Here is a 72,089-nt window from a genome sequence, read left to right as displayed (position 1 = left end):
TTACATGATTAATGGATCAAAGCAGAATTTTCTTTTCAAGAACAGTAAGGCAATAGGATTCGAGGAGTCTGAGCAGCAAGTCTTTAAATATCCTGAAATGTGGTATTTACGTCGGATAGACTATGTGAACTGCTTTATTTAAAGTTGGCAGCCTTCTGGGGCCCCCTGCAAGGTGGGGGCCTGGGGCAAGTGCCCCTTTTGCCCTCCCATAAAGACGTCTCTGAGCTCAAGATATTTTGGTAATATACCCAGGGGCTTATCTTCTCTAGAGAATGTGGTATGGAGATGGTAGCTTCTTGTCCTAGCAAATGTTTCTATCCAGTCCAATTCCCTGTACTTGCTTTACGGTGGCAGCATTTTTAAACTCTGTGTTAATAAAAAGAGAGGTTTTAGCAATTAGAGCAGTGGTGTTCAGGAAATCAAAATGAATTCAATGTATATAGTTGTGGGAGTCCTTTCTCTATTAAAAAAAAAAATGAATGAATCCATGAACGTAAGTAACGAGACAATGAGGGTGGGGGATTTTAATTTGAAGAAGTGACCTGGAACCTTCTGTATGATCTTCAGCTCTGAGTACCCGCTTTTATGATACTCTGCCCCGTATATGCTTAGTGTTCTCCTTTTAGCAAACTTTTAATTCGACCCCCATTTCCCTCTTGGCTGAAGGCAATGATGGACATTTTATATGTGTGTGATTGCAAGGGGCTGGTATGCTCCGTCCTGTCAGTTTTTACTGGAACAAGAGGTGGACTCATGTCCAAGAGATCCAGCCAGTCTAAGCCAGTGTCGACAATAGACTGCTGTGTAATGACAGAAGTGCTAATGGGGGCAGTGGAGGGATGCCCCTGGGCTGATTATACAGATCAAGAAGTAATCTCCACCAGTGGTAGTCTGCATTACACCACAACTCTGTGTCGTAATTTTCCTCGAACATGAAAACTCTCCTAGGCCCATGAACAGAGCTATTTGTCCCGCAAAGGCAGATAAGCGTGCCAACAGGCTTAGGAGGTTGGTTTTTTAAGCTTCTGTGGTCATGTGACTGAAGAAGAATAAAGAGATCGGGCGTTGAAGGTTGGTTAGGTTAAGTGGGATTTCTCTGGTTTCTATACTGTGTTCTTTAACTTGCAAGCCAATGAATGAAAACACCTGTATGCAATCTTCTGAATGCCTGGTTTCTTCCACACAGTGACATGACAATTAAGTGAGACAAAAAGCCAATAATTGTAACCTTGTTTATTTGTTATGTTTAATAATTACTTGTGGATAAACCAATAGATCCAATTCAAAATAAAGTTATTTCGACTGACAGAACTAAAAGTTTAATAGATAATTTGTGTTGGAGAGAAGACTTAAAACTCAACTGAAACATTTAGGGGCCGATTCGTGGAACAAAAACGTGCGCCGAAAATCTACGCGCAAGCAGGCGCAAGCAGGCGCAAGCAGGCGCAAGCGGAAAAAAACATGCGCACGCGTGCGATTCATGGAAGTCCCTGCGCGTGTTTACCTCGGGATGTGCGCCAAACCCATGCATGGCGCACACGTCACTGCAACATCCCAAAAGACGTGCGCGACGCGCACAGTGAAAGCGCACAACCTCTGCGCATACACCAGAAAGTGGGCGGAACACGGGGCGTAGCGCGCGGAATGGGGAACAACTCGCGAAAACAAGGGCGTAACTGGGGATGTACTGCAGGGAAGCAGACGGAACGCCCACACGCACCCGAACCACACGTATTCATGGAACCGAATAGGGCAAAGCCACGCACAGCGAAAGACACGCACAAGCAGATACACGTCCGCCACACGAAGGCAGGCGGTAGCGTCCCTGCGCATTACAAAAGTGGCAACATACAGCAATTGTGCGAGCGGGGCACGTGTATTTCGGGGGTTCGCGTGAACTTACTCACGCGATCGGGCCTGGGGGAGCGGGCTACGTGTATTTCAGGGGTTCGCGTGAACTTTCTCACGCGATCGGGCCTGGGGGAGCGGGCTACGTGGATTTCAGGGGTTCGCGTGAACTTTCCCACGCGATCGGGCCTGGGGGAGCGGGCTACATGGATTTCAGGGGTTTGCGTGAACTTACTCACGCGATCGGGCCTGGGGGAGCGGGCTACGTGTATTTCAGGGGTTCGCGTGAACTTTTTCACGCGATCGGGCCTGGGGGAGCGGGCTACGTGTATTACAGGGGTTCGCGTGAAGTTTTTCACGCGATCGGGCCTAGGGGAGCGGGCTACGTGTATTTCAGGGGTTCGCATGAACTTTCTCACGCAATCGGGCCTGGGGGAGCGGGCTACGTGTATTTCAGGGGTTCGCGTGAACTTACTCACGCGATCGGGCCGGCCTGGGGGAGCGGCCTACGTGTATTTCGGGGGTGCGCGGGAAGTAACACACGCAATTCCATCAGGGTATGTGTATTACAGGTGTGCGCGATATCAACAGGGTACGTGTATTACAGGGGTGCGCGGGGAGCAGCACACTTGAATTGCACGTGTGGGTCCTCCCAGGTGTTCCCCCTACACCCTCCACGGCCCCTGCAGGTGGCTCACACCACAGGGGCCTACCCAGCACATGTCATGCAGGCACCCCACCCACCATGCCCATGCCCACCAGCCAACCCACATGTCAACTTGCACTACTCCCCCCAACGCATGTCCCCCTGCACCCCCAGCCACCAGGGGCAGCCTCCACCAGGCCCCCACCCATGTCTCCCACCTCCCCCACCCCCAAGCCACCATGGCCAGCCCCCACCAGGCCCCTACTCATGTCCCCTATCACCCCCACCCCCCAGCCACCATGGGCAGCCTCCACCAGGTCCTCACAATCCACAACACACATGTCATTACAACTCGCACACATGAGCCATACCACAGCCATATCGCAACTGCCACCACCATCCATACACATACAACAGCATGAGCAGCCAAAGGTGAGCCAGACATCACATGCAACACAGGAAGTGCACCACACATGTACACACACCACCACACTTGCATGCATGTGTACACCCCTGCCAAGTGTCGCACTGTTCAGACGGCCATCCATGTCACATCTGCCAATCAGGCTTCCACATACCGCTGTCACATGCATTCATGTGGCATCACTGTTGCACCCTTGTCAAATACACACACATGCACATTTACACAGTGCTGATACATGCAGCCGAAAACAAGATACATGCGTGACATCACGGACATGTCTACTCACATACACATTCATCCAAACATGTGTGACCACACAACTGCATTTGGCATGCAAGCCTACACACACAAGCACCATCCATGTCTCACACATCACAGCCCTCGCATGTGTCAGCCCCACGGCCCTGTACACTCCCACCCATACTCGACCCCATACAAACAGATGTGCAACCTGCACACTACCGAATAATCACCACATGCACTGCTCACAATCAGGATGCATGTACACTCACCGCTCTACTCCAGACGGGTCTGCTTCTCTAGGACCTGGACGTGGAGCGCTGGGGATATGCATTCCAGGACCCTCATCTGTTCTTCCGACAAGTGGGCCCGGCGCCCCTTGGCATCCGCTGCCTTCAAGAGGCGCCGGCCCTTGTTCAGGGTCCTGGACCTGAAGTCCTCCCAGCGCTTCCTGACATGTTGTAAGTTGCGGACTGCCACCCCCTCCGCCTTGATGGCAGTCAGATGTCAGTCCAGATCCGAGTCTGTCCTTCCTTGTCGGCGCGGGAACTTCCGAAGAGGGCATCATACTGCCCCAGGACTTGCTCCACCAGGACACCAACTTCGGTGGCACTGAAGCTGGTGCCCCTCTGCCTCTCTGGCCGGGGGTTGTCAGTGGTCACAGATGGTGTTTGCCCCGACATGACAACCCTAGAGGCAGGAGTGGGTGGGCAACTGGGTCCTGGGGCTGGGCTGTGGAGCGATGGAATCCCAGTCGGGAGTCTTCGGTTCCAGCAGGGGTGGTCACAGCAACAGCACCCCTGGCTGATGTGCAGGCAGCAAATGGCAGTGCACGTGGGCAGCAGGCAGTCAGGCATCAGCAGATGGCAGGTGGGAGCGTGCTTGGGCCCTGGGGGGCAGTAGTTCTGCCTTCTGGGCAGGAGGTGGTCTTCCGTGTGCATACGCGTGGGCAGCTTGATACAGAGTGATTTGGCACGTGAAAAATCTGCACGTCAGCGTGTAATACGAGGAAAGGGCCATGCGAGTAAGCGCGCGTGGAAACTGCACGTTCGCGTGTAATACGAGGAAAGGGCCATGCGCGTAAGCGCGCGTGGAAACTGCACGTCCGCGTGTAATACGAGGAAAGGGCCTATGCGCGTAAGTGACGTGACGCGCGCGTGCGTTTCCCTCAGCACGGGTTAAAGGTGAGCGGGACCAGCAGTTCGCTGTATGTGCCTTTCCTGGAGACCGACGTGTGTTGCTGCTTCCTGTTGTTTCGCGCGCCATCACAACTTCACAGCTATCAAGGACGTATCTCTTCTTTTGGCGGGGGTATTGGCTATGCGTGTTTTTCTGCATCACGCTAGTCAGACGGTGAGTCACACACGCTCTTTTTCCCACTGCGGGTGCCCCTGTGTATCGCACCCATTTTCGATGTCATAGTAGCCTGCGTGTCCCACGCGTACGCGTTATTCGTGTTACTGGGTGCCACCGCGTACTGCGGGAGGTTCAATCCACGCAGGTAGGCTGCAGGGTTTCGTGCACGGTTTTACTGCAGTTTTGGGGTGCCTGAGCGTTGCGTGACCCGTTACCACATCACCGGGGTCACATACAGCCTTGCAGGTGCAGGGGGGCTGTTAACATCTTGCTTCCCACCCCCTTCACCCCAATTGCCCAGGTCAATTGTGGTGCACACCTCCCATTGGCACCACTCCATCTGTGCCAGCACTACTACATCTGTGCCATGGTTGGGAGGCCACCAAAGGTGAGGGGCGCCTCAGCTGGGCGTACTCCTCGTGGCGGGCGTGGTCGGGGACGTGGCCGTGGTGACCAGGGAGTAGGGGGCTCCAGGGTGTCCAGGGCAGCCACAGAGGGGGAAGAGGCAGGGGTGCGCCACTTGAGCACAATGTTGTGCCATGTGTCGGTGCAGCCATGCCACCACCCCCTGTGGTTCCGGGGGATGCAGCTCCTGCATCTGGCACTGGCACCCATATGACCCGGCAGTCCGTTCCATCGACTGCCACGGGCCCAAGGGTGGTGGTAGCTGCAGGTGCAGCTGTGGACACCGCCACCCAGGCTCAGGGTCTGCCAGCGCAGGCTGCGTTGGCACTTGAAGAGCCCTTGGTAGATCTCCAACAGGCCAGGGGGGAAACCATAGGGGCACGACGGGCTGCTCAGACCAAGACACGTGTCCCTGGGGCAGTCATGTCATCTGCTGCCCCGAACAGCCGGGTGTTGGCAAGTGCAGGGGCAGATGCACCCAACAGCACTCCGGTTGTGAGTCTGCCAACCAGGACCGTTGCGGCCAACGACCCTGCCACAGCTGATGTTGCTGCGCAGGGTCCATTAGTGGGCACCCAGCTGCCACTGACACAAATCAGGCCTCTGGTCATCCCTCCACCTGCCACTCCCTTGGCTCAATCCACCGAACCCACTGGCCCTGCTGGTCAGGGCGGCATTAGCCAGCCAGGGTCTGCGCCACAGTCCAAGAGGAGGAAGGTTGCACCTGCAGCACAGGCTGGGACCCCACACACAGCCACGACCTCCTGCACGTCGAGGAAGAAGCCTTTCTGTAAGCAGGAACTGGACTTCCTCGTGGACTACGTGCGGGGCCACAGCCGTAACATGCTAGTGGGTGCCAATAGTCAGACCACGGCTGCCCAACGTGACACCCACTGGAAGCATGTTGCAGAACATGTCAGTTCATTCGGCCATGAGGTGCGCACGGTGCAGGAGTGCAAAAAGCGTTGGATTGACATCAAGCGCAGCACTAAGGCCAAGCGTGCCTCAAATTACAACTTGACTCTGGTGACTGGCGGTGGGCCTGCACCAGAGGAGGAAGAACTCACTCCGCATGAGGCTCTCGTCATACCACCTGAATTGGTTGAAGGAGTGGGAGAGAAGCTGGACTTTGATGCCCAGTTCAGTGAGTGTTGATGCGTGTTTGTTGAGGACGTGTGTGTTTCACTTGTGGGATGTGTTGTGCATGATTGCTGCTACATGTGACGTGTACATGGTTCTGATGTGTAAGTAATGCAATGCTACCGTCATGCATGTCTCCTCTGCCTGCATGCGGGACTCCATGTAGGCATGCTCCCTTGCCCCTCCTCCGCCACTCTGCACCCCAGTTCCACCTTTGCACTGGTCTGCTCCAATCTTGCCAATGTGTAGTTTCTTGTCCATGTGTCCTGTGTAGATGCTAACTTCCAGCGTAGAATCTGCCAGACATATGCCATGTCGTACAGCCTTAGTACTCGATGCAGGGTATCTCACTTGTACTGTGCATGGGTCAGATGTCCCGCAGGGACATGAGTGCCCATTCATGCTCCATGTGCATTGCACGCATGCCCCTATGTGTCCCTGACTGGATGATCACTGTAATATCAGTCCTTGGTTACATACATTGCCTGCCATCTCATCAGCCTTCCCATGTCAACTGTGCCTCAGTCCTGCGTTGTTTAGGCTCTGACAATCTGTGTGGCTCACAGGCCTCAGCCTGTTCAATGGCCATTGACTCTGTCCAACTCTTGTTGTGTCTTCTTCACACGTGGGCGGCCTCCAGGGTTTCCATCATGTGTCCTGCCCACTGTCCCAGCATCATTTGCAGTGTTGTAATTTGAATCACATGAAGCTGTTGATGCCAGTCAACACTGCCTGTCAATACACAGGTGTATGGTCAGCCTTTTGATACCATGATAGGCATCCCTGCTTTGGTACTGGGGTGGAGGGGTGCTTGGCTTCTGGACATGGTACACATTCAATGCACAATGCACGTGATGTCTGATTTTGACATTGCACTGCCTTCACATTTCCTGGCACACACCATGTAGTGCTTGTACATGTAGGTAGTGAGTGGCGTACACATTTTCTGCACTGCATAGACCCACTTCCATGGAAACTGCCACCTTTCAACAGGTCTGATCACAGAAGCTATTCGAAGTAGACCCAGCATGCATGCCAGGTCATATGTTGTGTGTCACATGTCTGCCTGATGCCTTTGCTGTCGGTGTGTGTGTGTGTCGTGTGCTTCTGACATGTGTATTGACCTTTTCCTCTCTATTTTTTAGGTGATGACGCAATGGAGGCAGAGGATGGTGTTGTCATGCCTGACACAGGGTTGGTAACGCCACATCAACCCGGCACTAGTGGGGGTCGTGGGGTGGTAGGCCACGAAATCCCCCAAGTGCTGCAGTCCATCTTGTCTCTGGCTGCCTATGAGTCCAGCCTTGATGACGACTCTGACGTCCATGTTGAGTTGGATGACCATCAAGTCCATGTGTCAGGGGTGAGTGATTCTGATGTGGACACTCCTCTGTCTGCGACACCTGCACTGAGGGATCAGACAGTCTTGGTTCCTCCGCCCGTGGTGGATTGGGACGCAGGGTCACAATCCACACCAGTCACTGATGTGCCTGGGACATCACGTCGACGGGGGCATGTAGTCGTGCAGGCGGTGCCAACACAGCGAGGACCCCCGGTCCTTGGGTCCCGGCAGGGGTCAAGCCCAGCAACGCGGTCGCCGCGCGCAACCGCTGTATACTGAGTGGGAGCAAGACATGACTGCCAATTCCGAACGGCAGGGGGCAGCAATGGAGAACATCGCTGAGAGCATGGAGCGTGTGGCCCGATCTGTGCTTCCCACTGCTAGGCAGGTGCTTCTCCAGCAGCAGGCGGCACGGTCCACGGCCCGCTCGCTCAGGCTGGGCATGGCGGCCTCAGACAGGGCACGCCAGGCTGAAATGTCGTCTCTGCGTCAAGCAATTGCTGCTCACGCAGAGGCGCACATGGATGCCTTGAGGGAGGAGTATGCTTCCCTCAGATCCACTCTGGGTGTCCTTATGATGTCCCAGAGGCAGCGGGCAGAGGAGAGGTTTGCACAGCTTGAGTGTACCATCTCGGCTGAGCTACAGGTTTGCCGGGAGGTGCAGCGGTTGTCCAGCCAGGCCTTGCAGGAGGAACTCTGTGTTACACGTGCTACCTTGCAAGAGGAAGCACGTGTATCACGGGAGGTTCTGCATGCAGACCTACGTCACATCGCCACACAGAACCAGGCTCACCCGTCCGGCAGACTTGCTGCCGACGAGGGGCAAGCTGCGGCTAGGTGTGGCCAGGCTACTGTGCCACGTCCTCCTTTCCAGGATGAGCCAGACTCGGACGACCATCTATCTCCCACATAGGTCGTGCTGTGCAGGCGTTGAGCCCATGGAGGTTTTTTTTTTGGCTCAGCATCATCGCATGTGGATGTTGAGCAGCACCCTGTACCTCCCCCCTCCTGGGTGCCTCCCCTCCCCCCCGGGTCGTATGTGGCCATTTTTGATTTTTCTTTTAGTTTAGTTAGTTAAGTTTCTGTTTGATAGTTAGTTTAAATAGGTAATGTAGGTTTTCCATAGTTAGTGTAATTAGTTAATAGTTGATTTAGTTTAAAATTGCTAGTCTATTGTGCTTTCATGTGACGGTGCGGTGCTTTGTGGCTTTTGAAGGCATCCACTGTCTGTTCCAGCTGGGCCCTTCATGGTTGTCTTGTGTATGTGTTTGCTGCTTGGGTTCCTTGACTCACATATGCCACTCCTGCCTCCCTTATCCATGGGCTCGCAAGGATGGTTCGGTGTTACAGCATTTTACACAAGGGCATTGGACTGTCATATCTGTGGCATGTCTGGTGCTGTGTGACTTGTGTTGACACCCCTAGTGGGGATGATTTAGGTGTCATTGTCCACTGTTAAGCTTTTGCTAGATGGGGTGTATCATGATTAATGTGGACATTGATTGCTATGCATTGTGTAGTATGTTTCATTTCTTTCCTGTACATGTGCTTGTTGCAATTCATGCTGTAGATAGTGTTCCACACTTTGTAGGTGAAAGACGGACTGATGGTGTGATTTGTGATGTGACTCTCTGACATGGTCAAGTAATGAGATGCCTGATGAGACACACACAGATGACTCTGAAGCATTAATCATGTGTTCCATGCCCTTTCTGCAGGGGGATGAGCCTCCAGAGCACCTTTGCCAGCAGACATATCCCATTGGACGACGGAATTCTGGACCCGTTTGTTGGTGCCCACATGCACATGTGTGCAGAAGCAGAGGCACAGTGATTGCAGACCCACATCCTAGAACTGATGACATGTTCCAAGGAACTCCAGGCAAGGTGAGCATCACAGGGGGGCCACGACACAGCAAAGCTTGCACCAGGCAAGTTGCACATGCAGGCTTAGTCACAGCACTGAGGGTGAGCTTAGACGAATATTGGTGTTGAAGCACACAATGCAGCTCAGATGTGTTTGTGGACTGATGGCTGCTGATAGTAGGGTTGTCTGGGACACATGCAGGGGCAGTGGCACATACCCTCCGGTACACCAAGGTCCATTGAGCCACTTGTATCAACCATGTAGTCTTCCGAGACATGGAAAGGGGCAGCTCACAGGGACATGCAGCAAGGGACATACTCGGGTGCAGTGCATGTCTTTTCCACGTACTTCATGATAAATGCACTGCCAACTTTGTTTCGGTCATGGTGGTACGCAACTTGCTCTGTAGTCATGGCTCGCTATATGGGTCTGTCTGCTTACCCTGGGAACATTGCATGTTGTGTGAATTGTGACACATTGGTGTTCCATTTGCCACGCACCCAGCAGGGGCTGCCTTACTGCATTGACTGTGTATGACCCGTCACAGGGGTGATGTTATATATGGGTACGAAGCATCAACCACAGATTGTCTGTTTGTAGAGTAGTCTGTTGCTATGGGGCATGTTTGGTGTTGTTTTTTTGTGCAATTGGCACGTACAGGTTGTTGACTGTGTCTCTCTTTGCAGCATTGCAGTGCTCCTGTAACCGGACCTGAGAGTGCGCAGGCAGGAGGCCAGCACTCAAAACCAGAGCTAAGTGTCTTGTTGTTCTTCTTACAAACTGCTCTGCATAGGCTTGCTGGGGAGTGTACTGATGCATGGATGTATGTGTGGTTCAATTTGGTATGTTATTTTCTCCCTAATCACCCATGATCCTATGCAATTTTGAAACCTGTACCCTCTACCCGGTTTTCCTGACCCTCTTTCCCCACTGGGGTTGCGGAAGCCTGTGTAAGCCCCGAACTTCCAGGCGCCAAAACCCTAGAGGGGGTGGTTGGTTCGTACCACTCCTGAGCCTGGACTACAGAAGGCCATGACAATGATGTCCAAATCTGTTTGGATTGTGTATGTGTTCATGCAGGTTGTACATTTTCGTGCATTCCCTAGTTTCATGTGTCATTCCACCTCCCCTCTCCTGCCGCTCATTCCAGTCATCCAGTGTGTCAACACCTGTCCCAACTGCATATCCCTGAACCTCCTTCCCCACCAGGGTCTCAGGGGCCTGTGTGAGTTTGACCTTGCAGGCACCCGGGACATGGTGGGGGTGGTTGTTTCGTGGCACTCCCGCGCCTGTACAGGGGACCTCTGACAGTACACATCCATTCATGGTGCATCATCCTATGTCATGTACCACACATGTCTCACATCCTGTCATGACATTGTTTTGCTGTGCTACCTTGGTTGTTGCATCATTGTGGTAGTACTTGGCCTTTGTGAGGTACTGCTACGTCAAGTCATCTACTGGAGGGTGTTTGGGTTCGTTTTTATGCCTTCGATTTTGTGTTTTCGGAAATGAGTGTGTATTCTGAGGGTTCAGGCATATTTTTACACACAAGTTAGGAGATGGTGACGAAGCGTAAAGGTGATCCTGTGGCCAGGTGGAATTGAGGTTTGGGGGCTCCATGACCCAGGTGCAGTTGTTCAGTGGGTCATGGTCATTTGTGAGGGGGGGGGGGGTTGTTATTGATTGTTGCCTTGCCTTGCAGTGTGATGGGAACTCTGACATAGTAATGGTGGTATCCCATGTACATGTTGTGTTCTGCTGATCAATGCCTGTTCATGTGTTGTGTTTTCCTTTCAGGTGCGAGGGGATAGTTGTGGTTTGACATGCTGGGGTGTACACATGGTGGATGTTCACATGTGATGCGTAGGGAACACTGATGGTCACTTGAGTGCACATGCATATGTGGAGTGCATGTCCTTGCAGAACCACACACTTGCACTCTGATGCACTACATGTACTCCCACCCTTGCATATACACGTGTACACTGTTTGCCTTCTGGTGCCCACTGTGTCCCGGCAGCACATGTTCTGTGACCGATCATGGATCCAGTACATGCCTGATTTGATGTTTGACGTGGTCTGTCACTTAGATGTGATGCTCAGGGTGTGCATCACACACAATGGCTGTTCACTGTGCTGTGCGCTGAGCAGTGTGATGCAGGAGTAGGACACTGCACACATGAGCTGCAGTGTTGATTTTGCAATGCATGATGTGCATGTAGACAGGCATTCATTGTGATGTTACGTCTACAACTGTTGTAATGCATTTTGAAATGACTTATTTTGGGTGGGAGGTTATTGGTCTGTCATTTCATCTGATCCCGGGTCAGGCAGCAGTGTCCGATGCCACTGTGCATTTAGGACATGGCAATGTGTACCTTATCGTTACTGCATTGGTGTATGGGTATTGCGTGCCATGACATGTTGATGTTTGGGAGGGTTTGTGTGACATGACAATGATGGCCATGGCCTGGTTTGCAGGTGTGTGTGATGCACACCTTGCATGTCCGTGTCATCCGCTTCTCAGAGCAACTAGCTGGGGGTAGATTTCTCTCCGCAGCAGGGCCCTCCCCCTGGAACAGGCTTCCGGCCTGACTTGAACTTGAGGGGAATCATCTCCAGTTCTGGAAGCACCTGAAGTCCTTCCTCTTTGCTTCTGCTTACTGTCTGCCTCTCCCTTGCAGAATTCTCCACTGGAACTGCACAGGAGCTGCAACTGGGCCACTCTCAGCGACCTCAGTCCCTGTCATGATCTCTGCTTCCAAAAGGTCAGGGTTTTCCCAACTCCCTTGGAAGCAGATCCATAACCCAGGTTCCGAGTGCCAACCAGTCCCAATTGGGACCTTTTGGACCCAGTCCTGGCGCCAGTGGCACCAGGCTCATAAATATGCCCAGTCCCAGCGCTGGAAGCGCCGGGCTCATAATGCTTGAGTGGACTTACCTGCAGCAGACCATGCTGCTTACTTGCCTGCCAGTTGAGCCTCTGATCCTCTTCTGTTTGGAACTACTTTTCCTGTTGGGTGGGGCAGGAGCCACTCCCTAGATTCAGAACACTGGAACTCTTCTGGAAAGCAGGAACTCTTTTCTTACCTAGGCGTGGCTGTGGAAGGAGACACCTAAGCACTACAGGAGGCTATTTAAACCACACCCGATGGATGAATCTTGCTTTGCGTTATTCTGCATCCTCTGCAGCAGAACGCTCATCGTGTCTTCTGCATCTGATCCTGGGCCTAAGGAAAAAGGCTTACCATCCTGAATCCAGTCTTCAGCAACACCTATAAAGACAAGAAAGAACAGGTTAGCATTACGGTCTTCAGTGACAGCTCTTCACTTACCTGGTCCATCGGCTGTCACCAACGCCTCGCGCTGCATTCCGGCATCTGAAAGACAAAGGCTTACCTACTCTTCGTGCGCTCCGGAGGTCTTCACACTGCATTCTGGCATCTGAAAGACAAAAGCTTACCAACTCTTCGCACGCTCCAGAGGCCTTCGTCGCTGCATCCCGCATCTGAAAGACAAAACAAGGTGCGTTTAAAGACATTGGGGAACTTTAATACTCACGTGCCATTACTCCTTTCCACATCTAACCCAGTGGGTATTCCGGCACCCTGCAGCCGCTCCGAACTTGTACCTGCAAAATAAAAAGACAGTTAGAGCGCATCGTGAAGCAGGCAACAAGCGCTTACTTACGTGCTTCCAGGCGCTTTTATTCATCACACGGGCTCCATCTTCAACTCACTTCAGCCCGTCATCCGCCATCGCCGGAACCCTGCAAAACAAGAGACATCATTACTAAAGACTTTAAAGACATTAGGATTACTCGAAACTTACCGTTCGTGCAGTAAACGACGGACAGCAGTCCTCTGAAGTCAAGAGGCCTGCTCCCCTTATCCAGTGAAGAAACTGGTTACAGCACCCTGCCCCGAGGCAGATGGAGAGCACGGCGTTCACTTACCTAAGGTGAGAGCGTTAACCTTTGGGGTTCTACAGGAGAAGAGAAAGGGAAGAAGAGAGAGACATTCAATAACCCAGTTCCTTAATCCCATATTTTCTATCTGCAGACATCTTACCCTTCGAGTCAGACATACAGTGCACAGAGGTCCAGCCCAAAGAGCCAGCCGTGTGTTACACATCACCTTTGAGGATACGGTATACGCCCAGTCAAGACCGGCGCCTCTACGGGAATCAGGTGAGCGTTACGTAACGCAAAGCCTACCACAAAACTCCCGTCCAGGCGCTATGGAAACCTCGGATACCGACCAGCTAGCCCAGTTACTTGGGGAACTAAGGGCAGAAGTGCATGCAGCCCGTCAGGAAACGAACGCTCTAAGAAGGGAACTGATTATTTCCAAGGAGCGAACAGATGATCTTGCTAGACAATTGCTACAGTCACAAGCCGGACAGACCCCATTACCCGCATCTGGGGGAAATCTTCCTTCTACATCCTCTATGAATCCAGTGCAGATCAACCTACCTGGGAATGTACCTCTGGCTCCGCCCAAACAATTTTCTGGTGACCCAAAGAGGTTTGCAGTATTTATCAATCAGTGCCGGTTGCATTTCTTATGCCGGCCAGCAGCCTTTCCAACTGACCAAGCTAAAGTAGCTTTCGTGCTTTCGTACCTTAGTGGCAATGCGGCAGACTGGTCGATCCCTCTAGTAAATCAAGATGATCCGGTCCTCCATGATTTTCAAGCTTTTCAGCTCAGTATGGAAAAACTGTTCGCAAGACATTCACAGGGGCAGGCCTTGGACAATGAGCTTCTTTCGTTGCGACAAGGTAATCAAGACCTTTTGGCTTATATTGCGTCTTTCAACAGACTGATAGTGGAAACTCAATGGCCTGAGGACAAAAGGATTACGCTGTTTTATAGAGGTCTATGTGGAGAGCTCAAAGATGTGTTAGCCCAAGTAGTGAATCCCCCACAAGATTGTTCGGACTATATAGACTTAGTCGTTCAAATAGATCACAGACTGCAGAACAGGAAGGCCGATCGTTCCAAGTTTGATGCTCGAGTATTTTCCAAACCGCCAACTCCTTCCAAAGGAGTAGACTCCGGGGAACCCATGCAAATAGGGGGTCTGAAAGGTCCTCTAACACAAAAGGAGCGGGAAAGGAGAAAACAGTTGCAATTATGCCTCTATTGCGGAAACTCAGGGCACTTTCTTCGAGACTGTCCGGTGAAACCTGCCAAGAAGCCAGTAAGAGCTGCAGTTACCAAAGTTACAAACTCTGAGCAGGGAAACGACCTCGCCCGACAAGAACAGAGGTCCTCTTGCCGAGCGTGAAAACCAGTTCCGTGACCTCGCATTTCGTGATACCTATGGTCCTCATTAGCCCTGATAATCCGGATCGATTACATGCAATTGAAGCTTACGTCGACAGCGGTGCCATCGGCAATTATGTGGATCATGAAATGGTTTTGAGGATGAATCTAACTCTTTGTCCCAAGGCTGTAAAGGACGTCATTACTACGGTGGATGGTACGGAGATAGCCTCCGGGCCAGTAACGCATACCACTCAAGAGGTGACGCTAGTAAGTCAAGATGGACACCATGAGAAGATCGTGTTCGATGTGATCAAGGCCCCTCAGTTTCAGATTATTCTAGGAATACCTTGGTTAGAGAAACACAATCCTCTGATCGATTGGCGAGCAAGAACGGTCCAGTTTCCAGAATGTGTCTCTACTTGTCACCCTCCACCTGGTGTTGCACTGGCAGCAATTTCTTCAGAGACTCCCCAGTTACCTCCCGAATACCTAGAATACCAAGATGTTTTCCGGAAGGATCAGGCTAACTCTCTACCTCCTCATAGGTCTTATGACTGCCAAATAGACCTGATACCTGGATCTACTCCTCCTTGTAGTAGAATTTATGCCCTCACCGAGCCTGAGAACCTTCACCTTCGACAATACCTGGATCAATACCTGGCAAATGGGTTTATTCGTCCTTCCAAGTCCCCTGCTTCTTCAGCTTTGTTCTTCGTTCCAAAAAAGGAAGGAGACCTTAGAACTTGTATAGATTTTCGCTCCCTGAACCAGATCACCGTTAAGAATAGATATCCGTTACCTTTGATCCCTGAACTCCTGGACCAAGTCAGAAAAGCATGCATATATACAAAGCTGGATCTTAGAGGAGCTTACCACTTGGTACGAGTAAAAGAGGGCGATGAATGGAAGACGGCCTTCCGCACCAAGTATGGGCTATTTGAATATCAGGTCATGCCCTTCGGACTTTGCAATGCCCCGGCCGCCTTTCAATATTTTATGAACAATGTCCTCAGAGAGCTCATAGATGTGTGTGTTGTTGTTTACATTGACGACATCCTCGTTTATTCTTCATCGGAATCTGAACATCGGAAACACGTGGAAATGGTCCTCGAAAGATTGCGTCAACACAAACTTTTCGCTAAGTTGGAAAAATGTGTTTTCAACGTGACTTAAGTTGAATTCTTGGGATTCATATTATCACCTGGCGGAGTGCGTATGGATTCAAAGAAGGTCGATGCAGTTCTCAAATGGCCATCACCATCCTCCGTAAAAGGTGTGCAAAGCATGTTAGGCTTCGCTAACTTTTACCGCAGGTTTATCCCCGAATTCTCTCGAATAGTCCAGCCCATCACTGCCTTGTTAAAGAAAAACAAACGTTTTGAATGGTCTACCGAGGCGGAACAAGCTTTCCAGGATTTGAAGACTAAATTTATCTCTGCACCAATCTTAAAACACCCTCGCTCCGAACTCCCCTACATCGTGGAAACTGATGCTTCAAGCCTTGCCATGGGGGCAGTTCTATCACAAAAGGACCCGGTAACCAATCAGTTGCATCCCGTGGCATTTTGGTCCCGCAAATTCTCGCCTCCTGAAATCAATTACACGATTACTGACAAGGAACTTCTGGCTATCAAGTCTGCCTTTAAGGCTTGGCGGCATTATCTGCTGGGGGCCCGACACACCGTTACTGTGATTACGGATCACCGAAACCTGCAATATTTGAAAACCGCAAAAGCCCAATCCTCTAGACAACTCCGTTGGGCATTATTCTTTGCCGAGTTTGACTTCATAATTACCTATCGACCTGGTACAAAGAACGGTAAAGCTGATGCCCTTTCTCGGATGGGAGTGGAAGAACACTTGATCAACCCTAAACCTGTACCAATCATTCCCGAACAAAGAATTCTGGGTGTAATCGCCACAGAATCCATAGAGGAAGTTAAGGATAAAGCCAGGCAACTTGTAACTCCAGCAGACATACAGAATTGGCATCTGCAGGGAAAGGACTTTGCAGTAAAGGACAACTTATTGTATTTCCAAGAACGATTATACCTACCCAGCACAGATTTACAGAAAAAAGTAATCTCTTGTTATCACGATTCTTTAATGGAAGGACATCCCAGTATGGCCAAGACCTCAGAAAAGATCAAGCGCTACTTCTGGTGGCCGTCTTGGAAAAAAGATATCAGAGACTTTATAATGTCCTGTGGAGTATGCGCCCAAAACAAGAGTCAAAAGGAAAGACCAGCAGGCCTCTTACGCCCTATTGACATCCCACCTCGCCCTTGGCATACGCTTTCTATGGACTTCATCACCGATCTACCTCCATGCTCCGGATACAATACGATTCTAGTAATCGTAGACTTATTCTCCAAGATGGCGCATTTCATTCCGCTCAAAGGCTTGCCAACAGCAGCAACTCTGGCCCGAGAATTTCTCGAAAACATCGTCCGACTGCACGGTTTTCCTTCGGTTCTAATTTCGGATCGAGGTAGTCAATTTATTTCTCATTTTTGGCGAAGTTGCTGTCGGTCGGCTCAAATTGATGTGAGACTATCGACCAGTCACCACCCTCAGACCGACGGACAAACCGAGAGGACCAATCAAACTCTGGAACAGTATTTACGCTGCATGCTGCAACAAACGGAAAAAACTTGGAAAGACATCCTTTGGATAGCCGAATATGCCTACAATAACTCTGTCCATTCGGGAACTGGGAAAACCCCGTTTTTTCTTTTGTACGGCAGTCACCCTCGAACCTCGGAGTTGGATCCCCTCCAAGATCTTGAAACACCAGCAGTAGACTACCTGCATTCTACAATCACCCAAGCCTTTAAGGAAGCTGTTTCTCACCTTCAAAGGGCTAAAGAACAATACAAGAAAGGAGCAGATCAACATCGGAAGGAAGCCCCTCAATATCAAGTAGGGGATCAAGTCTGGTTATCCACCAAATATCTACCTCTAAAAGGGCCACGCACATTCAACCCAAGATACCTTGGTCCCTATTCCATCACTACCATAGTAAACCCAGTAGCAGTCAAGTTGGACTTGCCCCCGCACATGAAGATACATCCGGTCTTCCACGTCTCTCTATTAAAACCCGTGCAACCTCAAACCCGACTAACTAAATCTCCAAAACCTATCCTAGTTGATGGAGAACTCGAGTTTGAAGTCAAAAGCATTCTGGACTCCAAGATCTCCAAATCTAAATTATTTTACCTAATTGACTGGAAAGGCTACGGCCCCCAAGAGAGATCCTGGGAACCTGCTGAATATGTCCACGCTCCTCGCCTAATCAAAAGATTTCACCGAACATTTCCTGACAAGCCAAAACCCCCGGAGAAGCCCGGTTTGGGAGGGGCCTTGAGGGGGGGTACTGTCATGATCTCTGCTTCCAAAAGGTCAGGGTTTTCCCAACTCCCTTGGAAGCAGATCCATAACCCAGGTTCCAAGTGCCAACCAGTCCCAATTGGGACCTTTTGGACCCAGTCCTGGTGCCAGTGGCACCAGGCTCATAAATATGCCCAGTCCCAGCGCTGGAAGCGCCGGGCTCATAATGCTTGGGTGGACTTACCTGCAGCAGACCATGCTGCTTACTTGCCTGCCAGTTGAGCCTCTGATCCTCTTCTGTTTGGAACTACTTTTCCTGTTGGGTGGGGCAGGAGCCACTCCCTAGATTCAGAACACTGGAACTCTTCTGGAAAGCAGGAACTCTTTTCTTACCTAGGCGTGGCTGTGGAAGGAGACACCTAAGCACTACAGGAGGCTATTTAAACCACACCCGATGGATGAATCTTGCTTTGCGTTATTCTGCATCCTCTGCAGCAGAACGCTCATCGTGTCTTCTGCATCTGATCCTGGGCCTAAGGAAAAAGGCTTACCATCCTGAATCCAGTCTTCAGCAACACCTATAAAGACAAGAAAGAACAGGTTAGCATTACGGTCTTCAGTGACAGCTCTTCACTTACCTGGTCCATCGGCTGTCACCAACGCCCCGCGCTGCATTCCGGCATCTGAAAGACAAAGGCTTACCTACTCTTCGTGCGCTCCGGAGGTCTTCACACTGCATTCCAGCATCTGAAAGACAAAAGCTTACCAACTCTTCGCACGCTCCAGAGGCCTTCGGCGCTGCATCCCGCATCTGAAAGACAAAATAAGGTGCGTTTAAAGACATTGGGGAACTTTAATACTCACGTGCCATTACTCCTTTCCACATCTAACCCAGTGGGTATTCCGGCACCCTGCAGCCGCTCCGAACTTGTACCTGCAAAATAAAAAGACAGTTAGAGCGCATCGTGAAGCAGGCAACAAGCGCTTACTTACGTGCTTCCAGGCGCTTCTATTCATCACACGGGCTCCATCTTCAACTCACTTCAGCCCGTCATCCGCCATCGCTGGAACCCTGCAAAACAAGAGGCATCATTACTAAAGACTTTAAAGACATTAGGATTACTCGAAATTTACCTTTCGTGCAGTAAACGACGGACAGCAGTCCTCTGAAGTCAAGAGGCCTGCTCCCCTTATCCAGTGAAGAAACTGGTTACAGCACCCTGCCCCGAGGCAGATGGAGAGCACGGCGTTCACTTACCTAAGGTGAGAGCGTTAACCTTTGGAGAAGAGAAAGGGAAGAAGAGAGCGACATTCAATATCCCAGTTCCTTAATCCCATATTTTCTATCTGCAGACATCTTACCCTTCGAGTCAGACATACAGTGCACAGAGGTCCAGCCCAAAGAGCCAGCCGTGTGTTACTCATCACCTTTGAGGATACGGTATACCCCCAGTCAAGACCGGCGCCTCTACGGGAATCAGGTGAGCGTTACAGTCCCTGGCCCAGCCACTCTCCACTTGCACTGCCTCCCTGGCAACCCCTGCACTGCAGTACTGTTTCTCTATCCCTACAGCCCTCCCTTCCCAGCACTTGTCTGCACTCACCTTTGTAGTTGCCACCAGGCGACCTATGTATTATTTTTTTGGGCTACTTCCCCTGTACTGGACTCCCCCCCACCCTTCCCCTTGCACTTTTCCCATTCCCCCTACCCCTGCACTTGCACGATCCCAATGACACCTGGCCTAGTAGTACCGTTCTCTGTGTTCCCTTGTTCCCCCCTCCCTGCCTCATTGCGCCTTGGAATACTTGTGTATGGCCCATTTCATGTCATATGTCATATGTGTGCCTTTTGGTCACACAGGATAGCTTGTGTTTAAGTAGCTAGGGATGCAGACGATGTGGCACTTCCATGGCAACTATCTCAGGGTGGTAAGGTTGTGACAGTTGACTGTCTCTTTGTCATCATCGATTGTTGCCTGGTATGTGCCAGGCCTGTGTGCACTCCGCAGGGGTGGGAGTTTAGGTGAAAAATGTGGCCACAAGCTGGGTCCGGGCTTCCTCGCCACGTGCCCTGTCCCCTCCCATGGGCAGCGCCTGTGGTTGGGGATGCGGGGGCACCACCATGTCCACCGGGACGCCCTGCCGTGTTGCAACATTGTGCAGGACACATGCTGCCACAATGATCCTGCACACTACTGGTGGTGCATAGAGTAGTTGCCCACCAGAGCGGTCAAGGGAGCGGAAACGTGACTTGAGCACTCCGAATGTGCGCTCCACTATGCCCCTGGTTGCAATATGGGCGGCGTTGTATCTTACCTGGGGTGGTGTGGTGGGGTTCCGGATTGGCGTCATCATGTGGTTGCTCAGAGGGTAGGCACTGTCCCCTGGGGAGATGATAATAGTTGAGATTATTAGGGTTTGGATATTTGTCTGTGTGTGACTTGCATGCATGTGCAAGGGCATTTGTACTGACCTAGGAGCCATGTGTCGCCATGCTGCCCAGCTTCCAGGGCCCGGCTCAGGGCGGACATTCTGTATATGAAACTGTCATGGGTGGAGCCAGGGTAGTTTGCATAGACAGAGGTGATGATTCCCTTTGCATCACATACCACCTGTACATTGATGGAATGCCAGTGCTTGCGGTTTCGGTAGATGTGCTCAATGGCCCTAGGTGGACGTAGGGCCACATGGGTGCAATCTATGGCACCGAGCACTTTGGGGAAGTGTGCCACCCTGAAAAAATCCAGGACAACGGCCTGCCTTTCTGCGGGTGTTCTGGGCATGTATATGTGCCTGCGGACTGAGGGGCGCGCTGTCATGATTGCCAGTACCTGGTGTAGGCAGCGTGACTGCGTGGCCTGTGAGACCCCCCCCACTATGGCAGTGGTCCGCTGAAATGACCCAGTGGCCAAAAAATGCAGGACATTGAGCACCTTCTCCAAGGGGCTCAATGCTTGGGAGCAAAGGGTGGGGGATGTGAGGTTATCTCCCCACTCCCTGACCAGGTCTAGGATGATATGGGGTGGAAACCTATACCTGCCATAGACCTGGTCGTCAGGCATCCCAAAAAGGCTTGGCCGTGTTGCGAAAATGCGTGCCCTGGCTATTCTCCTCCTCCTGCGGTGTCCCACGATCAGTGCAGCGACAAATGGGGCATTCATCGTAGCTGTATATACGTGTTTGTTGTTTGCGCGCACTTTTATGCTGTGCGCAGGGACGCTTCCGTGGCAGACGCATTGACGCCTGTGCACGTCTTTTGCCGTGCGCGTGTTTCCCGTGTTCGGATACGGTCCGAGTGTCATCGCGTGTGATCGGAGGGGAGTGTGCGTACACGCAAGTGGCCTGGGTACGTGTGTTTCGGGGTGCCCGGGAAGTTCCACACGCGATTAGCCTGGGTACGTGTGTTCTGGGGTGCCAGGAACTTTCACACGCGATTGGTGGAAATCCACGTGTGTTGTGTCATCACGTGCATTGAGGGAAACACCTGCGCGCGTCACGTCACTTCGCGCATAGGCCCTTTCCTAGTATTACACGCGGACGTGCAGTTTTTCACGCGCGCTAAAATGCGCATGCACGTCTGTACGCGTCACGTCACAGGGGCGCTTGCGCTTGAGGGGCCTTCTGTCCAATGAAAATGCGTATGCGTGCAGACGCGCTTACGCGCTAAGGGCCTTTCCTCGAATTACACGCTGACGTGCAGATTTTTCACGTGCCAAATCACTCCGTATCAAGCTGGCCACGCGAAAACACACGGAAGACCACTCTCCTGCCCAGAAGGCCGAATTACTGCCCCCCAGTGCCCTGAGCAGCCTCCCACGTGCCATCTGCTGCTGCCTGCCTGCCTGCCTGCTGCCACCGTGCCCTGCCATTTGGTGCCTGCACATCAGCCATCTGCAGGTGTCCAGTTGCTGTGTCCACCCCTGCTGGAACAGAAGACTCCCGACTCGGATGACATCGCTCCACAGCCCAGCCCCAGGACCCAGTTGCCCACCCACTCCTGCCCCTGGGGTTGCCATGTCGGGCACATCAACATCTGGCACCAGTGGCAACCCCCGGCCAGAGGGGCAGAGGGGCACCAGCTTCAGTGCCACCGAAGTTGGTGTCCTGGTGGAGCAAGTCCTGGGGCAGTATGATGCCCTCTTCGGATCGTCCCGCGCCAACAAGGAAGGATGGGAGAGGATCTGGGGCGACTGTGTGGTTGCCATCAACGCGGAGGGGGTGGCAACCGGCACCATCCAGAAGGTGAAGAAGCGCTGGGAAGACTTGAGGTCCAGGAACCTCATGAAGGCCCGGCGCCTCGTGGAGGGGGGCCGGGGCCGCATGAGTTCCATCCAGATGAGGGTCCTGGAACGCGCACACCCAGTGCTCCACGCCCAGGTCCTTGAGAGGGAGACCCGTCTGGAGTTGAGCGGTAAGTGGCCAAGCATTGCTGTGTGAGACAGGGCATGTTGCAGTGTGCTGGTTGTCTGATACTTGCCTGCATGTGTGACATAGGCCATGTACGCATGTATGTGTGCAGGGAGTTCATGGGAATGCATGTGCGACCTGTAATGTGTGAACCGCATGGTTGTTGCATGTGTTTGAATGCGACATGGGGAGCCCTGTGCAGATCGCACACATGAGAGCATGGTAGTCTCTGTTCCTGGACATGGGTGGGGGCGAGGGATGGGTGCTGATGCCAGATGCATATGTGGTATCCATGTCTGTGTGCCTGACCTGCGTGTCTGTGACTTGTGAGTGCCATGGATGCATGACACATGTCTGTGACAATGTACATATTCACTGATGCAGCCTAGTCATCCTTGTATGCACTGTGATTGGGGTGTACGGGGCCAGATGGAGGTGAAGTGTGTGCATGTGATAGGCATGACCCATGATGCATGTGAGTCCCATTACATTGTATGATTCGAGAGTCCATTGGACATGCATTGAAATGTCCATGGCACGCACCATGACTGTCACTGTGTGTGTTTTGCCTGGACTGACACATGTGTTGTGGTGTGACATGATGGAAGTGTACTTTGACAGTGGCACTCATCTGCTATTGCTTCCTGTCTAGGGGACCATTGTACAGTACCCTGATGCTTGTGTTCTATGTCTCCCTCTACGCAGCGGCTAGTGAAGGAGAGGGCGGAGACGGCGCTGTGGACAAAGGTGGCGGGGATGCCCCCACGGCTGCAGTGGAAGGGGTGGGTGAGCCCCCACAGGGGCCTGCTACGGCGGTAGACGGCGAGGAGCCATCCAGGTTGGTGGTTTCCACAGAGGAGGAGGAGGCCGCCACTGAGGCGCACATGGGGCCTGGTGGGGGCATCCCTGCTGGTGCAAGTGGTGCAGTCCAGGGGCAGGGGCAGGAGGCAGCACAGGTCACCGTGGAGGGGCCTGTGCATGTCGATGTCCCTGAACCTGTGGGTGCACCACCTTGCACCAGCAGGGATGCCCCGTCCCAGGCCCATCCGCAGGTAGAGGAGATGTCCATGTCATCTGACTCCCCTCCACCTGCGGACGAGGGGACCCCTGGCCGTGTGGAGAAGGTCCTGATTGGGGTCGCGATGCGCACGGCTGTGATTCGTGATGCCGTGCGTGCTTCCCAGGAGGAGCACGCACGTCATCACGAAGAGCACCGTGCCGATGTGGCCCAATTGGGATCGGCCATGTTCGGGGGTTTCCTGCATGTGTCGGCCAATCTGGCGGCCCTCTCCTCCTCTGTGGAGACTATACGGCAAGTCGTTCTCCTTCCCAGGAGAACGACTGTTCTCTTCCGGCCCAGATGCCACCAGGGCCCCCTGTGGACCTGCCCTGACCAATGCAGCCAGCTCGGTGGGGATCCCATCCCTGCGACAGTCGGGAGTCAGAGGTCCAGCAGGGGTGGACAACACGGCAACTGGACCCCAGCAGATGGAGGATGTGACGGCATCATCGTGCACGGCACGTGCACGACGGCGTCGGTGGTTTCGATCATCCTGGATGCCGTCGTGCTGGCAGAGGCAGTGGCGTCGGAGGCAGCAGCAGGCTCGACGTGGGAGGCATCATGGCTCGGGGCCATCAAGATCAGAGGGGCAGGCATCGGCCGGAGGGCAGGAGAACCCTGGGATGGTAGTGTCTTCCGTGTGGGAGCAGTTGGTCCAGCGGATAGGTGCGGAGCGGCAGCGGGCAGAAGAGGAGCGGCTCACCCTGGTCAGGGCGGAGTTCTCCATGCGTCGGGCGTTGAGGCGGGCTGAGTGCCTCGAGGAAGCTCGCAGGGAGTTTGAGGTGAACATGGGGTTATCCCTGCGAGACCTCGGGGCCAGGACAGAGTCCCGCCTCCAGGACATCAACATGGAGTTCGATGATGCCCTGGCCGGCAACATCACAGAGTGAGCCTCAGGACTTGCCCGCTGCCATTGTATATAGTTCTTTAGTTAGTTAGTGTTGGGTTTCCTTTATTTTTTGAGATTTTTTTGGACCGCTCGGACAATGGCCACTTTTCTGTATATAGTTTTTTTATTAGGTAGTAGTAGGTTTCATTTATAGTGTTGGGCTCATGGACCCTACATTTTTTTGATTTATATTTGTGTTCACCATGAGGCAATGGTTTTTCATTTTTTTTTCACCATGATTTTGCTTTGGACAACATTAGTTTTTGGATTCCTTTGTTTTTTGGTTTTTTACATTACTTATCGGACATGGACAATTTATTTTGTTATCCCCATTGTTGTATGTTTGATTTGTTTACTTCATTTTCTTCGAGAATACATGTTTTTATTACTTTCTTTTGTGGTATTTTCTCATTGGTTTCATGCATGTCATGATATGGGTTTTGACATTCACTTGCACCCATTGTGTATGTGTGTGTGACAGACATGTGTTCATTTACATCCTTGCCATTGGGGTTGTATCATGTAATTGCATTTGCTATGTGGGTGGATGCAATCCTTGGCTGGGTGTTTGTGCTGGGTATGCTGCCCATTACTGCCATGATTGTGTATCGTCAGGACCTGGGGGCAGGGGGACATGGTTGGGGGCCTGCTGGCAGGTGCCCCACAGTGCTGGGGGTGGGGGTGCAAGGGGACATGAGTGGGACATGGGTGGGGGCCTGCTGGCAGGTGCCCCACAGTGCTGGGGGTGGGTGTGGTGGGAGACATGAGTTGGACATGGGTGGGGGCCTGCTGGCAGGTGCCCCACTTTGCTGGGGGGTGGGGGTGGTGGGAGACATGAGTTGGACATGGGTGGGGGCCTGCTGGCAGGTGCCCCACAGTGCTGGGGGGTGGGGGTGGTGGGAGACATGAGTTGGACATGGGTGGGGGCCTGCTGGCAGGTGCCCCACAGTGCTGGGGGGTGGGGGTGGTGGGAGACATGAGTTGGACATGGGTGGGGGCCTGGTGGAGGCTGCCCCTGCACTGCTGGGGGGTGGGGGTGGTGGGAGACATGGGTGGGGGCCTGGTGGAGGCTGCTCCTGGTGACTGGGGGGTGGGGGTGGTGGGAGACATGAGTTGGACATGGGTGGGGGCCTGCTGGCAGGTGCCCCACAGTGCTGGGGGTGGGGGTGGTGGGAGACATGAGTTGGACATGGGTGGGGGCCTGCTGGCAGGTGCCCCACAGTGCTGGGGGGTGGGGGTGGTGGGAGACATGAGTTGGACATGGGTGGGGCCTGCTGGAAGGTGCCCCACAGTGCTGGGGGGTGGGGGTGGTGGGGAACATGAGTTGGACATGGGTGGGGGCCTGCTGGCAGGTGCCCCACAGTGCTGGGGGGTGGGGGTGCAAGGGGACATGAGTTGGTGTTCATTAGTTCAAGGAGACATGTGCCTTTGCTGGGGGGCATGCCCATGTTGGGTGGGCTGCCTGCGGGACATGACCAGGGATGCAGGGTAGTCCCCTGTGGTGTGGGCTGCCTGCAGGGGCCGTGGAGGGTGTACAAGGAACACCTGGGAGGACCCACACTGTCAAATCACATGTAGGACTCCCTGGCACCCCTGAAATACACGTACCCTGCTGATATCGCGTGTGGAACTTCCCGCGCACCCCTGAAATACACGCGCACAGGCCAATCGCGTGTGGAACTTCCCGCGCACCCCTGAAATACACGTGCCCAGGCCAATCGCGTGTGGAACTTCCCGCGCACCCCTGACATACACGCGCCCAGGCCAATCGCGTGTGGAACTTCTCACGCACCCCTGAAATACACGTAGCCCGCTCCCCCAGGCCCGATCGCGTGAGAAACTTCACGCGAACCCCTGAAATACACGTAGCACGCTCCCCCAGGCCCGATCGCGTGTAAAAGTTCACGCGAACCCCTGAAATACACCTAGCACGCTCCCCCAGGCCCGATCGCGTGAGAAAGTTTAGCCCGCTCCCCCAGGCCCGATCGCGTGAGTAACTTCACGCGAACCCCTGGAATACACGTAGCCCGCTCCCCCAGGCCCGATCGCGTGAGAAACTTCACGCGAACCCCTGGAATACACGTAGCACGCTCCCCCAGGCCCGATCGCGTGAAAAAGTTCACGCGAACCCCTGAAATACACATAGCACGCTCCCCCAGGCCCGATCGCGTGAGAAACTTCACGCGAACCCCTGAAATACACGTAGCCCGCTTGCCGTGCTGGTACAGGGTTAGCGCAGCCCTTTGCGCTGGATTGGGGATTTTGATGGCTTTTCCCTGCGCGGAAGGCGTTCTTGGGGGCGTAACTGGCGCTGCTGCAAGGTCGTTGCGCCACTGTGCGCCACGGCTGGTTTTGGTGGCTGGAATCCATGAATACGCTGTGCGCGGAAATGGGTTTTGGCGCACGCGGCTGGCGCAGGGATTCGCACGCGCACACTGTGCGCCAGCCGCGTGTGCCACTTGTGCGCTGGATTCTATGAATTACCCCCTTAATTCCTTTTCACCTTTCCCATGTTTATATCTAAAATGGATTCTGCCATGATCTCACAATCAAAACCCTACATTGCTTTCTATGAGCTAAGGATGACAAGCCCCTAGAAAATGAAAAATAACCTGTTGCTGTGAGAAATATGTATGCATCATTATTGTATGCATCATTATCAAGTCAATCTGAATTCTGGGAAATTGTTTCCAAATTGATTTATGAACCCACAAATGTTAAGTCGATCCTCAGTGGGGATTTCAACTTACACATAGATGTTTATTTAGATCACATCTCTTAGGTATGTTTTGCTAAGACAAATAGTTAAAGGATAGTTCCGGGACTTTTTTTTTATTGTCCCTACGGGTCGGCCATGTGTTTGTAAGCATAAATCGGTAGATCGTAGGAAACTTTCCTATGGACCTTACCCGACTTTTCGCTCATTATCGCACTCGAAATCAGCCTCCATTTTGTGATAATCCTATCATTCCGCCGCATCGACCTGGCTCACCTGCCTTTGCGGCACTAAATCAAATCCCCCGCCCCTGAAACAGACTTTATCAAAACATTCATATTCCCCGCCTCTATCCGTGACGTGACTGAGCTGCGTAGGCAAACGCACCCAGGCGTCTTCTACGCGACTCCACACAGACCCCGGAAATCAACACAGATCAGCTCACAATACAGCGCACCACAATTCGGAATATGAAACTGTACTTTGAAATCAAACCGCAAGATTGTAAATGTGGTAAAGTACATTTATTTGACATCAAATGTTTAGAGAATATTCAGCGATTTGCATTTTTATTTGCTCATGTTCCAAAAAGTTCGTATTGAGGAACGCGATGGTCCTTTGCTGTACACAGGGTCTTAGAGCATCTCAAAATACAGCGCCACAATTCGGAATGTGAAACCGTGGTTTAAAAGCAAACGGCAAGATTGTACATTTGGCAAAGTACGTTTATTGGACATCAAATGTTTAGAGAATATTCAGCGATTTGCATTTTTCTTTGCTCTCGATCCAAATTAGTTCGTCTTGAGGGAAGCGATGTTCGTGTGCAGTACACAGGGTGTTGGTTTACGATAAAAATAAGCTCTTCGGTCGCACTGATAATCGCATGGCTGTTCCAACAACGAGGCACTAGGCCACCACAACGGTAGGTATGTTGCATCTAACCGTTAGTACCGCGTAAGGGCATACTTGTACTTGGCGATCGTCCCATAAAATGGTCAGGGTGGTAACGTTGTTCACGCGGAGAAGCAACTGGCGGCTGTAGAAGCCGTCCGCCGGTGTCCGGTACTCGTGACACAGACAGTAGTGAATGATGTACCTAAAAACATAAAAAATGAAATTAGTCTCACCATCAGATCCTTATTAAAATCATAGCGAGGACAGCGCTACTGGGTGTACACAAGTGTTTAAAGGCGTGGCGAGGCAGGGAGGGGGGGGGAGTGGAGTACAAGGTAAGTAGCATAAAATAATAAATAAATAGGGCCAGCTGGTGGCAAGTGCAAGGTAAGTGCAGAACAAGTGCTGGGAAGGGGGGGCTGTAGGATACTGAGACAGTCCCCCAGTGCAGGGGTTGACAGGGAGGCAGTGCAGGTGGAGAGTGGAAGGGCCCAGGACCGAGGTCGCAGACAGTGGACCAGTTGTAGCAGGGGAGAGGGAGAGAGAAAGCAGAAGCAAAGAGGAAGGTTTTGAGGTGCTTCAGTAAAAGCAGATGTTTCTCCTCAAGATAGTGCGCGGTAGAAAACAATATGCCACATAGAACGAACAAGTACAACTGAACCCGTCTTTAAAGCCACTGTATAGTAATGAAATTGCGGTATAAACTCATCAAAAGTTACTTACATTATATTTGCATTTTCCATTGTGTCTCTGTGTAGGGCAGACCCGAAACACCACTCCTTCTTTGCCGACGTTACTTCTTCTAATGAACGTGGCTCATCGTTTCGTTTCTAAAATTTTATTCATTATCTTTTCTTAGTCTTTCAGGATGGTCCCGGCCTGTCAAGGTCAAATCACAATAGAACCTTATACTGGGTCGTGGGCCGTTCCGCCACCCGAGCAAAACATCAAAGCAGCTGACCTTCACTTTGAGCGAGCACACATTTCTAGTTAGCTCCAGTTAGTGTAAGGGCATCTTGTCTGCGTGCCTTTTTTTTTATTGTCCCTATGGGTCGGCCATGTGTTTGTAATACGGAAACATTCTATAATTTTTGTAAAAATGATTTATATTACTGTTTGGTTTAATTGCAATGGGCCTGCAACATGAGGAGACTCGAGAGAACAGACAATCAAATTACAATCATTTAAACTGTGATGTGTATTTCTCAATGAGCTCTGCTTTAGGTGGACATGGAACAGAGGCAATGTTGGATGGCAATGCAGTTGTCCCCTGCATAGGTTCGTTCACCACTCCATGTATGTGCCTATCGAGGACATCTACGATAAGTCTCTCAATAAACTCATATTGCATATCCTCAAACACTGGTTTGATCACCCATTGTTTACTTCTTTTAGTGAAGGCCTTATTGTAGCGAAGCGTCCCTAAAGTTCCGGTCGTCCTACTTTGTTGACGGCCAACATTATGGTTATGTGCCAAGACCGCTAGAAGAGTCCGATTTATCATGCCTTCCATGCCAAAATGCAATCTTTTGGGCCTGTACTTTAGGCACATATTGTGGAACACCTCCAAATCTCCTGTGTGGCAGAATTCCGTGAGTCCCCTCAAATCTCTTGTTATAGTTTTATCAAATACAATCTTTTCAATGGCCTTGTGAGTGGGTGATGAAGGAATCAACCACTTCTTCTTCCGTGCCTCCTCTGTGGACAAATGGCCATGTTCACATTTGTGGAAATGCTCATTTGTCGACCATCGATGTACGTTGCTACAGTGCAACATTACTGACCGCCATTTTTCCAGTAGAATTTCCAACGACCCTTCACATGTTTTTGAGCTCCACCAAAGATGGTTGCTGATTGACTTGGACCACTGTGAAATACCTTGCATATCTTTTTTTTTTCCTGCAGCCGACAATTTTTTATTGATTGTTTTTGCAAGATGCCATACGTCAAATTGGTGATTTATATTTTTGTACTCTTCTCTCATTGTCTTGGCAATTGAAACGTGTCTGTCCGTGGCTATCAGGTCGATCACCATTCCCCGCGATTGTAGTTCTTGCAATGATGCTACAAAGCCAACTTTCTCCATGGCCACTGAGGATGTACTTTGTGACACCTGCACGACCACCAAACTCACAATTTTCTTACTTTCCATGTCCTGAAAGTGGTAGGTGCAGTACTTGGCTGAAAATCCTGGGCTGTCGCACTGTCCATCACCGGCTAGCCTGAAGCGTTTGCCCGCGAATGTACTTTCCATTGACATTTTTTCCATTCTCCAAGCTTCGCTGATGGCTGGAAATAGATAATCGGTTTGGTATTTGTAGAACTGACTTTTCGCAATGAAATGGATTCCCACAAACTGAAAGAAATACTGTAACTTTTTAAAACTTGAACCACTAAAAAGTGCGGCCGCTGCACAAAGTAGATTGCCTGCTGGCAGTTGCCCCAGCATGGGTTGTGCAGACCATGCGAACGGATGATATTGTGTACAGGTGGCATGTATTTTAAGGTTAGTGCCTCGAATTGCACGAGTCACATTAATCAATGGCTCCCCACATACTTCCCCACCAACCCAATGCCCACATTTCATCATCATAATAATATCCATCAAACAGCTATCGAATACAATGAATTTGGCCTCTTTCCTTATACTGTCACTCTGCATCCCAGCTGGTTCGGCCTGTAACGTTGAGGACATGTCACTCGCATGAAAGGTACAATCTCTGATATCGTCTTCCGCTATGCTGAGTGATATTGATGGTGTTTCATTGTCGTCCACTTCATTCTCTTCCATTGCAACATCTGTTCCTTGTCCGGAGATGGGAGAAAAAAACAATGTCTTCAACTTTCGCGCGCTCTTATTTTTTGCGGGTGTGGATTCTGTGAATTGATCTCCGACTGCATCCAAACTACCAGGAGGACATTCACTATCAATGGCTGGTGGTGGTATAGCTCCGTTGTCAATCACTTCATATTCTTCCCATTGGCACGATGAATCTCCAGTCTCAAGTCCCTGCCAAAAGGTTTGACAAGCAACATCTCTCGTTCGCTTCACTGTCTGTGTAGATCTAGTTCTTACACCCACTCGCAACTAGAGGACAGATTAGAAAAGGGATGTTCAGTTTAAACACAACTTACAGTATTGAACTATTGACAGTGAAAGACAACATATTATAGTGAACAGGACACTAACCTTCTTTTGCTTTCTTTTCTTTGAAACTTTCTTGCCTAGAAATTCAACATCTGGACGCTGTTGCTCCGACTCGTGTGTGCATGTCTCCACTTCCTCTCGCGCTGCAACGACTATATTTTCATGATAAGCACATCCATCACTCACTGAGGCTCCATCGACTCCCTGAAACATAGAACTTTCATTAGTATGTATAATAATATTGAAAACACAAAATGTACTTGGGGACCAATACCCATACGTACATCTCAATAGCAAAACACGAATGAACGCATTGTGTAGAACATTCAAACGACAATAGTTCACGCATTGTTGATCTAGTTAGATTGAACTGTCAAGATCCATACCTCGGGCTCCGTATAGACTTCCATTGATGATATTATTGAAGATGACGCTTCAGCAACTCCCTGAAACACAGTAATTGCATTAGTATGGTTTTCTATTTTGTTTAAAAGAACATAAACTTTCTGCAGGCGTCAACGGCTCATCTAAATAGACCTGCACAAATGATCAGTTGTATAAAATAAATAATGGATATCTAAATATGATTCGATTTGCTCCATCGTTGGAAGTGTCACCACCCAGAGATCTGCATCAACTACTAGGGGTGATGTTCTTGTTGAAGAAGCTCCGTCAGCTCCCTGAAACATAGTACTTGCGTTAATAAAGAAGGAAGTATAGCGGATGTAATCACGTCATTTGATCTCGCATGATTGATCTGTCAGTATCCATACCTCGAAATGCATAAGAACATCAAGGGACGATGTAACTGCGGTGCACACTTCTGCAAGCTGTTGCGCCGACCCGTAACTGCATGCTCCCCCTTCTTCTTGGACTAATGCTCCATCGACTCCCTGAAACATAGGACTTTCATTAGTAATGAACACAATATTGAAAAAAGAAGACACATAGGAGGGCGACGACAGAAGGACATACCAATGGCTAAAAACGAAAGAAACATTGTGTGTAACAATCACGCTACAAGAATGCAAGATCTGATGATCTCCATCGATGGAACTGTCCGGAAACGTACCTCGAGCAACTAAGTGACATCTACGGTTGTCGTCAATGCGTTGGACTCCTCAGCATCTCCCTGAAAGACAGTACTTGCATTATTTTGGATAACAATAATTATAACTGAAAACAAAGACTAGAGGACGAGTACTGTGGTGTACCATTAGGTAAAATGATTACACGATCAATTAAAACTATTGATTTACATGCCTAAAACAAGTCAGTGTCAGAATAGCTAAGTAAGATTACCCGATAGGCGCTTGAAGTGGCTGATGACTGCAATAACGACACGGATGGAGAATCTTCCGCCTTCATATTGAGTGGATACATAAATGGGGAAATTATTGTTAGCTAATGCTACACACTACCGCAAGGCCGAGAGACAAATACGTAAACTTGACTCACCAGTGGAGGGATGTGGACGAATAGAGTGGGAATAGCGGTTGAGAGCAATTTTCGCCTCGCTCGCGGTGTTTTCTTCTTTATTAGCAATGATGTGGAGTACATGTCTGGGCTAAAGTGCCTGCTGCAGATGCGGTATCGATCACCCCTCTTGTCCGCAAAGACTTCAAGGACTCTACTTTCTAGCTCAGAGGCTGGATATCCGCAATATCGGACCCATTCTCTTATCTGATCTATTGTCTTAGGGAAAACATGCATTATAGTATCTTCAGATTTGTTATGGGTCTTCGAAGGGCAACCGCCAATGGAACAGGCAGGCATTATGGAAAGTTCTGAAAAGTAAAGATCAACAATTCTCTATGAATACCAATGTGTTAAAACATTAAATGACACATAAAAGGTTCAATGCAAGGTCCGTTTTGGTTCTTGGAACTATACACGTTATTCACATGCGGATAAGTATTTCAATAACTTTCAAAAAATAGAAAAAGTAATTTGACTAAACTCAGAACATGTGACTAGTTCCTTGCATGTACTGTCGTGAACGAAAAGAAAACATGGATGCAATTTGATGACTACTAGCAAATAGATATAAATTAAAAAATTGGACGCAAAATGATTATGGTACATGGACTTACCTTGACGAACAAACAGTTAGATGCAGGGATCAGAGTAGTTTCTTGTCGTAGAACAGGGAGCAGTTCACAGGTTGCAAACTGACGAGTTTGCTCAAAGTGGTCACGGAAGTTCACAGAGACGAAGAGCAGATAACCAGCACCTTCACGGGTTGACTAGCAAAGCGCAAAGAAGTTCTCATTAGAAATATGAAGTGGGTTATAAAGAATTCGAAACAGGGGTGTGTTTGTGAATGAATGACGTGTATATGTCGTGGCATTATGCGGTCTGCAGGGGGCCGTCCAGCGTGAGGGGGGATGCTTGGCAGGAGACACAGGGTCTGGAGGTAGACATGGGAACAACAAACCCATGCTCTATAGACCACTTTGAAGTGTACATGGTCTTTGGCACCTCTTGGCCTTTATCGCTCCCTGACAGCTCCACTTGCCAGCAGCGCAAGTACCCCGGTGCGAACTGCCTTTGATAGGGCGGGGGGTGGATCGGGGCGGTGGTCGTGCAGACAAGACACAGGAAGACTCGTGAATGGAGACACACTTATGTGGATTGCAGGGGGCCGTCCAGCGTGAGGGGGGATGCTTGGCAGGAGACACGGGGTCTGGAGGTAGACATGGGAACAACAACCCATGCTCTATAGACCACTTTGAAGTGTACATGGTCTTTGGCACCTCTTGGCCTTTATCGCTCCCTGACAGCTCCACTTGCCATCACAAGTACCCCGGTGCGAACTGCCTTTGATAGGGCGGGGGGGGTGGATCGGGGCGGTGGTCGTGCAGACAAGACCCGTTTGCCGCAGGGCCTCACCAAGGAGAGGCCATCTAACTGAATGTAAGAGGATGGCTGCAGGATCTACTACATGGAAGGCAGGGGGGTGAGTTTATAAATACCTCACCCTCCCAGGAGAATATATGGGGGTCATCTCTGTACCCGGTGCCCAAAAAGAGGATTTATTATGATCAACCATATTATTATTTACCTATAACCATGTTTTGTATCAATAAAATCCAACAGCTTTTTATTGCCAACGCTTGATGCCAACCCACAAAATAATATATGTATGACTGCTGCATATATGGGTTCAACGGTTATGTGGATTGAAGGTGTGCGGCCAGCGTGAGGGAGGATGCTGGCCGGAGACATGTGGTGTGACAAGACAAGGCACTGGAAGGCTATTCAACGGAGACACACTAGATTCATTTAAAAAATCAAAACAACCATTGCTAAAATATATGTTGGGCTTTATTTTAGATTTTAGTTAAACATAAATAATAAACATTACACATTGTAAAGTTGAGGTTGCAGCACATCGAGGGAAAATCCGCGGTATTGTCCACTGTCACTGGGGAAATGTACCGCACAGGCAGGTATTACTCTCCGAACGCGGTGTCCGAGCCTCCCGTGAAGCCACCAAGTGAAGCAACGATAGGCCACCAGCCTGTACCACCTGTGAAAAAAAAAGATGCAAACTGTATTAAACTGACCAAACTTTCTTATCAATGTCGATTCAGGTAACACATGTCATTTTTCTTAGAAAAAAATTATATCTAGAAAATGCACTATATGGAACCAATTTACATGCGTTCGAATGATATGTAAATGTAATTTTATATGTGGGAGACGACCATGAAATAGTGGTGGCATCACTGACATCACAAACAGAGTATACTTACTCGTTACTCGGATTACGCGGACGAACAGTGCCACGAAGTTCGTGCATAAGCACCATCATCATCCTCAACACTGTCCGTGAGAGGCAGGCTTCCCTGAACTCTGGCAGCTCGGTGATGCATTGCGGACTTTGCTCGCCTTCCTGCAGACTTTGCTCGCTTTCCGAAATGTAGGCCAAGCACCCGGAATTTTCACGGCAGCAGCAGTTCTCCTCCTCAGTTGGCATTAGCTCGCACCGATTGCACGTGCACCAGGTGGAGACGCCGTCCATGCGACATGGTCCAGGCTCTTCATCCGTTGACTGGTCCTCCCAACTGCCGTCCGAATCCCCATCGTTTTCGCGTGCTTGCCTTTCCAGTAGTTCCTCCTCGGTATACTCGGGCTCGTACATATACGGCATTATTGTGGCCATTGTGCGGTAAAGATAGTAAAATAATTTACAGAGATGGTACAGGTGTTCACACGGGCTACAAGCGGTGAAGGTAGCTGACCAGAGCACTGAAACGAGTCACAGAATACTCAAAGTAACACAGAGAGAGGAATGGAATCGAAAATCTGCTGCTGTATGTTGTGAAACGGTCTGTTTATACTTATTGGGGAAAGAGGCGTCCTGCCATTTCCATGGCAACACGTCAATAGCTGAGGCGCAGCGATTGTTGACACGAGACGTGCTTGAAATGGGCAGTACGCGTCTGCTGATGTCAGGCTCAGGGGCGGGGGATTTGATTTAGTGCCGCAAAGGCAGGTGAGCCAGGTCGATGCGGCGGAATGATAGGATTATCACAAAATGGAGGCTGATTTCGAGTGCGATAATGGGCGAAAAGTCGGGTAAGGTCCATAGGAAAGTTTCCTACGATCTACCGATTTATGCTTACAAACACATGGCCGACCCGTAGGGACAATAAAAAAAAAGTCCCGGAACTATCCTTTAAAAGAAAAGTATAGCCTTCGCAAAATATATGGTATACATTTCATGGGCTAAACATCCTACTGGTGTACCTGTTACCAGAACTCAAGACACACATTAAAGATTGGAGTTACTTTTTTAAGTAAGGGCCTGGCAAGCAGGCAAATTCAAGTAGACACTGTATCAATTATCAATGGCCAGTATGCTAGAACATGGATATCTCTTGACTTGGAAGCCTTGCACAAGAGAGTTAGAAATTGTAAATGTATGCTGCACCCATAAAAAACAACATTCACAGATTCGCATACACATACAAATCATAGTGTCTGATCACATAGAATTGCTTGGTAGGGAACACATCCACTTTGTGTGCAAACAAAGGCTCTTTGGCAGGTCATGTCATCTGTTACTCAACATAGATTAGATACAAAGACATAGTAGACTCTAAAATAGTCAAGTACAAGGTTTAGACATTGCAGCAAGGTTATGCTGCTTTTGGGTAGGTGAATGTATTATAAGAACTAAGTAAGGCCTAATTCCAGCACACCTTTCTTCTGTACAAGAATCCAAAATAGTTATACTAAATGATAAAACTAAGATACCACCATAAACTATGAGCTTATGCTGATGATGATCTGGGTGACATTTTGAACTCTAAGAAGATCTTTCCTGCAACAATTAATGTATTTCAGGACTATGGAATGTATCACGGTTTAGCACTATATGGGTGAATGTGACAAATTGAATTCTGGCTCCGCAAGTGTACAAAGATGACTGGGATTAAAATGGCCTACTCAGCCATCACACTTGTACAAGCTAAAACCCAATGCAATCATAAAGGTAAAAAAGGGTCAGTTGTCAGTTAAGAGACATACCTCCTTCACCTTTTGTGGTAGCATGGTTCAAGGAGTGTTATGCTCTTAAGAGGGGTATAAAGGTGAACTAGTAGTAACCCAAACATCACAGTAACACAGTCCAAAATAAAGTGCATGTCCAAACAAGGTTCTATAGAAACATACATACTTTAATTAAAAACTCCATCTGCAATAGAACAAATATAAAATACAGTACAAAAACCCTCCTCAAAGGAAGAACAGTGAAGATGTGACAGCCTGAGGAAAGTATGACTCTGAGCATAAGTCCTGGGGTAGTAAGTACGTTAATACAAGACCAATCATGACCTAACCTCTCTCTAGGGCCCAGGTTAACTGAGAGGGCAGTTCAGGGTCAACAGTACCTGGAAACAGTTCTTAAGTTGACGGAGTCAGAGCCGGTGTTGAACAATGATGCAAGCTGAGTCGAGCAGGGGCAAATGTAGTTGCTCTGTGTGGTAGAAGGGTGCTCTCAACGATGCAGTTTGAGATGGTAGGTGGCATTTGTCGAAATGGTGACCTTGAGGACGTTGCTCTTCAGGTTGATGAGGTGGCCATTCAAGGCGTAGCTGAGTTGACAAAGGTTTTAAAAGCTGGTCAGATTCAAAGTATGACTCTCCAGTGATTGGGGTCAGGTTCCACTGCCGAATAGTCAATTTGGGCCTAGCTGGTAATGGGCTTAGCTAGGGCACCATGCAGAGTCGAGATGGTTTGAAGTGCAAGCAAGTTTTAATTGGAGGAGGAGTGCAAAGACCAGTGCCAGCACCTTCCCTCTCGTGCAGTAAATATGGAGAGGCTGGTTTGGTTTGATAGATCAGAGAGCTTCGGCTGGTCGCGCCCTCTGGCTGCTGTGAGGCTCACTTAGGGGTACTCAAGCACAGGATGGTTCTGTGCAGGATCCACTCACCCTGCACTAAGAGATTCCGGTGAAGAGTGGCAGGTCAGGGAAACAGCGAAGATCACTCCCGATGTGCCCTGGGGGTGCATAGGGACAGATATTCCTTCTGTCTTGGATGGCTCATTCTTCACCTCAGGCTGAGGGCTTTGGAAAATACAACTTTCCCAAAGGAAGTCCAGAGAGTTCGTCCAGAATGAATCTGCAGTCTTGAGGGTGTCCGAGAGGACCTGAGAGAATTGAAGAAGGGGTGTGAGACCCCTTCTTTTAAAGACAAAGGACACAAGGTGATTGGCCTACAGCTAGCCGGGCTTAGTGGTCCAATACCTGATCTTGAACAGCATGAACTTTGCCCTTCTGATGTCACTCCCAAGGTTCTTTGCTCCAGAGGAAGATGAGAGGACAGTAAAAAGAAAGAGAGGCAGAGAGTAACAAGATGGTGGAAGAGTTCTTATTTTATTTTATTTTATTTTTTGTTTACCACTGGCCCTACCCAGAGTGCCTTACATGGTTAAACGTTTGAAAAGATGGGAGTTGAAATAAGAAGTTACACAATGTTTTCAGATTTCAGGAAAGGATAGGAAAACTAGGATAGACAAGTGATAGCTTTGGGAAAGTGGTGATGGAGGATACAGTGCATATGTGTAGAGGAGTGGTGTTCTATGCCGTGAGTGTCCAGTGGCTAAATGCTTGTTTTGTGTCCATGTAATTATGCAGATTAGAATGTGTAGAAGGTGTTGGCTGGCTTGTCTGGTGTTTTTGCGTGGGTGATGGGTTTACGCTTGTCATGAATGTAAGATGGAGTTTTGAGGTGGATGGCTTTGAATACAATGCAGAGTCTTTGAAGGCAATTCTCTGTGGTATGGGGAGTCAGTGGAGCTAGGCAAATGTTGGGTTAATGTGTGCATGTTTGGGTACGAGGACGATGAGTCTGGCTGCTTTGTTTTGTATGGCTTCAAGGGGGTTAAGGGTGTTATTGGGCCATCCAGTGAGAACATTTCCGTAGTCCCACTGAGAGAGAACCAGTGTTAGGACTGTGGTGCGGTTGGGTTGCTGCATTGGGTACAGGTGAGGAGATATTCTGTTTTGGAAGTTTGAGTTTAAGATAGTGGGTGGCCATCCAGTTGGTGATGGCGGAGATAGTGGAGTTGTGAAGGGGATGACATTTGTAAGTATATTTATGTGTCATCTGCATATTGGTGGAAATGTACATTGTGTTTGCTAAAGGTCTGTCCAAGGGTTTCAAGCTATAGGTTGAAGAGGAATAGAGATAGGTGGGTTCCTTGTGAGACACCCATGTGTGACAGGGATGGAGTATTATTGATAAGGGGGCATGGAGAAAAAGGTGTCCTCTCGATGAGAAAGGAGGTGGACCAGTCAAGTACAGGGCCAGAGAGATTCATCCTGTGGGATAGGATGTCTAGAAGAATGGTGTGGTCAATGGTGTTAAAGGCTGCAGAGAGATCGAGGCTAACGAGTGTGTGTCTTTTATCTGTGATGTTGCAGAGGTCATTGAGTATGTGAAGAGTAGCAGTCTCAGTGCTGTGTCCAGGCTGAAATCCAGATTGGAAGTGTTTAGTTGGTTGTCTGTGGTGATGTATTGTTGTAGTTGGGTAGTAAAGCCTTCAACAGTTCTTGTGAGTAATGGTATTATAATAATGGGGCTGTATTATTCAGGGAGTATGGGGTTGAGAGATGGTTTTCTGAGGAGTGGGATTTGTCAAGTTAAGAGTGCAGTGAGTATAGTAGCATGTGAGAGGCCGGAGTTGATTATGTTGAGCCAGTGGGGAGCAAGGGTGGTAATGCAGTTGAATGCAAATTGTGGTCGACATGTATCATCAGGAAGTGTGCAGATTTATTTTTGGCATTGAGGGTGATAAGTGTGTCAGTGTCGATGTGGTGGAAGAGATCTCATGTGTGGGCATTTTTGGAGAGAGGGGGTGTGAATTGGAGAGCTGAGGGGAGGGCTGTACTGATGTGTATTTTCGAGTTGCAGTTGTTCATGAGGGATTTGGATACTGCTGTGGATGCGGGTTTGGACGATTTGATTATGTTGAATAGTTTCTAGGTACAATTGTTGGCAGATTTTAGTTCTTGGAGGTAATGGGTGGCTTTAGAATTGTGTATGCTTGTTTTTTGTTGGGCAGTATCTGAGAGTTGTCCTGGTTGAGGAGCATGGGATAATTTGCCAGGCTCTTTCTTGGCAGGTACTTCCGGCTAAGTAGAGATCTGGGAAATGTTGTGGGGATGCGTTGTTATGGACTGTTTTTTAATAAAAGGGGTGACATTTTGTTTAATGCCTGTGTGATGATTACGTTGTTCTGGTGGAGGGAGGATAGCTCAGGGGCAACAGGGGCAACATGCTCGCCTTGGAAGCAAGACGACACGGAGCAACACAGGTTCGATCCCCGGGTCTGCGCTTAGAAACCTCTGGGTATTAAGCGCGTTATAAATAACCTATCATATCATATCTGTGTCTGGTTGTTTGTTTGTTTGGCTGGGGGATGAGGGGATGTGTGATAGGTGGTGGGATTTTGTGGGGTCGACAGCAATGTGGCCAGACCACGATACCCACATTCCATTATCCACAAAGACATGATTTATGCTTGAGATCAAAAGGTACATGGTGTTGTCAGCAATGTGTGTGGGATGGATGAGGAGTTGTGGGATGTCATACAGGGTCAGTGGAGCGAGGATAGTCTTTAGTATGAGTTTGGTGTCTGAAAAATAACTACCAGGGTTGAAGTTGCCAAGGCACATGTTGTCACGGGCGAGGTGTCTTTGTTAGTAGTAAAGTCAGTCCAGTTGTTGTGGACGCTGGGAATGTGTGTAGGAGGGTGATAACTGAGCTGGCGGAAGGTGGAGTATGAGTGTGATGAAGGGGAGGAACTGTGTGAGAGTGATTCAAGGATATGTATGAGGGTATGTGGGATTACAAGGATTAAAGCACCTTGTTTGTGTGGGCAGTCTCTATGGTGGATGAGATAGTACGAGGAAAGTATGTCAGGGGTAAAAGGTGTGCAGTGGTATTTGAGCCATGTGTCTGTAAGGAAGTACATTAGGGGACTGTGTGCTAATAAGTTCATTCATTTCTTGAGCAGGTGCAGAGTTGCACTTGAGAAAAATGCATGTGTATGCAATTAGTTGACTTAGTGGAGTGTTGTTTTGGAGTTTGATTAGGATGTTGGTTGTGTGATTTGTGCAAGGCATTTTTATGGCAACCTGTGTCTTACAAAGAACACAGAATGGAAAATAGAAGGATATAGCAGCAACCCTTAGATCTGTCTTCCCTTAGCTCTTTCTTCCCTTTTCTCAAGACGCCTGGGTAAAGGGACGCATAAAGGACTGTGCTTATATTACAAAGGTAACCCAGACATAACTATGTCAGGGGTCTGCCTAGTGTGAGGCTACTCCTTTTGAATGCGTGTGCTCTTTTGATGCATGAGCCCAGTACAGCTGCCTGCTGTATGGCTGTCTCTGGTGGAGGGTTTTACCTGCCCTCACAAAGAAATCAAATGATTTGACAGAATAATTGCAGACACATTGCCAGTAAATACATGCTTTTACCAGGGTGCTGCCAGAAATTCCAGGCTTGGCTGGGCACACAGAGTTTGAACATTTAACAAATTCTGATCCCACCTAACTCACACTGTTGCCTGGAATTGAACAAACATTTCAGTAAGTGTGTCAATTGCTAACATACCATGGGTGGATCGATGGTTTAGGTTGTGTAAGAACAGGGATGTCTCTGACATTGCCAAGCATTTATGTCAGAATGCCCCAATCTAACTGAGACATACATTAGATTGTATGGAAGATATGAACATAACCCTGACACGATAAAAGATATGGCTTTCTGGTCCCAGTGCATTTATACAAGGAATATGAAGGTATACGTCTCAATGTATAATGTCTGGCAAAAGGTAGAAAAACTCTTGGAAATAACGATATAGTAGTGGACTGTTATATCTACTTTCTATATATTCATACTGTAGACAGATTAAGTTAGGCTACTATGTAGATGTAATATTGGAATCTATATGTTTTAAGTATCAAGCTGGTTGATTGGATCAATTGTTCAAATGTTGTAAATGTATGTTTTTTCTTTCTATTTTAAAATCATATGTGTTATATTTTCATTTATGTTGTATATTTACATTGTATATTTATAATATTATTGTTTTTGACAACATTTATGAATGTATGAATTGAGGTATTTGTACCTATTGAATGTGAAAAGTTTACTTGTAAACTTAAACACATTAAATAAATGTACAAACATTTCCATCACCTCAACAAGCAAATACAGATCAACGGCCAACATCTCTTGTATACATGTTAGCCAGTCAAGGACATTACATTTGCAAGGAAACTCTGGCAGGATAATGCAATGAAACGTTTCAGGCATTACTTTATGAATTTGACATTGATTCATATTTTAGGTTATGAAAATGGCATCGTATGCCCGTCTTTGAGCCTGCCCATCTCAGAAGTACACTGGCAAACATCACCTGCTTGAGCACACTGAGCATTATGCTGGAGGGGACATTTTCACTGTCCAAGCTTGTTTGAACAGGCACACTCAAGTGCATCTCTCAGAGTGAAGCAGAGTGACAGCAAGGTATCAGCAGTCCCCTGCAGTGAGCCTTGCTGGCGAGTCTGTCTTTTATGCACATTTTTCAAAGAGCCATTTACAAAACCTCTGTGCACCTTAACAGAGTGACAGCAAACAAAAATTGTTCAGAAGCCATCAAAACTGAAACCATGATTATTGCTCTGGCGAATAATAACAACGAGGAACAAGAAAGTGATGTGACCAGAGATGTGACTGGAGATTCTAGACAGACAATTGAAGGAGAGGAAATGGTGGACGAGCTGACCAAGGAAGTGGAAGATGGGATTGCCCAAAAATGTATGGACCATATGCTTGTGGGCCCTTCATCCACAAATCTTGGCATAAAGTCTACCATCATTAGAAAGATTGCGATGGAGAGATCTCAAAAAACTTTGGAAGAAAATTAGGCACCAAGGTGGGAAAATAGAATCATGGGAAAGAAACCTAAGATTAAAATGGCATAAAGAAAATGGATTGGAACCTAAGTGCTACCCTTGAAAGGATTGAAAAAATAGATGATGTCTGACATTGAACAGATGCAATGTACTCAGAATGCTACGCTGAGTCCCAAGAATGCAATGGATCACAACAAATGACATCACACGTGTAGCGTTCCCCAGTGAAAAAAGACTGGATAACGTTATAGTTTACTTTGAAGACAAACTAATTAAGGAACCTATCTTGGACGAAGTGTATTCAATTTCGGCCTTGGGATTCACCTTACTAGGAAAAACCGAGACAACAGAGGCAAATATAACAGGATGCTCTATGGTAAAGTATAATGTTGGGAGTGAGACTGAAAGAACCTGTAGCTCCAGAAAAGGCAAAGATCTCTTGCTAAAAAAGTAAAAGAGTGGAAGGGGCTGTAGGCGACATAGTACCCATTCGCATTACAGTAGGAAACTCGAATAATGCAGAAAGAAAAATTACTTTTCGTCGGATAAAGAAGGTGATCTGGATCGGAGAGAATCTTGGAAGTGGCCGGCGGGAGCCCTGGTTGTTAAAAATAAAGGAGCCTAACTAACATCCAAAAGGGTTCAGATAAGTGGTCCTTGGCTAGTTGGAATACCAGAGACTTTAGGCACTTGTTTGGTAAATAGGAAATAATGTGGGATCATTTTGAAATAATTTGTCTCCATGAAACCTGGTTAAGGGATCCCTGCAGCCTAGATGGTTTCACTGCTCTACTTAATCCAGCAATGAAGGGTGATAAGGGCAGACCAGCATCTGGGTTATTAACACAAATTAAAAGTGGTTAACTATTTGAAATTGCAACAATATAGAACCCCAACCCCTATACACAAATTATACAACTTAAATACTTTGAGCTCAGGGAAGACAAGTCTGAGTGGTTTATTCTCTGCAACATCTATTGGAACTCAGCAGGCAGGATTTGGGACCTCGGACTTTATTTTAGTTGGACAGACTGAGGGAAGAACTGGAAGACCCCATAGTCATCATCTGTGGTGACTTTAACATGTCAGCCATGGCAGAAGATTTGGATTCCTACCCGGAGCAAAGAGATCAATTGCCAGGGGCTAGGGAAAAAGGTATGTAATGGATGGAGGAGACGGATCAATGCAACCTACATCTGAAAAATGGAAAACTAGGAGTGATGTCACTACCTAGAAAACGTGGTCTCCTTGGAGCTCAAAGAAGGTGCTGGATTAGTCTCAGGAAACTTCTTGCCATGGATTTCATATTTGGAAATAACCTAATCAACAAGCAGTAACCATAATGTAGTTAAGCTAACAGGAGGTAGAATAATTCAGCCAATAGCAGAAACATGTTCCTGGCCAATTGCCAATACACAGTTGTGAAACTGGCGAAATATCTATGCCACAAAAATTGTGAAATTAATAAAACAACTTAATGATCTAATAGCATCCCAAAAGGAGCACTAACACAACATTCTGGAGTACCCAAAACTTTTTAGGCTTTTAAAGAAACATGTATAATACTTTCAAAAGTAGCCTTCTAACATAAGCACTGTTCCGACTCAGATTTAGTAGATGAGAAGAGATGATTGTGACCGCACCAAAAGAGAATAAAGCTGGTGAAGAGCTTGAATAGTACTGACCTGATGAGAACTAGAAGACAATAGTATAAAAAGTGGATATAAGTACGGAAATTCAAGATGCTCCAGGAGGATGTAGAACAAATGATGAAGAACATATCAAAATAAGAAAATTGGGGACATTGGGAAACAATTAAATGCACTAGATACTCCATTAGAGGTGTTCCTACATACCCCAGTTGCTGAACAAGACTGGGTGAAGTACTTTGGGAGAGTATTGGATAAAGTGGAGGCTACCCGAGGAGGGAAGATCTTAGGTCCAGAATATCTCATTTATGACCTAGAAAGATGACATTTTGTCATTTATTATCTAAGCTAGTAGTTCAAAGGCCCCAGCCCCAGGTGGGTTGACAAACGCTCTTCTAAAAGAGGAACCAGAACTATGGGCTAAGTTTGTGGTGACCGTATTTGATTATATTAAGAAGCAGAAGAGGGTCCCTTCTTCCTGGAAGACCTCTAAAGTGGTCCCGATTTTCGGGGCGAAAGAATGGATCCCAACAGTTACCACCCAATAGCACTCCCAGACATTGCTGGAATGGTGTTCGGCAAATTGGTGTTTGGAAAATGGACAAAGGAAGCTGGTCACTCAGATCTGTGGCTGTCAGGCTTTGTTCAAGGAATTAACTGGGGATGCCTATGGGCCCTATTGGAATCCATCAAAGATCTGCATACAGATACAAAGCTTCAAATAAAGCTGGTCCAAAAGGGTACCCTGTCAGGCTTGATATCAACATCAAGAGGTTTAAAACAGGGCTGCCTGTTGGCACCAGCTTTGTTCAATCTGTTTCTATCTGAACTTCCAGATATGATGATATGATATGATAGTTTATTTATATAGGACCTATACACAATGTGTTTCAAAGCGCTTCAAGGCAAGGGTGGGAACATGGGAAAATACAATGATATTCTTACAGGCCATGAACAGTAAGGATGTGAAATTAACTATCGTACTCGGCCTGATGACATTTCAATAGCTAAGACATAGATAAGGAAGGGAGGGGGAGAGTGGGGAGGAAATGGAAACAGACAGGTGACTACCATACTACACCTGACAACATTTCTGGTAGAGGCAGAGAAAACAAAAGGTGAGGGAGAGGGGTGCAGAAACTGAGGGGGGGAACAAAACAAGCGACTATTGTACTAGGCCTGATGACATTTCAGATAGTGCTGGAGGGGGGGAAACTAAGGGGAGAGGGGAGGAGACGAGGTTGCTATCATACTAGGTCCAGCGGCAATTCTGATAGAGTAAGTGCATTGAAGAAAGTAAGGGGAGGAGAGAAGTAGGGGAGAAGATAGGAAAAGGGAGAAAGGGAGAGGTGGAGAGAACAGAGTAAGCCATCAAAAAGAGTGGAGAATCAAGATGGGAGAGGAAACACAATTGCAGAAGTCAGTAGTAACACATACAGTTGTAAGCATGGATACAAGATGAAGATGGGAACAGCATGATTCAGGGCCACCATGAGAAATGGTGACACACTCTGAATCAATGAAGTCCATAAAAGTCAAATCTAGCATTGGCCACAATGCGTGATGGTGAAACCAGAATGTATCAGGACAGACTCCTAAAGAAGTAGGCTGGTGGGGGGAAGGGAGAGCAGTGTAGAAGAGTCAAGGAAAACAGTTAACACCTGTGTGCGAGAAGGGGGGGACACAAGGGAACATCACAGGGGACCAGAGGGGTGGCGATGGCCTGTGGGGACAGAGGGAGTAAACACATGTTGGTGCATGCTTACCTGCTGTCTGAGCAGGGGTTCAGGCCCTGGATCTTCCTGGTCCAAACAGGAATTGCCCTTTTATTTGTCTGCCCTTTGCTTTGGACGCCCGGGTGAGAGCTGCTGTTGATCTAAGAGTTAAGAGCAGGAAGGAAGAGGTGGAGCTAAGAAGGTGGGTGGTGCTTAGGCCAGGTGACCTAGATCCACTTGAACCTGCTCCCCATCTGCAGAGGAAAAGAGGTTGGAGGGCTCCTTAAGTAGGGGAAAAGAGCGGCAACCAGGAAACACCAGGTGAATGGGGCTTGCTAAGTGGGGAAAAAGAGCAGCAAACCGGAAGGCACCAGATGGCCGGGGCTTAGGCCAGGTGACCAAGATCCACTTTCACCTGCTCCCGACCTGCAAAGGAAAGAGGCTGGAAAGAACCCACTCCTTAAGTAAGTTAAAAGAGCAGCAACCAGGAAGGCACCACGTGGGCGGGGCTTGCTAAGTAGTACCAACAGTGACATATGCAGTGGAAGCTTTCCTGTCACTGCCATAAAAAATGTGTGATTGCCTGGAAAGTATCATTTGAAAAAAGGTGCTGAACCTCCCAAATACTGACCTGATGGCAGTGGTGAGACAAGAGTGTGGGCTAATTTGCCTGCAGGTACAGATAACATGGAAAAATCTAACACTTCTACGGAAAGTCATCTTATTGGACCCAATATGAGGTTTTGGGATCCTGAAAGGAGCAATACTGGGTGGAAGGAACCACTGTATGCAGAATTGGAAGAGAATCTGTATCATGGCCCTGAAAAGTGTATCAACAATGGAAGATCAATTATTGACCCAAACTCAGTTAAAACCATGATCGTGAAACCGGATTGAATCCTGACTCAAGAAAAGGCTAGTAGATCAAAGCTGTGCTCCCTAAGAATGTCTAATATGTAGATCAAACATGCTCTCTCTAAGTAGTTGTCAAGGAGTGCAAGCTATGCTATTTGAACAGCATTTATGAGGTTCCGTTTGAACCTGTATCCCACGCAGGAGGTCCTGGCATCCAGGGACAAGGGAGAGAAACGACATGTCAAAAAACTTTGAATTGTTTTATAACTGTTATACATTCTATGAAAATAACAGAAATGGGCCCAAGGGCCATGTTACCTCATACATAGTTGGTGGTTGGCTTATCTAATTCCCTCAGACCAACTCAAACCGCATATCTAATGCATATGTCAGGGTAGAAATATGAAGTTATGAGACAATGGTTTTTGTCAAAAAGTTTCCAAGCAAACAAAGAAGGGAAATGAATGAAAATAGACAGATGGTGCTCTCTTCCCTTGAACCAATCATGCCAGGGGGTAGAGAGAGGAATGGTAAACTGTCCTATCCGAGGGGTAGTGGTAATTATAGAGTACTCCCCTAGATTGTAAAGTGAGTGATGTCATTTGGGATATATACGGGGGACTGTACTAAGTCGGAAGACACACAGAAATCTGGGGAGGCAGGAGAAGGAGGACGGAGAGGAGGCAGCTGAACCATACCAAGGTAGAATGCAGTGTCCAGACCCATTGCCTAGCTGTCCAGAGTGTCATGTGATTCAGCTGGCTCTCCAGAATACCAAACCAAGGCTTACTTTGTAGGTAGCAAATAAGCCCAGCCCTAATTTGCATAAGCTCTACTTTTTGTAGCATTGTACCCATTAAAAAGCTAATTGAAAACACCATTGAAAACCCCGCATTTCTGGTGTAATTCACTCACCTTCCCATAGAATAAACTGTGTTTAGCCTGTATATGTTCTCATATTCCCTTTGGTAAACCTCTCAGTGTCTGTGTAAATCCTTAGCATATTCTTAAGTAAATCAATTAATTCCCCATTGAAATTCACGGTACAAGTTGGTTAAAATATGAAATTAACCCCCTTGTCCCTGGTGTCTTTCTTTAATAATTATAGTCATTACAGTGTTGCATCAAAAGAATTAACCTCCTTATAACTGAAAACCGAGTGTGCCTGTGTATTGTGTGCATTACCTGAAAAGTTTCCTATTTGTATCTGGCCTATTAAAAAAACATAGTCCCATTGAGTGCAATCTCTTTTGCCTACAAGTCTACCTGGTATGTGTCTCTGTCCGTATCAATGAAAACCGATTTTCCGATTCCGAGCTATACCCCTTCCCTGAGCTGCCTGTCATTGTAAATCCAGTGTAAAACAAATTTCAATTTGACATTGATTTTTTGCTTTTGCATTTGTTTCCTCTGAAAACCAATTTTCCTACTTTATTTCTACGTTTTCCGAGTGTGCTGATTAGTAGTCTCTAAGCTTCCCTATCGCCTCAAGTGTAGCAAGACAAATTGCCTTTTCTTCTGTCCCATAGCAGTTGTGAGCAATAATCAAAATCCCATTTTGCCATTTTGCTCCAAAAACAGGTTTTCACTTTCTTTGCTGACTTCCCATTTGGGGGTGGGAAGCTGTGCTCTAAATTTGATTTTCTCTCTCTATCCCTACTACTTGACACTGCCTTCTATTCAAAGGAATCACGTTAGCTAATGATTGGGGGTAGTGTTGCAGGGGGCAGACTAAACCGGTGTTATTATCTCTTTCTTTTTCTGTATTGCCATTAAAGATTATGAGAATTGTAACAGTATATCTTAACCTAATTGTTTTGTCGAGATCAGTGCATTGTGCTACCACGACATTAGTGGCTGTAAATTGTCTAATTTTCCTTTTTCATTAACGAATAAATTAATCAATATCTATTGAGACATACTAGCCTGATTCCTGGTCCATTGTGACACAAGGTGTTTGTGGAGGTTGGGTGCGAAACGGGTTGGAGGCCTACTCAGACAGAAAAGAAACTGTGGTTTATTAAAAATAAAAAGCACTTTATTGTATGCCACATTCATTGTCGGGGAAGGAGTCCCTGGCTGGAGTGTGCCGTGTAATAAAACCGTGACAACAGGCAATGGGCATTAGTGATAGATGGATTTGCTGTGTGACACAATACATCCCCTTTTTGAGCAGACTGAGCAGTAGTCTGCAGGAGGATTTGCCACTGTGCCAGCTTTTGTGAATAGGCACACACAATCTAACAGTTGAATGCTGAGGTGGTGGTCATCACAGGTTGTAGGCATTAAGCATGGCCTCCTTTTGAAAAAGGGGCTGTCAGTGGCTCTGGTGTTTGATGGAAATGTACAACCAATTATGATGTCATCAGAACTGATAGCCGAAACTGGGTGTTAGGCGGAAACCTGTGCAGTTCCCTCTGGGACCACTGCAAAAGATTTAGGACTACAGGAGTTTGGCAGTAAACCCACTTGGTAGCAGTCTGTACCACACAGATTCACTTGGTAGCTGTGGCTGAGCAGTCAGACTTCCCTCAAGAAGAATTAGGCAGTATGTGGAGTATACACGATAGGGCAATCTACACAGTAGAACAAGCAAACACAGAACAAGGCTTCGGTGTAAAGATATAGATGTATTTATTCATAACAACACATCTATAGAAAACACTTTGGCACTAATACGGCAAACAACTTCAATCACAATTACAATACGAAGAAAAAGATCAGTCCCCTTAACAATAGTTCGACAAGTCTAGTTTCACCGGCATCACTTATTTGCAGACAGAGGTGTATGCTTTAACCTAGATGGCACTCTAGTATTCGTTTGGACGGGAGAGAAAAAAAATAAGGCAGGTTATGAAATCCACTCGGTACAAATACTTTACGGACAAATTCAAGGCAAGTAAGGCAGGGTCTACTGCAGATCACAAGGTTCAGAGGCCAGGCCCACTCGGAGAGAGGCAAGGCGATATGTCCCAAAAAGTGTCTCAGTGGAAATGCGCTTTGAGTCTTTATCGCAAATTGTTATGGAAAGATTGGACCAGTTCAGAACAACACGTTAAAGAAAGCTTGGAGGCGACCCAATGGAAAGGCGAGGATTAAGACACCTCACTCTATCCAGCAGAAAGGGAAGCCAGGCGGACACAGTACATTGGGCCTCATTACGACCCAGGCGGTAAGGGGTTTACGGCAGCGTTAACAGCGCCGACCCTTACCGCCTGAGTACGAGGTCCCTTAGCGCCATGGCGCTTTTAACACCTGCTTTTAGCAGGTGTTAAAATCCATGGCGCTAAGGGACCATGGAGTTAATTACGCCACCGTAATTTACGGTGGCATAATTAACGCCTTCCCCACTCCCATTATGCCCTATGGGGCAAAAATGGGAATGGGGAAGGGTAAATGGGGATTGGGGACTTACCGCCCCGCCAAGGTCAGAATGGGGCGGTAAGTCCGCCAACCACCATGGCGTAAATGTAGTTTACGCCATGGTGGTAAAGTCACGGCCCAGGCGGTAACTTACCGCCTGGGTCGTAATGAGGCCCATTGTTTGTGGAGAGACAGCTGCGGCGGGGGCAGTTGTTCCTGGTGGTGGATGCACGTTGGGTCTTTGCCAAGAGTAGAGGTGATCTCGTCGTTGAAGAAAAGTGAAGTCCGGTGCACCACCATGGAAGAGACCAGCCGCAGAGTGCTCCATCACAAGGCACCACCTTTTGGTCGCGGTACAGCGGTAGTGGCTATCCGGTTGGCGAGGTGCTCTGCACGGGCAATTCGACCACTGCGTCCTGGAGCAAAGAAAAAGCAAAGGGGACTGGTTGTTCCCACCAGTCAGGGGAAGAGACTCTCCGGCAGCGAGATCTCCTCTGTTGTCGGGAAGTGGTAAGTCGGTTCCGCAGGGCTCCACCGGAGGTGTCGTCGTTGCAGGTCGGCTCAGCTTTAGCCTCGTCGGATTCTTAGGTCCTGTGGCGACTTCTGAAGATCCAGTCCCAAAAGCCCTGCTTTTATGCAGAAAACCCCCATTCATTCAGCCTAGCTGTCAATCAAAAACACGCTAAGTGGTGAGCGGGTTGGCTCACCACTTGGGCCAATCACACTACAGTGTGACCCGAGTTGGCAAGGCAACTCGGTCCAGGGTGTCTAAACCCCCTCCCACACACCTGTGGTAACCCAGACAGAATGGCACCACTTTGGAGGGTCTCTGTACAGAAGCCCGCCAAAAGTGGAACAAAGGGCTCAACCTTTGGTTTAGGAGACACAGAGACGAACACAGACGCCATTTTAAAAACCGAGTTCTGGCAGAAAATACCATCCGATAGACTTATTTAAGATAAGTAAATAGGTGGTATGTTAGAGATTAACGAGGAAAAGTATCAATCTCCAACAATGGGAAGAATCTCATAGTGTTATATCCAGAGTCGAATATAACAAGTAGTTTCCACTGCCACCAGCCAAAACTCGCCGAGGGGGGACGGGACAGTGCCCCCTCGAATAACAGACCCAGGAGTAATCAAATTACCCCTATTAGTACGTCCACAATAGGATGGATTGTACTAGTTCTGTTAGTAAATTTAGGTCTAGTAAAGCCAATGGTGACTTTACATGCCCGGGGAGACAGTAGTCAGTCCCCGGGTATGGAGTCTATGCTGGAGGTCCGCTAGGACGCCAGAGTGCTACGGCACAGAGGGTGCGTTGTAACACACATAGTAAAACATATGAGACCCTATGGAGTAAAAGACCCCATAGCCCATAGAACACATGGACATTCAAAGGAATTAAACACATTCATTTCCAAGAGTGGGAGAAAAAGAGTCTCACTCTTGGCAGGATGGAAAAAAACAAAATCCAGAAATCCAGCAAAGCTGCTCGGGGACTCACTAGGTTAGGAAATTCAGCCTAAACAGAGAATTCTCCCTAACACTGGGATGTGGAGAGTAATGCACCATTAAAATGTTTCACAGTTAACTGCCAAAGCTGTGACTGCTGATGAACGGATTGTGGATAGTACAAAAGTACAATGCCTGTCAATAACCATGCATGGTAAATCTTCCACTGCTACAAGTACTACAATCATTCAAACCTCAGTTGTGCCGATAACAATCCTTGCAATTTCATCTCTGTCTTCGCTGTTTCTGTGACTTCAGTGCAGCCAGCCCAAACTCTGAGTTCCATAAAATCAGGGTCTGGAACAAGTGGGTTATACACCACTCTCCCATGTTGCAACAAAACAGTGTTCACAAATAATTTCTGATGTGGTCTGTTCAAGAGACAGCTGACGAGATTGGCATTGAATCTGTGGCAGAAGGAGCAGATGTTCTTGACAGGGTTTCTGACTCACAGCTTTCAGCATTAGGCCATGCCATGTTAGACGAGCAAGATGTTTCTCAACCTTGCACCCCTACTGTTTCTCCTACCCCTTCAACTCCGTTGGCTTATGATTTTGATATTAGGAACTGTGGTGATGATGAGTGTGATAGTGGTAACAACATATTGACTACACACCCTCTTCTACTGGAAGAGGTTTTTAGGACTTAACAGATATTTAGTCTAATGCCAGCAATGGCCTGGAGCAAAGATTGGAGGAAGAAACACAGCCTGAAAGGTCCCTACTACCACCATGACCTGTACACAGGTACAGAGTGTTGAAACACCACCACAAAGCACGAGCAGATTATCAAAGGGAACAGTACCATCTCTTGCCTCTGTGTGTCTTGCAGATACCCATGTTCCATATTCTGATGACTCTGCTCAACAGCTAAAGACATTTGCTGTGAGTCCACAGCGTATACCTATGGTGGGAGACATCTTTCTACATGGTAATGAGCACACGCAATCTGCACAGCTAATTGTGTACCCTGGGATGGCAGGGATCAATCTGGGTATGACATGTTTGCTTGGGCATAGAAAGCTCAACCATGCAGAACAGTGTGGGAGCAAACTAATACATAGCATAACGCCATACAACAGCAAACACTCAGAAGCATGCAAGCACTACCCTGTGAATCGCGAATTCAGAAATGTTTCAGCCCTGCAGCACAGCAGTCTGTCTGCCAGTGCCATCTGCATCAGACAAACACAAAGTAGTGGAAGGAAACAACATAAACGTTCATGCTCCACTACAACTTAACTGTAGTAGGTGGATTGTCTATGAAATCCGGTCAGATAGCACAGCGGAATCCCGGCAGGCCCAAACTCGCCATCCTTCCGAGGTCGATAAATGATCACCACACACTGTGGGAAATAAGCAGCGCTCAGATACCCGAGGGTTCATAGCGCTATATAAATGCACAAACAAAAACAAAAATGTAGTACCACAGTCTTGCAAGGTGGACACATTTGAGCAATTCTATACAATCACGATTCCATCTTGTGAATTTAATTTATGTGTTGTTTACCCACCCAAGTCAGTAGTACTGATAGTGCTTGCTAAGTGTTTATAAACAAAATACTGCTACAAGTAAGGGCAAGAGTAGGCAATGGCTAGATTATAGGAATGCGTCTGGAAGTTGGATATCCTTATATAGTAAGGAATGTGACAGTTTGGAAGGTCCAGCAGCAATGAGGAGGAACGTGTATTTAAGCCAATCTAATGTTAATATACATTGAACGTGTTTTTTAGGTAATCTAATCGTAATATACATTGAATAGAACACAATTGTTTAATGAATAAAATCACTAAATACATAGGTATATGAACGAACAAAGTAATTGATCATTCTGATCTAAATACATTTACCCCTGAGTGTCGTTTGCTAGGCAGCCAAATTGGTCACTTGCGTGTTTCATTGTATCAATGCTGTGTGGTTTCTAAAACAATTCTTAGTTTGGTGCAATTCCTGAATCGCTGACTATAACTGCCTAGGATGGAATTAATGCATTTCTCAGTGCACAGTTTCTTTTTTGTCCCACACACCGGACACTTTCCACGTTGATTACTTTAAAAAGACTCTTAAATCTCCATTCTGCATGCGTATTACAATGTCATCGTTTTACACTGTCAACATTACTTACAAGGAGACACTAAATGTGTTCGTCAAAGATTTTAATTAGGTGGTGCCACTTACACGGGCTGGTGTTAACATTTACAGGGTTTTAATTAACTGATCCAGCACACATTTCTTAATGTTCTAACGCTGATGAACAAGGGCATGTGTATCTACTTAAATATCGAAATATTAGCTGAGGTTGTATCATAGATGTTTGATAAAACGCTGGGCTCTTCAAGTGCACTTACTAGGAACTGGAAGCATTTATCTGATGTGGAAAGAAATGGCAAAAGATCTTGAGGACATATATTTCATTGATGAGTTTACAACGTTGCATACACTAGCAGTGTTATTTATTGAAAGTAACAGTTTATACAAGCACGATTTGCCAGTAAATAGAAGAAAATGATTGTGTATGGGGATAATGGCAAACTTATTTTAAACCAGAAATCAAGATACATCAATTTCCCACTACTAAATTATTACAGTAGGTATTTCTTAGGTTCTCAGTGTTACAGCAACAGCCACAAGTAAAAACAGACTTTGATAAACAATGCATTGCACCATTTAGAGCTAATGATTCCATATCCCATGTTAATTTGTTTTGTTCCACGTCAAGTACTGTTGTACTCGAGTACTGTTTACCTATGTTCTTCGGGTTGTCACTGAGTTGGTCTTCTTGAATGAAAACATACTTAAGTTTACACTAGCAGTAACCATACTAATTCGAATGCAGAAATTCTGAATACTACCTTAAAAAACGGTATCATAATGCCTTAACTACTTTTTTACAGGGAAGTGGCATCCTAATCTGTTATGCTTACACAGATCTCCAAGTGATTATGTTATGATTTCATGTGTTGAAATAATGTGATATGAATTTATTTTTCTCACTGCTGATTTTATCTCTTACTGTGAGTATTATATATATGTTTTAAATACCTAATACAGTACCTAAAAACAGAATTAAATATGAATGTTACCATGTGTTCTGGGTGGCAGGACCAAGGTATTTCACTTGCATCTATTGATACTTGGCTTCCAACCTTCTGTTACCCAAGTGACCCACTGGTATAATGCTCCCTTTTTATGTTTTTTATTTATTATTGCTTATCATTATACATAGAAAACCTTTTTCACAAGCTATAAAGCAAATAAGAAAACACATAAAATCAGAAATAAAATCTGATATAAAAAGATCATTAATAATAAAAGAACAATGCTTTATTACCAGTATATCATATTGAAAAAAATAGCAAAAATTGAGATCTAAAAACGTATAACAAAGATCATAACCACCACATGATAAAACCCATATCTTATCGGAAAGGTCTACAAAAATGCTCACTGTATGTGTATTTCTTAATACTCTTTCTAAATATTCAAGTGTATTTGGGCATCTAGTATCTTGGAGAAAAAATATATACATATGTTCAGAGAAAAAACTTTGTTAAAGGGACATTATGGTTACAAATAAAACTACCACCCCCCCCGAAATTCGCAAGTTATGGTAAGCCAGGCAAACATAACTCACGCCACCACCGTCCACTGGTAAAACAAACACCCAGTACATGAAAGATGACATCAGAAATGTCATTCCTCAAGTTTTTTCAGTGAATTCCATAGCTTTTTATTAGTGCAACTTAACCATAACGTCTCTTTAACAAAGTATTTTCATGGGTTTTTACAAGTGCACCCTAATTGGCTGCAAATTACTGATATCATATATAGCAACATTGTTCTCCAGTTTAGAAAATCTCACCTTAAAACTCTGCCATTCCTCACCTCCTAACATGATTTTTAACACTTTTATACACTTTTTGCAACTTTTTTCACTTGTTTTGTGTTTGGCGCTGTTTGCGAATATCTTACGTCATCGTGGACTTTTTGGATAGTGTCACATCACCAGGGGCGTGCGGGCGGCATGATGATGTGTCCACAAACACATCGACAATTCGTGAATGGGTTTGTGCTTCGCAAACAATTCAGAACTGATTTTTTCAGCTCAACTAGGAAATTAAAAGCTCACAATTTACCCTTGCACAGCTCCTACACCTATTCTTACGCATTATCCATTAACAATTTAGCACACAGTACATGCTCAGAAGAATATTAGGATAACTGCTATTTATCTTAAAAACAGCATCAGCTATTGCCATCTCTCCTCCCCAAGAGCCACCACCACTACCATCAGCTGGAGGACGAACACAACGAAAGAAGTGCAATACTTCAAAAGACATTCAAGAAGACCAGGAAGATGAGGTACAAGAAGTACCTACCTCTAACACCAAAAGGGAATAATGGCTGTGGCAGTTCTTTACCACTGTTGGAAATGTATCAAGGGCTAAAGCTACCAAAGTAAAATGTACTGTTATTCAGTCGTGAACATCCTGGGCAGTTCTCCTACGGCAACACCTCCATGCACCGCCACACCAAATCCAATCACTGCAATGCTCTCAGAAAGGTTGTTCCTTTCTAAGGAAGGATCTTCCTCTACCTTATCTTCCTCAACCAATCCTGTAACCACACAGCCTACTTCTGAGCCTGTTGATCCATATCTTTTGAAAACAAAAGTACTCTGTATATACTGCAACACAACGCTCTGCAGGGGGGAGCAATTCCAAAGTGCTTTTGAAGCTGTAATCAAGAAGAATGAGAAATGTTGCCCTTTTCCTTAGATTTAACACACGCACAACATCTTCCCCATCCACCCACCCCTCCATTTGTGATGGTGGTGCCCCTTCCATCATTTCCCTCCTCACCTTACTTTCTAGGCTCTCCTGCAAAAAAGAAAGAAGAGAAAAAACATAATAAAGGTTCCTTTAGGAACCACCTTTCACAGTAAAAAAATACAACTATAAAATAAGTTTATAGAATCCATCCACTTTACATTTTTCGGTAAAGTAGTTAGATTCAATAAGATTCTCCAACATTCCTATTAGCATTTTCTACTGCGCTAATGGAAAAAAGGGACAAACGTATAATAGAGAAAAAGAAAAAAAGCACAGAAAAAACTTTTTGTCCAAAATTCATCTCCCTAGTATGCAATAGACACCATAATCCTTTGCCGGTTATAACTATCCACAGTCTTTGCATTCCCCTGTCTAGCCAATGCCTTATTAGAACACCTGAATTGCACATGCACACCATCACACAAAACTTCTGCTCTTTGTACTGCAATGCTTGTAACACTCCCTCATGGCCTGCTTCAAACCATTCACACATATATCCACCAATCACTTACAAAACTCTACATATAGCCAATCAACATATTACACTTCCACCCACCAACTGCCACTTACCAATGTTCTACACATCTTTTGCATCTACATTTCCCATACTCATACCAACACATTGTACATAGTGCTCCTATAAATGCACATATGCATTGTGCAGTGACAGAAGTGTATACATAAAAGGAGCAGTGTGGATGAACAAGTGCTCATGGGAGCCCAGAAGGGAAGTGTCAAAGGATCCCAAGGTGGGAGTCCACTAGCTAACTGCTGAGGCCTAGGAATCCCAACGGTGGGGTACATCTTAACCGTTACTTCCCGTAACACAGTTTTTTCACTGTATATAAGTTGTAAATAATTCTTCTTTTAATATAAATGAAACAACTATAAACCTCATTTAACAAACATATTTTTTGCAACGCATACTTATGTAAATTGTTATCAGCAGCTCATGCACCAATAGGCAAATCAGAGTAGATGTTGGTCTTTGCCGAAGACCAGGCTCTCTTCATACGGTAGAAAAGGTATATCACTTTTTTTGTACTTACGTTTTGACAATTTAAAAAAAGTAGAATACAGCACAGATTTCCAAAAGCGTCTTTTCACGTCCTTGCTGATGCTCCTCACACAACTTTGCTGCAATCCTGTCCAGCACTACAGCTTCGGCCATGCCGCATGCCCCAATGAGTAACTCACAGTAGGCATTTGTCATTGCCGAGTGCCAGGCCGATTGTCCATGCACCAAACGTATATCACTATTTATTGTGCAAGCAGAGCATTTTCTTCCCATTTCAACCTATAGCTTCAGCCATGCCACATGTCCCAATGAGTAACTCAGAGTAGGCATTCATCGTTGCTGAGGCCAGGTCCTTTGTACTTGCACCAAACGTAAATCACTATGTTTTGAGCTTACATTTAGTCACTTGTGAACAATAAAACACATAACAGATTAGCAAAACCATCCTTTCTGGTCCTTGCTGAAGCTCGTCGCAAAGCACTTCAGGCTGTATCCATAAGCAAAATATGTACGGTTTGGCCATGCTGCATGGCACAGTAATCAAATCAGAGTACATGATTATCAAGAAATTGCAGGGCAGTAGAATGGGTAGATCACTGTGCTTCATGTAGTACTTTAAACAGATTACCCTGCTGCAGGTGATGTGGTTCTTTTGTGAAGGTGCCCTTCCTTTTTCAAGTGTTAGGTTTCGAAAAGGAGAGTGAGCCCTGTTCACCTCAGCACTGTATTATTCAATAAGTGACTGTTGCCATAATGTAGCTTCTTCAAAACCATTATTGATAGTATATTTATTGTTAGAACTCAGCCGACACATAATTCGACTCTCTAGAGTCTTTCTCAAAGCATGTTAATTGTGGGCCAGTCATTGCAGAGAGGTTGTGGAAATTAGTCCAGCATCCAATCCCAATATCTTGTTCCACCGTGGTCACGATTAAGGGTGGGTAATGATTTCACAGCGTGGCCTGTTGACCACATGGGGACCTGGTTTGGCATGCTTGGTAATTATCTGCTGATCAGCATTGTCTCAGAGTATATGCAGATATAGTCACAGCGATTTGTTGATGCAATCCCATGCATCACTTTGTGCTGTAGCCATGGACCACTTTTTTGCCACAGGCAGAGTTTATTTTCCCATTCAAACCTATGCCGATTTAAGTAAAATTCACCACATAGCCAGTCTCTGCTGGCCATGCCCACTTTAACCCCATTGCCATTCCATCATAGTAATTGCCAGAAGCCTGAGTATCTGAGTCATGGCCATGACTCTGACAAGTTGGTGCCTACATATGGCCTACTGCTATACCTTAGTCACCAATGGTATAGCACTATTTTTTGTAATTGCATTATGCCAGTTTTCAGAAAATAAAACATAGACACACTTGCAAAAGTATGCTTTCAAGTCCCTGCCAATGCTCCTTGCACAACGTACCTGCAAATCCATCCCTGTTTTTTTTTTTAAGTGTCATAATGTAGGTACAAACAATAGTATGTACATAAAATAGTCTTATAACTTTGCTCCCATTTGACAAAATTCATTAAGACTGTGCAGAAAAATTCGAGGTGCGGTCTAATATCTTTCTAGAATCTTTGGTGCACATTTGTTAAATGGCAACAATGTTATAACCCATCTAAAAATGTTGAAACCGCCCTAATTGTGCCCCCTCTTCACAAATGTGATCTGCATGTCATCATTGTGGTCAAAGGCTGAGCAACAGGGGCCGTGAAGTTAAGGTGACTTTAGCTGAATTTCAGGGTTTTTGTTGCATTAAGTTCTTAACTTAACGTCCTTGCAACTAAAGTTTTTTTCCTTGAATGTCAAGGGTTTTGTTACAATGTATTGCTCCCCTTAACATCCTTGCCACTAACATGTTTTCAATGAATTTCAAGTGGTTTGTTATTCCATGCATAATTAACATTCATAATACAGACAATTCAGCTAATGAAAACAATGTATCATGTGTAGAAAGAATAAAAGCAATTGTGCAACCACATTCCCTCAAATAACCCTGCTCTTAAACACCTTTCTTTCCATATTAATTTAACTTTTAAAAATGTTTAAACTTATATGTACAGTTTATGAATAGAAAGTTGTTAAAGTGTTACAGTAACTGTGTACAAAGACTATACTCAATATATCTTAATCCAAATATTTACAACACTACTGCCCACATACATATGTACATATTTTCTTAAGATCACTTTTATAGCCGCAACTACCAAATATGAATTTGAGGCTAAATACAGCAACAGCAGAGGTGGTTTGCCCACAACTATGCACATGGCTGAAGCCATGTCAATAGAAGGCCGAAACCGTTCGAAAGTTGCGTTGACGCTGCTACGCAGCTTCTGGCCTCTCCCACCGACCAATCACATTGTGAGCGCCTATCTTGCCTAGCCGCGTCAACAAAGGAGCCAATATCACACCAAGATACATTCATACGACTACTAATGTTCAGATGTATTGACCTAGCTACGTAACACTCTCATATCAACAGGCACAGAATTCTGTAGCTGTGAATAATCAGCACACCCACAAAAAAGCTTACCTTTATCATTGCTTTATGAAAGGGTTTCTGAGTAACTGCAAGCACTTTTGGCACTTTACCCCTTAAATTCTTTATCCTTTTACCCACTTTTCCCCTAATCCTATTTTGTCTCATGATTTGTTCAGTGTGTCTATTTTTTGTTGTACTTATTTTTGATTTTTTTAAAACACTTTTTCATTTTTTGAGGCATGGTCTTTTTCATGTTGCCATTTTTATTGTTTTACATATTCCACCCTGATTGTACCATCCAACATGTCTGACCACAAGAGTAACAGCAGTGATGACATTATCATTTGGGTTCCGAATCCATCGCCACAGAGGAAGAAGGCAAAATGGATGAACACCGCTGCTGACAGTTGGTGCTTCTTTAAAGTTAAAGAACACTGTTCCAGAAAAGATGCAGGGGAGGTACTTTGCACATTCTACAACAAACATCTATGCCGTGGGCTTTCCAATGTTCCATCTCAAATCCTGGTAACATCTATTATGAGTAATCATCTAGTCCACTGGGATGACGTTGATAATGACTATCAGAAAGTGCATGACAAATCCTAAAAGAAAAATGCATGGTTCCCATTCTATGCTTAAACAGCCATCAGCACCACCTGCAGCACCTCCATCCACCAGTGCAACAGGATTACCAACTTCAGCAGCGGTGTGAACTGCACATACTCCTGTTTTACAGACTCTTATATTTCCTTGATGCAAGTCATGTCTAGAAAATATTTTCAATGGATAGTCAAGAGAGGTGCCGCATTTGAGAAATGGAAGAAGTTAATTGCTGAACACCATATTACCTGCCATTCTTGAATCCCCCACAAAAAATATGGTGTTTTTTATTTTAAATCCCTTTATTATATGATTCATACTTACGTGTTTTCCACCCCTATTACACTCCCCTTTTTCCATCCCCAAAATGGCCATTTTAAGGCCACATTCTAAGTTACAAAAAAGATCAAATTGAGCACAGACTGCAAAAATAATTACAATATCTATTGTAATTTATTTTACACAGTTTCAGTATTTAAAATTCCCCAAATGTTTATTTTTAGCCACGGTTATGCTGTTAACAGGTGCAAAAGTTTAGACGCAAAGAATAGCACTCCAGTCATTGCTTGCTTTAGCCACACACTCGAAATCCTGCAGGTCATTGGCTGATGCTGTAGCCAACAAACAAACAATAATATAAAAAATATGCAACTCTGTGTCTGTACATATGTGCATTTCACAAATATATATATATATCTCTTATTTATGAAATGTCTTATCAAATACCTTTATACATCTTCTATTTTTTCTTCCATATTTCCAACTATGAAACAAAATGAAATGTAGTTCATAACAAAATGTAAACACAATAGTGCACGTTTTTTTTTTCATAATGGTACTAAGTGAATACTGATTGTATTCCTAGTACACAACCATTAACAGGTTGTATTCATTAATCATACTACAGAGGAAAATAAACTTCTTGTTGGAGTCATTTTAAATATTTAACAAAACTTACATATAAATATACAAATGATACACTATCTCACTTTCTACAAGTATAGGTATATAATAACATGTACGATAAAAATGTAAACAATTGTATTAAAAAACACTGTATCAAAAAACACCCTTCACAAAATAACACTTTCAAAAACTAAAAGCTGCTATAGTGCAGTACACGAAGAAAATGCAGTATTATCACCTCAACTATACTAAACTTTTAGGTAAATGCGAAATTTGGTTTTGCAACAGCAAATTCTAAAAAGAACTACTTACAACGTTAATAATTTAAACACCCTGATAAAGGCATTTCACTACAATGCACATATGTAACAATACCATACAACATTATATAATAATACATGATGACAAATTTACAAATTACCTTATGCATCCCTCACCAGGAAACCAAGATATATATCCGTACTATGTCTTTCATTTTAAAAATAAATAAATGAAAACATGCCAAGAGTGTAACATTATTTTGAGATTTACTCTTTTTAAAGTATATTCATACCTATATTTCAAATAATAGGTAGACAATAAAAACCTGTGTCGGTAAACATACTAACACTTAGCAAAACCTTCACTAATAATGCAACAAATGTCATGCCCACACTTCTTATAAAATCTGTGTGCATCCTTTGTTTGGCCACCTAGACACATGGGAAGTTTATAATGACATTTCATAATGTACACATCATATTTCAATGTTTTTTAAACTAAGGATTGTTATTTAATCTTTTACCGGCACTGATAGTTCTACGCAGTGTGCAAAACCTTTTTTACTATATCAAAATGAATTCTAAATTAAAAGAATGATATCTGCATTGCCATTTTCTGGGCCACCCACACTCCTAAAAAGCTAATGGCTAATTACAGCTAATTAAACCTACCATATGAAATGGAAAATCATGAACGGTTTACTGACTGAGTAGATTGGACAACTTTTCTAAAAACTTCACACTGCACATAGAACATATTTATACACTTAACAAACTAACCCTTTGATTAAGGCATTTTTATTTTTATTTCAATTACACTACTTTAAAGAAAACTCTGTGTGCACACTTATTTTCACCACTTATGCATATAATAAGTAAACCCAGTATATCTAAATGTGTCCATAAAACTCGTATTAGTAGTTACATCTAATTTATTTTATCTACAACCTACTGTTTACTTGTTTCATATGTAAACAGTCATTCCCGTTTACCCAATAAAACAGAAGTAGGAGATTGCAAAATGCTGTTTTCTCTTCTAATTTATATACTCTTCAGAATATTACATTATATCATTATATACTGTTTTTAAATTCCATTCTAGTAACCATCCATCTCCTACATTATATGAAACACGTATGACGCTATTATTCCATATCACATTTTTATTATGCACATTTAAATTCACAAAGAATATTACACATATATTTTAAAACATTAAGTATGCATTGGACTTCTAGCTTTGTATGTCACTATGGAGTCATTACAAACAAGCCAATCTACTTCTGCACACACCCATGTCATGAAATGTCCCCATTCAATGGATGCCCTCTCATGAACAATAATTGCACGTCTTAAAAGAAATCTTACTAACAGAAACTTTACCACATTTAAAATGAATTGTGGACGTATTCATTTTCCTACCATCTACACTGTACCTTTGAAACATAATCAATACATACTTATTAAAAACTAGATTTTGCAGCGTTGATTTCAAATTACAACCACAGTCATTGCATTGCATGTCATGGAATGGTTTAGTTACAGTATCGGAAAAATTGCAACTTTTCTTATCAGGGATAGGCACATACACAAATCTTTCAAAAAGATCTGGAGTGCAATAACCTTACTTATAGGCACATATGATTACACTCATAACTAACTCCTACATCTTATCTACACTAACAGTTTCCTTCGCTAATAAATCGTTGACAGTCATTAAAAGACTATCTTCCAGTGTATTTTGAGAAAATTTGTGATTTCGACTAACAACAGCTACTACATTTCAGATAGACATTGCAAAATGTAAACTATGTGTTTTTTATCTACAGATATTTTAAGAAATGAAAGTTCCACACACTTTTCTGCTGTGGAAGCCATTTCTTGCATCAATGGAGTCATATGAAACAACATACACAATAGCATTGAACTCCTGTTTCATTACTAAATCTGCAATGAGAATATGTTATAGTTGAACAACTCTCCAACTCTGTTAAATTCTGTTTTTTTTGTCTTACAAGGACAGATTTTGTTTGAATGTACTTTGATTGACACCTTATGTTTCCTGGATGTTTGCTTTGCAGGAACATGTATAAGGTTCAGGTGAGAAACAAACAGTACACACAACCTATTATTTTTTTTCAATGCAAGCAATGTCAGCTGTTACTTTTCTTTCATCGAGGTTTATTAAAAATAATCCTTCTATATTTTTCACACGTGCCAAAGCTACATATGACATTCCTTCTTTAAACCCTGTATGACCAATGTCAATAAGTGCTGCTTCTAAATTCAACCCTTGTGATTTACGAATAGTTATTGCATAAGCAGAGCACAATGGAAACGGTGCACTTTTCACAAAGGTATCCTTAAAAAGCATTAATAAGGTCCAGGAAATCAAATGAGTTCCTTCTAGACGATAAAACTTAACTTCAACATGTTCAATATTTGTACTGTGAGGACAGGAGTGAAATACAATCACTCTTTCAATCGCTCCATTGAATAGACCAATTTCTACATTCAAGTTTTGATTTAGCATTACTCATGCATTGATGCACAGTTTTAAAACTCCTTCCACAGCTGCTGTTTTAGAAATTCAATTCACTAGTTGACCTAATCAAGTGTTTGCTCTCTTAAGGTATTACACAGTCATCTAAAACATCACACAATTTTATCTCCACAATATTTTTCTTCTCTTACAGTAGCATTGTAGAGCTAAATGTGTTACACTTTGCAAGTGTGCACATTAAAGCAACACAAGGCATGTTTTTTCCTTAAGGATTAACATGAGTTCAGATGGACTGCAATCTGCATCAAACATGTTAGAATTCAAGCTTCCCTTTAGCCTTAAGCCTTTAGCCTGCTTTTGCATTTTCCTCAAGAACACCTATACAAATAGCCTCATATTAATTGTAATTTTCAGGAATTCAAAACAATTCCCAATGTTAAAATGACCAATACTTCCTATATTTTTTTGACTATTTGACTATGCTTAGATTGCAGCATTTTGAAAACTTGTTGACCTGTCACAAGATTTAATTGTAACAAGTCCCCAAAAACAAGGACATGCTTACCTCCAAACAAAACATTATAGTCAGTCTTCAAAAGCTCTTCTATTCGCAAATGAATAAAAGCTAGCATCAATTTAGACACAATACTTCATCTACAATCAAGGGTATTAAATGTTCTTAGAACTTTTCCTACTTCTTGTACTGCACTTGATACAAGTTTGCAATATTCTTGTTTGTTGTCATGCGCTTCTGGTAACATCAACAGGCGATGTAAAGTAACACCTCCTACATTAAATGCTGCTAAACCTGTTGGAGCATTTACAATAAAGGAATCGATTACATTTTGGATCACAGCTTTTATTGCATTAATTAAAATAAGAGTTGCCTGTTTGTGCTTGTCCACTAAAATACAATACAGGTTTGTACTCCACACATGAACATTCATGCTTGTCATGCTGTAATCTATGTATGAACTGTTCTTTAATTTTATAATAAACTTATGTTTGCTCTGCATTAAGTTTACTATTTCATCACAATTTGCACCTGCAACTTGAATTTGTTGCATTGCACTTTCGACTTCCTCCATGGCAAGCTCAACATCAGTTTGAATCACTGACTCACCAACAACATCTGACTTCCTGCTGCAGAATCTTGACTTCTCTCAGGAGTCTCTTTTGCCAATTCAGCTGCCAAAAATTCTTCTTGGCGTAGATCTTTCTCCATTGACTTCAAATACTGTTCACATTTTGGATATGTAATTAAGCCTTTTTTGTTACAAAAAATGATTCTTCATAAGTTTCAAAAGTTTCAAGAAAATCACTCTCTGCACACCATGGGAAGAACAGCTGTAAAATACAAATATAAAATAATCTTTATTTTTCTAAAGTTTGGGAAGACAGTTTAATTTGGTTAATGAGACTTGCCTTCTTATGTCTCACCAGACAACCAGTACTACCACAAACTTTAAACCACCCTCTGTCTCTGTTTGCTTCACTATTTTGATATAAGTAGCATTGTGTTACTTCAAGTAAACACAGATCTTGCAACACAGATCGATTTGGATAATATGTATCAATCAAATTGGTTTTCAGAATCTCTGTACTGTCTGGTACTGCTTCAGCTCTGCCCAGTTTCACTCAATGGCTTCAGTTCTCAATTTCTAGTACTAGCAGGTCCAAGACTTAACCAAAGTACATAAATGCTACGTCCATAAAAAGGAAAACTAGTTAGCTGATCAGCAGATTTGTAGCTACAACATTCTCTATGTAAAAGCATCTTCAGGCCAAAGCTTAGAAGTCTCTGACTAAGCCTTTTATCTGCTGATAAATAAGGCCATACTTCAGCTGCATTGCTCTTTTCAGCTGTTATATCATCAGCAATACATTGTAAATCAATATTTGCATTCCGAAGCTGAACAATGACAGGATTGTAATCATTAATGAATTGGCGTTCCTTATCTCCTTTTAAGAGATATGTATTTCTTGGTGATTTACCAGGAAAATGGTGTTGAACAGATGACATTAAACTATTCAAACTACCAACTTGTATCACAGGCCTTGGAAAGCCAACATCGCATTGAGTGTAGTATTTGTCTATACTTTTGTATTTTCTGTGACAGTACTTTCCAGTTGCAACCTTTCTGACTTGTTCCGTAGATCAGCATTCACGTGGTGAGCAGGAATGGGACAAGTAACATATTTTTCAATGAACTTCATCACACAGTAATCAGTTCCCTTACCAAACTGGGGAACATCTTTAATCCACAACAGCACACATGAATATGTGGATACCCACATGCCTGTTACTCTTTCCTTCAAAAGGAAATGTTCCGCAGTGCCTAAAAGACAATTTTCTTTATTACATGGGAGTGTAACATGGCTAAAGATCTGTGATGAAAGAACGCCAATACACTTACCGTGTCTATGGAACACAACTCTCCTGTTGTCATGTGTTCTATGTCTTATTTCTGTGGATTACCTTCACAAATCCACTCTGCAACATCATTTCAACCATACTCAGTACAACTTAAAGTCACAAACCATGTTGGAGGGCCCACCTTTCTAACCTAAGAGTTTCTCATATTGTAGCAAGAATATTCATAAGTTTACCTTCTAAACTTCATTTTTTTCTTTCACATGTTGCAGTAACTCACCTGCAGACAGATTTTGAAATCAAATTCCTGTCTGAAGTGTATGAGCAACAGCATAACATAATGTTGAAAATTCACTTTCATACAATAAGTGAAAAATGTATTGAACATTGATGCAGAATCGTGAATCTTCAGAATACATTCTGGTACAATATCCTGAATTAGAGATTCGCATCTTCTGATCATCTCCCTCCTATACTAGTTCAAAAAAGCATTGGGAAACAACAGGCTTCTAAGCTGTTTCCCATATACCTTTTGTTGCTTACATTTGATACAATTCTAAACTGTTGCCCATGTCTTCATGTGAGTGTAGAGGATGAACAGTGTGATGTTCATACAAACTATTCCCTTCTGCAACAGACAGATGCTGGAAATGACCTTCACAGCTTTGTTTGTTGACTCAACATCAAGCATAGACAAGTCTGGTGCAGTCGGACTGCCATTGTACAAATCATTGTGCTCCAATAAAAATGCCAATTCATTTTTCATTTTTCCAATATCTATAGAATGTGCCAAATGCTCTTATCTTTAGTGGCAACACCATTTACTAAAAGAAACAAAGAATCTGCAATGTCACACTTCACTCCTAGAGTGTTCACATGTTCTTCCAATTTGAGAGGTAAATACACAACATTGCCTCTCACACCTTGCTGTGTTAGTCTTAGCAGTGCACATTGGTGGCAGGAGGTATGCTTGCTTACCTCACCATAACTGGTGAATTTCTAGGGGTTTTCAGTTTTACTTGTAACAATAACATCTTTTTAACAAACATTTTCCACTGAATTCGTTATGTTTTCATTAGTGCAACTTAACCGTAACGTCCAGTTAACAAAAAATGTTTCACTGAATTTCATAGGGTTTTACTAGGATACCCCAATGATTCTACATGTCCATTACATCATACTGACCCCCCTGCCCCAACATGATAGCCACATAGTCTGCAGACTGTGTGACTGTCCACAGACATCTCACAGCATTCACACCGCCCAAAAGCACAGGGATTACCTTACATGGTTGTATCCTGCAACGGGCAAACAAATGTACATGGAACTTTAAGAGATATATGTACCACATACAAAAATGAATATATATGGAAATTCTGTACTTGAGAAACCAGAAGTATGTTGTCATAGGTTACACAACATAATGGAATGGACCACGCACAAAGGTTAACTGTACACCTAACAGTAGCACCTCAGTGAAACCTTCCTTACACACTGGGAAGCAGATTTCGGTTATAGCAGAAGAAACCTTTAGAGAAATGCTAAGTGCACTATATTTCTTATTGTACCATCACAATGTATTATATATACATAATTATAAGAAATAGCAGTATTGTTTTCTTTCAACAGAAAATGGCAAGCACCTCCTGGAGTGGTTAGCGGAACATCCCCCATGACGAAATGAGTGAAGGAAACAACTCTAATGTTACAGAATTTGTTGACATGTCACTAAACCATGGTTTTCTTTTTAACAGTACATAGTGCAAATGTAGACAGTGACCCCACATTAATAATAAATGACCCAGAAGATGGCCACAGACAGCCCCTAACTCCAAATGCAGAAAATTAACTACTAAACCTATCTGCAAAAATGGAAACATTAAATAATAATGTAGTAAAGTTGATGACATTTGTTAAAAATCATGTGAAAGAAAATATCCAATACTACTGTCTGACTTGTACCTGTGCCCATTCACCCTGTCCCAACCAATCATCCCCATAAAATCCCCTAAATGAAAGATGCTATGATGAAACATCAATCCCTTCCTCCCCTCATGAACAGTGCATATAAAACCCTATTCCCCAATATATTTTTCCCATTCTTCTACCCCATCTCTTCCCTAATTGATTGTTTGTTTGTTTGAATAAATATGTATGTGTGTACTGTTGGTGCGTGTGTTTTTTTCTTAAAAGCCCAATTTGGAGTCCCGCGGACTGCGCAATTGTCTGGGCTGTCAGTAAGCAACATGAAGGTGCCACCCGACATCGCATCTGTCCACTGCGTTGTGTCGCACTTTTAATTATTTTGGGGACTCCACCCCTGTCCTAGGGACTCTAGCACTCATGCGCACTTAATCTCACTGTGCCCTTGTACACTGCAACTGTCCGGACATGTCAGTCGCACTTTTAATTAGTTCACAAATGATCCTGTTGTGCCCCTGTACACCTCGCCCGTCCGCACATGTCCATTTGCACATTTCACACTTTTAAATAGTTTGGGGACTCCACCCCTGTCCTACATTCATTGGCAGCATGCGCGACTGATACTGTTGTGCCCCCGGATACCTCGCCTGTCCGCACATTTCAGCTCACACATGTCACATTTTTAATTTGTTTTGGGAATCCACTCCTGTCCCACAGACCCTAGCGAGCATGCCCACACCATCTCCCGTGTGCACAGTGTTTGAAGCTGATACTTCACCCTTGCGTGTCCTAGTTGATCTGGCAACTTTGTATAACTTTTTGAGCTCTACCTGTTGATCGACTGTCTGCTGATTGTTGCGCTGTCCACGGACAGCCCCTCTAAAGGGACCCACCCACTACTGCTCCTCATTGGGCCTCATTACACGTTATGCGGTAAACCATGGTGCTATTAGCACCATGGTTGCCCCTGGTACCATACCGGTACCACCATGGAGAAAAGGGGAATTACCACCCTATTCCAAGGTTGGCGGGGCGGTAATTCTCCCTTTCCCCATGGCCCTTCTCCATTCCTTTTTTTGCTCCATAGGGCTCAATGGCAATGGGAGAAGGGGCTAATTACAGTACTGCAACAATTAGCACCAAGGTCCCTTTGCGGGTCCCAACTTTAACCGCTGGTCTACACCAGCCGTTAAGGTCGGGTCCCACAAAGGGACCTCGTAGTAAGGCGGTAAGGGTTTACCGGTACCAGTTCCCTTACCGGTACCGGTAAACCCTTACTGCCTACCGTGTAATGAGGCCCATTGTGTTTCTGGCTGTCCAGGAAAGAGCACCTGCTGCTGGTTTGGGCTATTGCTATCTCTGCTTTGTGCTTCTATACATAATGGCTTCCATGGTTACTGCAGCTGACCACCCACCACCACCATAACCACCATCTGCAGGGCCTGGAGAGCAGAACAGGTGTGGTGATACAGAGCTGGATCAAGAGGAGGATGAGAACGAAGTAGTGGAAGTTCTTCTCTCCGACTACCAACGTGAATCTTGGGTGTGGCAGCTTTTGACCACCATTAGGGGTGTACCTAAGGCTTGGGCGGACAAAGTTAGATGCACTGAGTGCAAGGTTGTACTCTGTCACAGAAAACTGGGTATGTACGGCTCCGAGACCACCTCCATGTGGCGTCATCTAAGATTAAATCAAAAGGGAGCAGTGGGAAAGGTTGTACCTTTTCGAAGCGACAAATAGGTTGATATCCACTACCACACACTCATCATCCGCTCCTGCCACCACAAGATACACTCCCGTGGGGCAGAGGATCCCTGCGGAAGCCTCACAGGCCATACATGACACAGTTGACCCTTATATTTCAAGGGTGACAGTGCTCTGTATGTACTGTGACACACCGGTTTGTAGGGGGGAGCAGTTCTGAAGTGCTTTCGAGGCTGTGGTCAGGCAGCATGAGAAACATGGTTTTTGATGGCACCACCACCCACATTTTTTAGATGCAACATTTTGCACTGATATAGCCCAAACGATGTCCTCCAAAATGCACCACAATCACATCTGGACATTGGAAAATAAAAATATTTTTGCAATGTACAAATAAAGTCTTCCAGTTATGCCCAGGCACACCACACCAAAAAGCCTCCACTCCCACCAATCCAATGTTAGCAGAAATGCCACATATTTCTGTGTACTTTTTAGAATTCACCATGAAAGAATCTCACACCATTCACAAGTAATCCTTCTAATCGGCCCAACCACAACCACAGCCATTTTCCCTAGACACAGCAATGAAAATAACTGTTGCCCTCTCTTTCTATAAAGCACAATCAGAATACCTCATTGGCTAATCCCCACAGTCCCCTTTCCATGCCAGGCATACTTAAAAGTCCCGGATGTGGCACACCCTGTCCACGGACACCGTAAACAGAGCAGCCCTTCTACCCTTTCCACTTTAATCTTTATAGCACTCCCTCACTGGCTACTTTCAAGCAGTAACACAACCATCCACCAATCACATCCAAAAACTCAACATCTAACTCTGTCATCTCAGTTCAACACTTGAACACTCAGGGTATATGCCTCCTGTTACTCCCAGGCACTTACATCAACAACTACTATACACATTTCCTAGATTTCTATTTGAAGATTCAACCTCATTTGCATCTATCAACACAAACTACATATATGCATATAGTCTTAAAATTACATTTCCAACTTTTTCACAAATGCATTTAAACAGGGTACCTGCCACTTACCATGCATTAACCTACTAAATAATAATACTCTTGTTTGTCCCACCTCCTGACATTAAGTGGCAGTTACTTGCAATGGTGTTTTGTTGCAAAGTATTCTTTTAATGAGTATTTTCCTAACAGTTTCAAAATACATATTTGCAACTTCAGCAGGACTCTCTGTGTCTTTTTTGTGAAAGAAAATAAAAACCACATTTAAAACATTTCCACAGCGTTTTTAAGTGCCATATCCTGTGTCAAAGTTCAATATATTACCAGTACATTCATTCTTGCCAATATGACCCACTATAATCTACCAAGTGTTATTTTTTTATTCATTCTGTCACTTTTAACACCACTTCTCCAACTAAAAAAGTTGCACTTAAACTCCCAAAATGCAAACTAAAAACTGCATGTATGTTACTAAAACATGGCATGTACATGGAATGGAAAACGGCAACATGCAATGTGTTTAAAAATACTCATTTCAGCACCATTTCAAGTAAACAAATAAATGCTTGTGTACATTTACAACAGTGCTGTCTGTATTTTTAAATACATACATGAAAGACAATGAAATGGAAATGATTTCTCTGACATATTGCAATAACACACAGTGTGTGCAAATGCATTAACTTTCCCAAACATGCGTACTTGCAAGCTAACATTCTTCTTTCTAATCTGTACATGCTTCTAGGCTTCTCGATTCGTCTCTGCATTCTGGGACTTCCAGTGCACCATTTCTAATGCAAAAAGTCAACCACAACTCCCACAATACAAGTACACATTACAATACATCCAACTGAAGTATGCATGTACTGACAACATAACAAGCCTTCACACAAGTGCCACTTTAAAGTGTTCAGCAAATATTTTCCACATCCATTTCTTTTTTTTTTAGAAAAAAGTTACACACAGTACTGCT

The sequence above is a fragment of the Ambystoma mexicanum genome, chromosome 6q, assembly GCF_040938575.1.
Source record: "Ambystoma mexicanum isolate Mex_15411 chromosome 6q, UKY_AmexF1_1, whole genome shotgun sequence".
Lineage (NCBI taxonomy): Eukaryota > Metazoa > Chordata > Amphibia > Caudata > Ambystomatidae > Ambystoma > Ambystoma mexicanum.
Note: the sequence above shows the minus strand (reverse complement) of the source record.